This window comes from Pteronotus mesoamericanus, unplaced genomic scaffold (assembly GCF_021234165.1).
Source record: "Pteronotus mesoamericanus isolate MK-2021 breed Mesoamerican mustached bat unplaced genomic scaffold, CSHL_Meso_final scaffold_54, whole genome shotgun sequence".
NCBI lineage: Eukaryota > Metazoa > Chordata > Mammalia > Chiroptera > Mormoopidae > Pteronotus > Pteronotus mesoamericanus.
In genome coordinates, this window is record NW_026555321.1 from 65,280,912 (window position 1) to 65,353,000 (window position 72,089).

At 37.8% G+C, this 72,089-nt stretch overlaps 1 pseudogene; it reads right to left on the reverse strand.

Annotated features, from left to right (window-relative positions):
* Positions 1–21,167: 21,167 nt before the first annotated feature.
* LOC129087952 (E3 ubiquitin-protein ligase makorin-1-like) lies at positions 21,168–22,392 on the reverse strand (annotated as a pseudogene).
* Positions 22,393–72,089: the final 49,697 nt, after the last annotated feature.

A 72,089-nucleotide genomic window follows, 5' to 3' on the forward strand; every position in this document is an offset into this window, starting at 1 on the left:
GGAGATTTGTTTATATGATATGCACTCTCCCTAACATATTTTACATGTTATCTTATTTACTCCTTCCAGCTACCCTTTGAAAAGTCAACATTTACCCTACTTTCCAGATTAGAAAACTGAAGCTCAGAGAAGATGAGAACAACTAATTGCAGGAAGGTAGCATACCAACCTGTCTGCCCCACTCCAGAGCCTGAAGCTTAACCTGGATGAGAAATTTCCTCCATGAATGATTAAGCTAGATCAGCTTCCTCATAAGAAAAAAATAATGCAATTTTCAAAAGTACATTGCAATATAATTAACATAGGAATTTCTAGGAACCTGTGAGAGTTAATAAACTAAGATAACCCAAAATGAGCAACATTTTAAAAAGTTACTAACCCATTCCTTCAAAAATGCCAAGGTAATAAAGTACAAAGAAATTCTGGTGAACAATTCCACATCAAATAAGACTAAAGAAATATGACAATCTAATATAAGGAATTAACCTGAAGTGGACTCTGGACTAGGGGAAGAAAGTAGCTTAAAATAACATTTTAGGACAATGAGAAATTTTAACATAGACTGTGGGTTAGATAGAAGTAGTATATCAATGTTAATTTCTCTGACTACTATCATTGTATTGTAGTATACAGGAGTTTTGTATCCTCGTGTTGCCACTCTACTCAAGTTTGAAATTACATCAAATAATATCAAAATAAAAAGTTCCTAATAAGTATAAGCAAAAATATAAAGAAGGCAAACATTAAGCCAACAGTTAAATGATCAAATTTCAAAAATTTTATGTTGTGATAAATATATACTATGGTAAACAAGGAAAAAATAAATCTATACGGTGCTTTAAATACTTTATTATTTGGGTAAAGAATATTATGGCTCCAGGGTATTACAGTTGATAAATATTATTATTATAATTTTTAAATTGGAAAGAATCTATCAGAGTCTTTCTTAAGAAGACCTGGTTAATGGAAGAATCAAGATGGCAGAGGAGTGAGTGGAAGTCACACTGACCACCTCCCAGGACCAACCTGGAATTACAACTAACTTGGGGAGAAATCACCTGGAACAAACAACTGAACAATAGAGAGAGGAACCTTGTAACCTCGGAGACAGAAGATTCAGCTTTAGCGCAATCTAACTGGAAAGGAGTGCAGTACAGGCTTGAGAAGGCCGGTGGGGTGCCCACGGGTGGCAGCACCAGAAGGATATTGAAACAGCCAGGTAGAACCCCCTGAGAAGAGCAGGGTCAAAATGAAAAGTGGAGATCCCTAGCCCAGAACACCAGAGCCCAAAAAGTACACAGGTAACAGCCAGCTGTGAAAAGCAGCAGAGTTGCTCTCTGCCAGAGACAGGTGGCCGGAGATGCAAAGAACAGTTTAAAGGGCCAATGCATAAATTTTTATTTGCAGCCACTTACCCTGGGCTCTGGCAAGGTGGGGGCAGAGTGGGCCAGAGATAACTGAGGAGAGACTAGGGAGAGAGGCTTTGGGAAGAGAACTGAGGTGATAGCTAGTGGGATCCCAGTGCTGACTCCTCCCCCATGTAGCAGCAGCCATCTTGCTCAGGCAGACCATTCCCCTGAGCTGCATCAGCATAAGAGGAAACAATAGCCCTGCCCCCTGGGGTGACTCTGCCCCACCCTGTGCTTCCTAAGCCTGACTGCTGAAGTGCAGAGTGACTGGATTAACAACAGAAGGCGACAACGACAGGCAGTAGACTCCTTGAAGTCTCAAACAGACTGCCTAAGGACAGACAGGAACAATATCTGACATCATCAGAGTCAGATCCAGAAAGAAAAACAATGGTAAATAGTAGAGGTTACTGAGATGAAATTCACTGTGGTATCCTCCATGATTTGTGATATGTTTTCTTTACTACAAGCTCTTTTAATGCTAACTTCAGATCCATCAAATTGTGCATATTAAATCATTAGATTTTATACTAAGAGTTTATTTCTCTCCTTTCTTTTAACAGCCTTAATTTCCTTACAGCCTTATTAATACTGGCTCATTTGCTGTTGATAGTGGGATTGCAAGAGGGAGTTATTTTTGCAGATGTGGGTTTCTTTCCTGGGCTTTGTGGTTTTGTTCTGACAGCACCTGCACAAAAACACACAAGATGTATTGGGCAGTGTGACCCTCAGTCAACCAGCTGGAGGGTAGGAACCACCAGAGAATGACCAAACAACAATCAAAATCCAATCACTTCCAGAGTGTCAACATAAAAGGCATCTGTAAGGCATCAAGTTCAAGAGATCAAGGAGGCTGCACCCCTGAATATCACAGGTCTCCTACCATAGAAGTTCACACTACAATGTCATGAAATCAAATCAGATCAATTGAAGAAGCAGAAGCAAAATAAATAAATAAAGAAAGAATCTCACAAATAATGGGAAGACAAAGAAACAACCCCCAATTGAAAGGAAAAGAGGAATCTCCAGAATAAGTACTAAATGAAATAAAGGCAAGTAAACTGTCAGATATTGAGCTCAAAACAATGGCTCAAAGGAAGCTCAATTAGCTAAGTGAGGTCAGAGAGAATTATCAAAAACTACAGGGAAACTACTAGGAACTTACTTCAAACTATACCAGCATGAAAAAGGACAGATAAACTATCAATAAGAGTCAGGAAGAAATGAAGAATACAGCTTCTAAATTGAAGAACACAGTAGGAGGAATCAAAAGCAGACCAGATGGAGCAGATGATTGAATCAGTGAACTGGAGCTCCCAGAAAGAGCAAGAAAATGAAAAAAAGACTCAAAAAGAATGAAGAGTTATTAAGGGAAATACAGGACAACCTGAAACATAATAACATCTGTATAATAGAGATACCAGAAAGAGAAGAAAGGAGCAAGGGATAGAAAACCTGTTTGAAAAAGTAATGGTGGAATATTTCCATAGTTTGAAAAGAGAAAAAGTTACACAAGTTCAGGAAACACGAAGGGTCCCATTCCAAAGGAACCCAATGAGGCCCACTCCAAGACACATAATTAAAATGGCAAACATCAAAGACAAACAGAGAATCTTAAAGGCATCAAGGGAGAAACAGGTAGTAACATACAAAGGAGCCCCAAAAAAGGTAGCAGCTGACATCTAAACATAAACACTACAAGCCAGAAGGGAATGGCAAGAAATATTCCAAGTCATGAACAGCAAAGGCCTGCATCCCAGACTACTTTATGCAGAAGGCTCTCAATAAAAATGAAAGGCAAAATAAGGAGTTTACCAGATAAAAGAAGGCTAAAAGAATATATTTCCACCAAACCAGCATTGCAAGATATGCTAAAGGGGATGCTTTGAGTTCATGAAGAAAAAGAGTGAGAGGAATACAGGTACAAAGGGAAAAAATCAATAAGTGCCTATCAATAATAACTTTAAATGTAAATAGATTAAATGTTCCAATAAAAAGACAAAAGGTAGCTGACTGGATAAGAAAACATAACCCACATATGCTGCCTACTAGAGACCCACCCCAGAACAAGGGACCTATGCAGACTGAAAATAAAAGGATGGAAAAAAATATTCCAGCATACAGACAGGTAAAAAAAGTCTTGGTAGCAATACTTGTATCAGACAGAATGGATTTCAAAACAAAGGCCATAAAAAGAGACCCAGAAGGACACTTCATAATACTCAAAGGAAAAATCCATCAAGAAAACATAAACATTGTAAACCTATTGCACCCAGTATAGGAGCACCCAAATATATAAGGAAAATGTTGGTGAAATTTAAGAGTGATATAGACAGCGACACACTGAAAGTAGGGGGTATTAACACCCCAATGTCAAAGATGGATAGATCTTCCCCCCAAAAAATCAAGAAGGATATTGTGGAACTGAATGAAACACTGGATCAAATGGACTTAGCTTTTAACATAATTTATCTTTTCAAAAAAAGACCACATGATAGGACACAAAACAAGCCTTAAAAAATTCAAGAAAACAAAAATGATAATGAGAGCATTTTCTCAGACCATAAGTGCTTGAAACGAGAAACCAACCACAAGGAAAAAAACCTCAAAAACATTCAAACTCATGGAGACTGAATAGCATGCTATTAAACAATGAATGGATTAATAATGAGATCAAGGAAGAAATAAAAAAGTTTCTGGAAACAAATGAAAATGTACACACAACAGTCCAAAACTCATGGGACACAACGAAGGTAGTCCTGAGAGGGAAGTTCATAGCAATACAGGCCTACCTAGAAAAGACAGAAACATTTCAAATAAACAACCTAACTCTATGGTTTCAAAAACTGGAGAAACAACAAACAAAGCCCAGGGGGAGTAGAAGGAAGGAAATAATCAACACCAGAACAGAAGTGAATGACATAGAGGCTAAAATAATTTAAAGGATCAACCAATCCAGGAGCTGGTTCTTTGAAAAGATAAACAGAAGTTGATAACCTTTTAAGCAGGCTCATCAAGAAAAAAAGGTACAGGGCCCAAATAAATAATATCAGAAATGAAAAAGGAGAAATAACAACTAATACCACAGAAATACAAAGGATTGTAAGAAATTACTACGAACAATTGTATGCCAGGAAATTTGAAAACCTCAATGAAATGGACAAATTTCTAGAAAAATATACCCTTATCACACTGAATGAAGAAGCAGAAAACTTGACCAGACTAATAGCAGCTGGTGAAGTTGAAGTAGTAATCAAAAAACTCCCCCAACACACAAAAACCCTGGAACACACTGTTTCACAGGGGAAATTTACAAAACATTTAAGGAAGAGCTAATCCTTGTCCTTCTCAAACTATTCCAAAAAAACCAAAGAGAAGGAAGACTCCCAAAATCTTTTTATGAGTCCAGCATCATCCTAATCACCAAACCAGGTAAAGATAACAAAGAAAGAAAGCTACAAGCCAATATCGTTGATGAACATAGATACTAAAATCTTCAGCAAAATATTGGCAAACCACATCCAGGAACACACTAAAAAAATTATCCACCATGGTGATGATATTGATCCCAGGGATGCAAGGATGGTTCAATATTCACTAATCAATAATCATAATATATCACATAATATATCATTAATATATAATATAAACAAAAGAAAGACAAAACTCACATGATCATATGAATAGATGCACAAAAAGCATTTGATGAAGTGCAGCCTCCATTTATGATTAAAATAAAAAGACTCAGCAAAGTGGGAGTAAATGGAGCATACCTCAATGTAATAAGACATATATGAAAACTTATAGCAAACATCATAATCAAAGGGAAAAAAACTAAAAGCTTTTCCACTAAGATCAAGAACAAGACAAGGATGTCTGTTTTCTGCACTTCTATTCAACATAGTAATGGAATGCCTAGCCACAGTTATCACAGAAGAAAAAGAAAAAAGACATCTAAATTGGAACGGAGAAAGTAAAGCTGTCAATGTTTGCAGATGAAATGATAGTATATATAGAAAACCCTATAGACTCCACAAAATAACTACTTGACATAATAAGTGAATTTGGCAAAACAGTAGGATACAAACTCAATATTCTGAAATCAGAAGGATTTTGGTACACCAACAATGAACTATCAGAAAATATCCCATTTGCTATAGCAACAAGAAAAATAAAGTACCTAGGAATAGACCTAACCAAGGAGGTAAAGGCCTGTACTCAGAAAACTACACAATGCTGAGGAAAGAAATTAAGAAAGACACAAATAAATGAAAGCATATACTGTATTCATGAATTGGAAGAATTAACATCATTAAAATGTCCACACTACACAAAGCAACTTATCAATTTAACTCAATCCTTATTAAAATACCAATGACATATTTCACAGATATAGGACAAACATTTCAAAAATGTATATGAGACCATAAATGACCCTGAATAGCTGCAGCAATGTTGAGAAAGAAAAACAAAGTAGGAGGGATCACAATACCTGACATTAAAATATATCACAAGGCCACTTTAATCAAAACAGTCTAATATTAGCAAAAGAACAGACACAAAGATTAATGGAACAGCATAGAGAGCCCAGAAATAAACCCATGTCCCTATGGTCAATTAATATTTATTTGACAAAGGGGGCAGAAGTATAAAGTGGAGTAAAAATAGCCTCTTCAACAAATCGTGTTGGGAGAACTAGACAGCTACATGCAGAAAAATGAAATTCAACTACCAACTTACACTATACAGAAAAATAAACTCAAGATGGATAACAGACTTAAATATGTCATGACACCATAAAAGTTCTAGAGAAGAACATAGGCAGGAAACTGTCAGATAGTCCATGCAGAAATATTTTCACCAATATATCCCCTAGAGGAAGGGGCATAAAGGAAAGGATATACAAATGGAATTTCATCAAACTAAAAACCTTCTGCATGGCTAAAGAAAACATCAGCAAAATGAAAAGGGAACCAACCATATAGGAAAATATATTTGCCAATGATTCCTCAGACAGGGGTTTGATCTCCAAAATATATAAAGAATTCACATGACTCCATTTCAGGAAGACAAACAATCCAATTTAAAAAATGGGCAATGGACCTGAAAAGGCACTTCTCTAAGGAGGACATTCACAAGGCCCAAAGGCATATGAAAGGATGCTCAGCATCACTAATCATCAGAGAAATGCAAATTAAAACCACTATGAGATACCACTTCACATGGGTCAGAATGACCATCATAAACAAATCAACAAACAACGGGTGCTGGCAAGGTTGTGGAGAAAGAGGAACCCTAGTACACTGTTGGTGGGAATGTAGACTGGTGCAGCCACCATGGAAAACAATATGGAATTTCCTCAAAAAGCTAAAAAATGGAACTGCTTTTTGACCCAGTGATTCTACTGCTGGGATTACACCCTAAGAATCTTGAAACACAAATTCAAAAGAACCTGTACACCTCAATGTTTATAGCAGCACAATTTACAGTAGCCAAAGGTCTGAAGGAACCTAAGTGTCCATCAATAATTGAGTGGATTGAAAAACTATGGTACATTTACACAATGGAATACTACTCAGCAGAAAGAAAGAGCTACTAATCTTAGTGACATCACGGATGGAACTGGAGAGCATTATGCTAAATGAAATAAGCCAGGGGATGAAAGACAAATACCATATGATCTCACCTGTAAATGGAACCTAATTAACAAAACAAACAAGCAAAGAAAATATGACCAACAACATTAAAAGAAAAACAAACTGACACTAACCAGAGAGGAGGATGGAGCAGGATAACGGTGAATAAAAGGGGAAGGGTCAAGTCAAGGAACATATATAAAAGACCCATGGACAACATCAAGGATTGAATGTGAGAAGTGTGGGTGGGTGGGGCAAGAGAGAGTGGTAGGGGGAAAATGGAGACATTGTATTTGAACAATAAAAAATAAAAATATGATATGAGTCCCATGTTAGTAATTTATGTTAAACATTTCTATTTGGCAAACTAGAAAACAATTAGAAGGTATAATGATAGCTGAATTGAGTAGAGGGTACTTTATAAAAGTATACATATTAGATTACTTGGTCCAAAATTACAGTTTAAAACAAAGTTTTGACCGGATTTTGACTAATTATGTCTTTGAAAAGAGATATGTAAAACAAATATGTCAAATGTCTATTATATCTAGGTGCAGGAAATGGATAGCTCTTATTTTCACTAGGTTGAGTCTCTCAAAATTTTCAAGATTAATAATTCTGTTAGAAAAGTATCACTGGATGCAGGCTCGCACACTTGCTTGGAGTGGGCCCGCGAGGGTTGGCGGGCATGTGTGTGGACATGCGCAGGCTGGCAAGGCCTCCCACAGGTTGGCACCGATGGGGCCTGCAAGGGAGTGCGCAGAGCAGCGAGGGCAGGTGTAAATCGTCCTGCACAGGCCTGTGAGTGCAGAGCAGTCCACAGAAATAGTGGATCCTGAGCCAAATGGGTCACAGAGCAGCCCAGAGTCACTGGAGGAGAGACTGGAGACAGGATTAACCAGAGAGTCCTGGAGCTGACTTCCTCCCATTTCTGTAGTCTCCATTCAGCGAGAGCAGGCAACGCACCCAAAGAGCCAAAAGCTGGGAAAGCACACAATAGAGGACCCTAAACAGACCAATGCTGGGGTGCTCGCTGGCCTGGGGGACCAGACGAGGTCTCAAAGAAGCCCCCTGGGCTAGGGCAGGCACCCGCGATTGAGGTGGGCGGGGGATCCTGCCAGGCCAGGGAGCACGATAAGGGAGCCAGCATGAGAGTCCAGAGTGATCCACAGAAATAGTGGATCCCTGGCCAAAGGACTCACAGAGCTGCCCAGGCAGGAGTCAGACACAGACAGTAGACTTCTGGAAGGCTCAAACAAACGACCCAAGGTCATATAGGGTCAACAACTGACATCATCAGAGGCAGGCCCAGAAAAAAAAGGAAAGGAAATAAATAAAAAAACAAACAAACAAATAAATAAATAAATGCACCTACTACCATAGAAGTTTAATCCACAACGTCAGGAAATCTAGAAGGCCCAATTGAGGCAAAAGCAAAAATAAATACATAAATAAATAAATTACTTAACAGACACTCACAAAAATGGGAAGAAAAAGAAGTTCCCCCCAAAGGAGTGGAAAAGGAGACTCCCCACAGAGAGAACTAAATGAAATAGAGGCAAGGGAACTATCAGATACTGAATTCAAAACAATGGTTCTAAGGAAGCTCAATGAGCTCAGCCAGCTCAAAGAGAACTATGAGAAACTGCAGAGAAACTATCAGGATCTTACAACAAACTATAGCAACCTGGAAAAGGATATAGAAACTATCAAGAAGACACAAGAGGATATGAAGAATACCACTTCTGAATGGAAAAACACAGTAGAAGGAATCCAAAGCAGGCTAGATGAAGCCGAGGATCGAATCAGTGACATGGAGCATAAGGTAGAAAAAAGCTCCCAGAAAGAACAAAACCTGGAAAAAAGACTCAAAAAGAATGAAGAGGCATTTAGAGAAATGCAGGACAACCTGCAACGCAATAATACCCATATAATAGGGATACCAGAAGGAGAAGAGGAGCAAGGGATAGAGAACTTCCTCAAAAAAGTAATGATGGAAAATTTCCCTAATTTGAGGAGAGAAACGTTCTCACGGATCTAGGAGGCAAAGAGGAACCCACTCAAGAGGAACTCAAGGAGGTCCACTCCAAGACACATCATCGTTAAAATGGCAACTATCAAAGACAAAGAGAGAATCCTCAAGGCAGCAAGAGAGAAGGAGAAGGTAACATATAATGGGGCCCATATATGCCTAGGAGCTGACTTCTCAACAGAAACACTACAAGCCAGAAGGGAATGGCAACAAATATTCCCAGCCATGAAAAGCAAGGGCCTACAGCCAAGGCTGCTCTACCCTGCTAGGCTCACCATTAAAATAGAAGGGGAAATAAGGAATTTCCCAGACAAGAGAGGCCTAAAAGAATACATCTCTACCAAACCAGCACTCCAAGATATGCTAAAGGGACTGGTTTAAGAAGATGAAGGGAAAGAGTGAAAAAGAGAAAAAATGGACAGGATTCTATCAGTAACAACTCTCAATGTAAAGGAACTAAATGCTCCAATCAAAAGACACAGGGTAGCTGAATGGATAAGAAGACATGACCCACACATATGTTGCCTACCAGAGACCCACCTTAGAGCAAAAGACCTACACAGATTGAAAGTAAACAGATGGAAAAAAATATTTCAAAAAATGGGCAAGAGAAAAGGCGGGGGTTGCCATACTTGCACCAGACAAAGTAGATTTCAAAAGAAAGGCCATAAAAATAGACACAGAGGGGCACTTTATAATACTTAAAGGAAGAATCTATCAAGAAGACATAAACATTGTAAACTTATATGCCCCCAAGTATATAAAGAAATTGTTGGACGACCTCAATAAAGATATAGACAGCAACACACTGATAGAAGGAGTTTTCAACACCCCACTATCAAAAATGGACAGATCTTCCAAACAAAAACACTAATAAACATATTGTGCAGCTGAAAGACACATTGAATCAAATAGATTTAACTGACATATATAGAACCTTACGTGCCAAAGAAGAAAAATACACATTCATTTCAAAGGCTCATGGAAGTTTTTCAAAGACAGACCACATGATCGGACACAAAGAAAGAGTCAGCAAATTCAGGAAAATTCGAATAATACCAAACTTTTACTCAGCCCACAAGGGCTTCAAACTGGAAATCAACTTCAAAGAGAAACTTCAAAACCTTGCAAACTCATGGAGACTCAACAGTAGAGTATTAAACAAAGAATGGGTCAATAATGAGGTAAGGGAGGAAATCAAAAAATTTCTGGAAACAAATGAAAATGAACAGATAACAGTCCAAAACCTATGGGACACAGCAAAGGCAGTCCTGAGAGGGAAGCTCATAGCAATACAGGCTTACCTTAAAAGGATAGAAACATTTCAAATAAAAGACCTAACACTACAACTTCAAGAACTGGAGAAACAACAACAAATAAATCCCAGAGCAAGTAGAAGGAAGGAAATAGTCAAGATTAGAGCAGAACTGAATGGCATAGAGATGAAAAGAACAATTCAGAGGATCAACCAATCCAGAAGCTGGTCCTTTGAAAAAATAGATAAAGTTGACAAGACTTTAAGCAGACTCAGCAAGAAAAAAAGGGAGAGGACACAAATTAATAATCTCAGAAACAAAAGAGGAGAAATAGCAACTGATACCACAGAAATACAAACAATTATCAGAAACTAGTATGAACAATTATATGCCAAGAAATTTGAAATCCTTTATGAAATGGACAAATATCTAGAAAAGTATAACCTTCCAACATTGAAAGAGGAAGACACAGAAAGCTTAAACAGACCGATAACAGCTGGGGAAATTGAAGCAGTAATCAAGAAACTCCCAGCACACAAAAGCCCAGGGCCAAATGGTTTCCCAGGAGAATTTTACAAAACATTTAAAGAAAAGCTGACCTCTGTCCTTCTCAGACAATTCCAAAAAATCCAAGAGGAAGGAAGACTCCCAGACTCTTTTTATGAGGCCAGCATCACCCTAATCCCAAAACCAGATAAAGACCCTACAAAGAAAGAAACTATAGGCCAATTTCACTGATGAACATAGATGGTAACATCTTCAACAAAATATTGGCAAACCACATCCAGCAATACATTGAAAAGATTATCCACCACAATCAAGTGGGATTCATACCAGGGATGCAAGGATGGTTCAATATATGCAAGTCAATAAACACAATACATCACATAAATAAAAGAAAGGACAAAAACCACATGATCATCTCGATAGATGCAGAAAAAGCATTCGAAGAGGTACAGCACCCATTTATGATCAAAGCACTCAGCAAAATGGGAATAAACGGGGCATTCCTCAACGTAATAAAGGCCATGTATGAAAAACCTACAGCTAATATCATACTCAATGGGCAAAAACTGAAAGCTTTCCCACTAAGATCAGGAACACAACAAGGATGTCTGCTTTCACCACTTCTTTTCAACGTTGTATTGGAAGTCCTAGCCACAGCAGTCAGACAAGAAAAAGAAATAAAAGGCATCCAAGTAGGAAAGGAGGAAGTAAAGCTATCATTGTTTGCAGATGATATGGTAGTGTACATAGAGAACCTCTTGACTCTACCAAAAAACTCCTCAACCTAATAAGTGAATTTGGCAAAAGGATGGGATACAAAGTCAATATTCAGAAATCAAAGGCATTTTTGTACACCAGTAATGAAAGAGAAGAAGAAGAAATCAGAAAAAAAAAAATATCACTCGATATAGCAACAGGAAAAATAAAGTCCCTAGGAATAAATTTAACCAAGGAGGTAAAATACCTGTACGCAGAAAGCTATACAACGTTGAAGAAAGAAGTTAAGGAAGACACAAATAAATGGAAGCATAGACTGTGCTCATGGATTGGGAAAATTAATATCATCAAAATGTCCATACAACCCAAAGCAATTTATAGATTTGTCCCTATTAAGATACCAATGACATATTTCACAGAAATAGAACAGATATTTCAAAAATTTATATGGATCCACAAATGACCCTGAATAGCCACAGCAATTTTGAGAAAGAAAAACTAAGTAGGAGAGATCACAATAACAGACATCAAACTCTACTACAAAACCACTATACTCAAAATAATCTGGTGCTGGCACAAGAACAGACCCATAGACCAGTGGAACAGAATAGAAAGCCCAGGAATAAACCCAGGTCTCTATGGGCATCTAATATTTGACATGGGGGGCAGGAGCTTATAATGGAGCAATAATAGGCTCTTCAACAAATGGTGTTGGGAGAGATGGACGGCTACATGCAAAAAGTTGAAATTGGATCATCAGCTGATGCCATACACAAAAATAAACTCAAGATGGATAAAAGACTTAAATAAAAGTCACAACACCATAAAAGTCCTAGAGGATAACATTGGCAGGAAACTCTCAGATATCCCACGCAGCAATTTTTTCACTGATATGTCTCCTAAAGCAAGGGACATAAAGGAAAGAATAAACAAGTGGGGTCTCCTCAAAATAAGAAGATTCTGCAAGGTGAAAGAAAACATCAGCAAAATGAAAAGGGAGACAACCCTTTTTATACATCAGATAGAGGTTTGATCTCCAAGATAAATGAAGAACTCACTCTATTCCACTCCAAGACGACAAATGATCCAATCAAAAAAATTGGCAAAGACCTGGGCAGACGCTTTTTCAAGGAACAGATACAGAGGGCCCAGAGACATTCAAAAGGATGCTCTGCATCACTAGCCATCAGAGAAATGCAGATCAAAACCACCATTAGGTACCACCTCACACCGATCCGAATGGCCATCATAAACAGATCAACAAACAGCAGGTGCTGGCAAGACTGTGGAGAAAAGGGAACACTCGTACACTGTTGGTGGGAATGCAGACTGGTGCAGCCAGTGTGGAAAGCAGTGTGGAATTTCCTCAAAAAACTGAAAATGGAACTTCCTTTTGATCCAGTGATTCCCCCTGCTGGGACTATACCCTAAAAATCCTAAAACGCCAATCAAAAGAACCTATGCACCCAAATGTTCATAGCAGCACATTTACAATAGCCAAGTGTGGGAAGCAACGTAAATGTCCATCGGTAGATCAGTGGATCAAAAAACTATGGTACATTTACACAATGCAATACTACACAGCAGAAAGAAAAAAAGAACTACTAGACTTCGCGACAGCATGGATGGAACTGGAGAGCATTATGCTAAGCGAAATAAGCCAGGGGTCGAAAGACAGATATCATATGATCTCACCTATAAGTGGAACCTAACCAACCATACAAAGCTGCAAGGAAAATAAGACCAGCAACACTGAAAGGAAAATAAATCAACAGAGACAAGAGGGAAGGAGGGAAGGGTCAGGGAAAAGGAAGGGAAGGGGAAAATCAAGGAACATATAGCAAGGACTCATGGACAAAACCAAAGGGGAAAAGCTGAGGGAGGGAAGGAGGGAGGGGGCAAGGGAAAGTGGTGGGGGGGAGGCAGAGACAAATGTATTTGAAAAAATAAATTAAAATAAAATTTTTTAAAAAAAGGAAAACATTTTTAGGAAACAAGAACAACATTATTTTCTAAACAAAAAAAAATAGTGCATACCAGTTTTATTTATTACTATCAATCCAAAAACCCTAAAGAAAATATTAGCAAACAATTTAATACTACATTGAGATGTGTTATGACTAACTGCAGTTTATGTAATAAATACAAAGATAGGTTCATTTTGTTTCAATACATTTTCCAATAACCTAGTGAAAATGAAGAAGGGAAGAAAAAGAAATTGTGCCTCCATAGTCCTGATGACCCAAGACATCATGACCCAAGACACCAGAACCACATGGCAACAAATGGTCAGACAAGGCTTTCTCTCTCCTGTGAATTTGGATTTAGGTCCAAAATTCCTAGTTGGCTATTCAATCAGTGAGGTCAAGGTGACCTGACTGTATTTAGTCATGTGTATGGAAAAGAGGAGAAAAACAGAATGCAGAAAAAGATGAAAATGAAGTAGACATGCGCAGAGAAGAGATGGAAGTGTGTAGTCTGAGAGAGAAAGAGAGAGAGAAGCTTCTCTTGGCCTTTGCTTTTCAGTTTCTGCTTACAGTTCAAGTTAAAACTTATGAATTGTTTATTTCTGGAATTTTCCATTTACTATTTTTTGACCATGATTGACCATGCATAACTGAAATTGCAGAAAGTGAACCACAGATATGGAGAACTCCTGTGTATAAACTCTTCCATTTTTTTAAAATTTTTATTAATAATAATTTAAGGTTCTTGACACCTCCAATCCACTTTTCCCTGTAGATCATGACATTTTATTTTATTATTTTTATTGATATATAGTTAACATATTATATTAGTTTCAAGTGTAAAACATAATAATTTGATATTGTATATATTAGGAAATGATCACAATAAATCTAGTTAACATCTGTCACCACACATAGTTACAAAACTTTTTTCTTGTGATGACAACTTTAAAAAAAATATTATTATTGTTCTATTACAATTGTCTCAATTTTTCCCCCTTGCCCTTCTCTGCTGATCTCATCCTCTAATCCCACAGTCAATTCCCACACTGTTATTCATGTCCATGGATCATTCATACATGTCCTTCATTTAGTCCCTTCCCCTTCTTTCCATGATTGTACCTTTCCCCCCTCCTCTCTGGTCACTTTCAGTCTGCTCCATGTTTCCATGCCTATGGTTCTATTTTGTTTGTTAGTTTATTTTGTTCATTAGATTCCAATTATAGGTAAGATCATATAGTATTTGTCTTTCACCAAGTGTCTTATTTCACTAAGAATAATAGTCTCCAGTTCCATCCATGCTGTTGCAAAAGGTAGTAGTTCCTTCTTTCCTTTTGCTGAATAATATTCTATTGTGTGAATATACCAAAGTTTTTTGATCTATTCCTTTACTAATGGGTACTTAAGCTGCTTCTAGCACTTGGCTATTGTAAGTAGTGCTTCTATGAACATAAGGGTACATTAAGTTCTTTTGAATTGGTGGCTATGTATTCTTAGGGTATATTCCCAGCAGTGGAATCACTGGGTCAAAAGGCAGTTCCATTTTTAGTTTTTTGATGAAATTCCACACTGCTTCCCACAGTGGCTACAGAAGTCTGCATTCCCACCAACAGTGCACTAAGGTTCCCTTTTCTCTGCATCCTTGCCAGCACTTGTTGAATTGTTGATTTATTAATGATGGTCATTAATCATTAATAATTATAAATAAAGTATGAGATGGTATCTCACTGTAGTTTTCATTTTAATTTCCCTGATGGCTAGTGACATTGAGCATCTTTTCACATGTCTACAGGTCATCTGTATGCCCTCCTTGGAGAAGTGTCTATTCAGATATTTGCCCATTTTTTAATTGAATTCTTTGCCTTCCTGGTATGACTTTTGTATATATTTTGGAGATCAAACCTTTGTCTGATGTATCAGATTTACTGTCTTAGCAAGTTTCAAATATATAACACAGTATTATTAACTATAGCCTCCATGCTGTGCATGACATCCCCAGGAATTATTTTATAACTGGAAGTTTATACCTTTTTACCCCCTTCACCATTAGACCCACCACAGACACCCAGATCAATTATTAGTAGTATTCAATAAGAAAAATACAAACATTAATTCTCTTTACTTACTTCTATCATACAAGATAATATCATGTTATTCTTATTTTACCTATATTATTCTTAATCACATTCATGTTGAGTCCATTATGAAATTATTTAAATTATAAGAATTTCCAGATACATTATGAATGGTACATAAGTCATCTAAAGATAGAGAGAAAAATACAAGTATCAAAGGCAATACAAAATGCAGATAAAGTATTGTAACAGTGAAATCAAGTTTTCATTTTTCTCTGATAAACTTCATGCTAGTAGAATAATTATAGATTATTCCTCTAAGGGTTCTTCCTGCACTGGATATATGCATTCACAGAGAGAAACATAGAAGAAAGTTTCCTTCCCATTTGCCTTCCACTCCTCCTGAGTTAATCCCCAAATTCTGTCCTACAAAGAATTTATTCTATAACTCTAGTCCTGCAATCCATTGCATTGAAAGTTAAATAATGCACAACAGGACTCTACATTTACATAAAATGTAGGTCTTGCACACTCAGCAAAACTGTATAACATTTTGCAGAACCTGTACTTGTGGTATTTTTTTGTGATTACATTTTCTGATGTATTTACTGAATATGCTTATTATATATTTGAGAGAGAGAGAGAGAGAGATCTATATATACATAGAGAGAGAGAGAGAGTGAAAGTAAACAATTTCCTTTTCTTGAAATTGATATATATATAGGAATCTCCAGTCAAGATGGAGGCATCGGTGAATACACTTTGCCTCCTTGCACAACCAAAAGAAGGACAACAAATTTGAAAACAGAAAATAACCATAACTGCCAGAAAATCAAACTGTATGGAAGTCCAACAACCAAGGAGCTAAAGAAGAAACATTCAGCTAGACCAGAAGGAGGGGTGGAGACAGGCAGCCGGGGTGGAGAGGGCGTGTGGCAAGGCAGCGGCTGGTGGACTGGGAGGTTCCAGTTTCCATGAGGATAAACTTGGAGGAACAGCTAGGGAGTGAGACCAACCCTACAATCCAGTGTTCCACATGGGGTAAAGGAAAGCCTCAAAACCTCTGGAGGTGAAAACCTGTGGGGGTTGTGGCAGCAGGAGAAACTCCCAGCCTCACAAGAAAGGTTGTTAAAGAGACCCACGGGATCCTAGAATGTACACAAACCCACCCACCTGGGAATCAGCACCAGGAGAGCCTGTATTTGCTTGTGAGTAGTGGAGGGAGAGGGTAAATGAAAGCGAGCAAAGAGCCAAGCAAGCAGCATTATCCCTCTTGGACCCCTATCCTATACACAGCATCAAAACGCACAGACCTGGGTTACCCTACCCTGGTGAATACCTAAGGCTCTGCCCCTCCATACGTAACAGGGATGTTGAGGCAAAGAAATATCGCCCAAATGAACGAAGAGATAAAAGTTCTAAAAATAGAACTAAGTGATGAACAGATAGCCAACCTATCAGATGCACAATTCAAAACACTGGTAATGTAGATGCTCACTGAATTGGTTGAGTATCTTCACAAAATGGAGGAAAAAGTGAAGGCTATACAAAGTGAAATGAAGAAAAATATACAGAGAACCAACAGTAAGAGGAAGGAAACCAGGACTTACACAACGATTGAGAGCAGAAGGAAGAGATAAACATTCAACCAGAACAGAATGAAGAAACAAGAATTCAAAAAATGAGGAGAAGCTTAGAAACCTCTGGGACAACTTTAAATGTCCAACATCCAAATCACAGTGGTGCCAGGAGGAGAAGAGGGAGAGCAAGAAACTGAAAACGTACTTGAAAAAATAATGAAGGAGAGCTTTCCCAATCTGGCCAAGGGGAATGAAACAGACTTCCAGGGGATCCAGGAAGCTCAGAGAGTCCCAAGGAAGTTGGCACACACCAAGACACATCATAGTTACATTACGCAAGATTAAAGATAAGGACAGAATCTTAAAAGCAGCAAAAAAAAAAAAAAAAAGGAGACAGTTACCTACAAAAAAGTTCTCATAAGACTATAAGCTGATTTCTCAAAAGAAACCGTGCAGGCAAAAAGGAGCTAGCAAGACGTATTCAAAGTCATGAAAGACCAGGACCTACATCAAGATTACTCTATCCAGCAAAGCTATCATTTGGAATAGAAGGGAAGATAAAGTGCTTCCCTGATAAAGTAAAGTTAAAGGAGTTCATCATCACCAAGCCCTTATTATATGACATGCTAAAGGAACTTATCTAAGAAAAAGAAGTTCAAAACCATAAACACTAAAAGAACAACAAACTCACAACTATCAACAACTGAACCTAAGAAACAAAAACAAACTAACTAAACAACTAGAACAGGAAGAGAATCATAGAAATGGAGATCAAGAGGGTGGGGGAAGGGGGGGAAGAATCGGGGGAAAGGTTCAGGGAATAAGCAGCATAAATAGTAGGTACAAAATAGACAGGGAGAGGTTAAGAACAGTATAGGAAATGGAGAAGCCAAAGAATTTATATGTATGACATGAACATGAACTAAGGGGGAAGGGGAATGCTGGGGGAAGGGGTGGTGCAGGGTGGATGGGAATAAAGAGGAAGAAAAAAATAAAAACTAATTTAAAAAAAGAAGGAAAAAAGAAATTCAGAGAGAGAGAGAGAAACAGACATTTTCTCTCCCATTATCAGGCCATTTGGAGATGGAATGTGAAGAAAGTAAACAATTTCCTGTTCTTGAAGAACTTTCTTGGACTATCTCTCTCTCTCTGTACATATATATATATATATATATATATATATATATATATATAGTATCCTTCTCTCTCTCTCATTATATATGTATACATATAATATATAGTATCTTTCTCTCTCTCTCTCATATATATATATATATATATATATATAAAATCTACCTAGAGAGAGAGATACATTTCCTATATAGAGATACATATTCATATATTTTTCTATATATATAGAGATATATATATATACATATATAGATATTATATAGTATGTGTAATATTCATAGAGATACTTTATCCATATATCTTCATATATATATATAATGTCTAATTTCACCATTACATTGTGTTTTAACACTGAAGTTGTCTTTAAAAAATACAATGAATGTTGCATTTGGACCAGGGAAGGAAATGAAACTGTGAAGGAGACAAAGAAGGAAAGCCATCAAGACCTTGAAATAACCTCAAACCTCTTTTGATAGGATCTACCCTTAGTGCCCTTGCCAGTTTCTTGGGCACTCTGATGGAATCACTCTTTGCTTTGAATCTTCTCTTCCAAGCCATATTCCAAGCACATAAGGAAGATATCTTTCCAATCTCTAGATCTAGGTGACTGTTTTCTTAAAATCTCTTAACATTTCCTTTCCACATGAACCATATAAAATGTGTAGACATGATCTACCGTTATATGTATAGCACTTGTCAATTTGCCACCTTTTCATCAAGTATTCATTCAAATAATAAATAAATGTTTTAATGTCTACACTGACAGAAACTTTAGCATAGTAATTTAGAATATGGGCTCAGGGAACAGACCACCTAGATTTTTTAGAAGTTACTCTGATTAATAGCTGTGTGAAATTAGGCAAGCTAATTAAATCTCCAAGCCTCAGTTTCCTCATTCATTCAATGAAATGGGAATAGCCCCTACCATGTTGTGCTATATGGGGACTAATGAGACAATCAAGGCAATCAATGAAGAATAATGTTCCATGCCTTTTGAGCACCCAATAAATGCAGATGATCATGGTGATAATGGGTCTGGTGTCTGATGGATTCCTGTGTGTAACAGACTGAAGAGAGGCAGAAATGGACAGGTAGGAAAAGTGGAGCTGGGTGCCCTCTGGATAAAGTTGGCAATAAATAATGTTAACTTGGGGGAGAATACTAAAGTGTAAATGAGGAAAAATGAATTTGATGGTCACATATGTAAAATTTGGTGATAAATTAGCTTCACAAAATTAGGGGCAGAAGATGTCAAGGATCCTTTCCAGCTTTTCTTTAATTTGTGGTAGAATGAAGGAAGATTAGGTGTGAAGGGGTCCCAGGACAAGGACCAAGAGGTGGAGTAGAAAATCTTGGAGTTGGCTTTGTACATGTTGAATCTGATATACCTAGGAGCCATCAGAGGATACACATCATGCAGACAACTGGCTGTGCTGAAAAGTAGTTCAGGAAAACCCATCAGAAGTAGAGCTTCATCTCTCCGTAATCATGACCTGTGGTTTACAGTCCAATAACACTAGTCTTTAAAGTTTCCCATATTTTTTTTTACATCCATGTCTCTTATCACAGTATTACTTCTTGCAGGAACGCCCTTACCCAATCTTCTTCACCTGGATACTAGGTCCCATCTTTAAGGCTCAGCTAAGATAAAAACTCCACCAATAAGCTATCTTATTGGACATAGTCAAAAACCTTGTTTTTATTTTTCTTAGTTCACAGCTCTCCTTGAGGTTAAATGTGGTCAGTAGATAATATCCCACACTAGGCCTCACCCTTAAAAAACAAAACAAAAAACAAAACATGCGGTCCTTCTCATCCCCAGCTGCCAGCCTCATGCATGGAGTCCAGAGTGGACTGTGAGGCCCTGGAGATGCCAGAGCTTCTGAAACCTCAGGTCAAAGGTGCTCTGAGAAATACGTCAAATATATAGAAATGCATGAGCAAGAGGAAGTCCTTCTGTGTTAACCTGTGGATATTTTGGAATACTTACAGTAATCAGCCTACCCTGAAATCTGCTTAATTTCCCATGACTACATTGTGTACTTCTATAACTTCATGAAGGCTCATGGCATGTTTGTATCATCATCATGCTTTTCATATGGAGTTTCATAGTGGCTTATATGCCTGTGTCTCAAAAACTATAGGTTCTATGAGGGCAAAGTCCATACCTTTCTCTTCATTTAACTCTTATGTCCTAAAAAGTTCCCTGGAATAGTTGGTTCTTGGTGGTTATTTTATTTTTCCTAATTATGGTTACCCGGTAGTTTATTACTTGCATGCAATTAAACAAGAAACCAAAACCACAGAACAAGTACACAGGGTGGGGATTGCAGGGTAGGGAATAGATATAAAAACACATATGTCCAGATTTCACCAGAAACCTCAAGTATCCACCTCTTAAGTCTATAGTAGAAGGGTAATAGAAGGGTACCTGCCACAGTGCAGATCCTTCACCCATCACCCTTATTCTTGGGTGCCCAAGTAGGACCAATGGTCTTACTTTTGAATCCAGAGTCCTCAGAATGGCTGCTGAAAGTCCATAAACAATACTCTCCAACTGCGTGAATCTGGTTGAAAACAGATGCTGCCACAAACCTACACTTAACTGTATGAGAGTCAAATTTGTGTTACAAAAAAAACTAACTTTAGGGTTTAATTTGTAAGTTTTAACCAGAGGAAACAACATACTCCTTAGGAAAAGGTAAATGATTGAGAAGACAGGCCCTGGGTAAAAATTATGATAGCACCTGGAGCAGCTAGGCCTGCCTGAGAGAGAACCATGGGCTCTGCCCCACCACTAGAGGGACAGCTCCTGTCTGACACTCGGCAGGCCTGGTCCACAGGTCATGCACAGCTGCTATATATCTGAGTCATAAAAGTCTTCCAGCTCATCTAGAAATAAGTCCTATTAGTCTTCAGATTTTGTCCCCACCTGCAGCCAAAAACATAAGCAACATCTCACACAGTTCAAAGGCAACAGTCTCTTCTTCATTGTAGTCAAAAGGGTTGCTGTTCTTTCTTTCCTCAGTGAGCTCCCAGAAGTGGTTTCTTCACTGGGCCCAGTATCTGCTTAATGTTTCACTTGGTGTTTCTGTGGCTCCCCTCTATGGCCATCAGGGTATGTAGGCTTGTAAAAACAGCTCCTTCCAAATGCACAGCTCCTATGTCCTTTACCAAGATATCTACACATCTTCTTGCTCATTGCCTCTTGTATTTATGAATGACTTTCTGCTCTTCCTTCTCCTCCACCCAGTACTCACTTAGAATGACAAAGTTAAAAGTGATCCAACATTCTTGGCAGGACTTTGTAATCATGCTCTCAAATTGGGTAGCACTCCTCCACTTGCAAATACACTTGAGACACTTGAGTGTGTGGTTATATTTGGAGAGAATCCTGAAGCAGCACTCATTGGAGTTGGCTTTCTCATAGACCACCTCCATGCAAATTCCACACCCTTTGTCTTTAGTGTGCTGGACAGAAAACAAGGGCTTCATGTCCTTCTCATGGGCCTCATGTGGTCTGTGCAAGATTTTATGTGATCTCTGGGCACCATCCACAGGATGAAGGACCTGCAACCCACACAGACCACAGGAGTTTCCATGGAGATACACACAGTTCTCCCCATAGTGGCACACGCCAACTGAAGATTTATTTTCACTGCAGGCTGCTCCTTCTCAGAGTCTTCAGTGGTCACTGAGCCCTACAAGGGTGCCTCAGTGCAAGAAGGGACAATACAGCCACAGTAGGGAAGTCCAGGAACAACCTAATGGCATTAGCCCAGTCTTCTGAACCTGCCCCTACAGTAGTAAAGTTTGCATTTCTTGATTCAGCCGTATCTATATTCATTTCAACAATTGGTCCAACTACTGATGAGAGACTTGAGGAAGCAGCAAGGGATGAATTTGCAGATAGATCTCTAGCAATGACTTCCTGTTTCAGTGGTTTGCTATGTTCATATCTGCAGCAGTCTCCATAAATATAGTACTCTCACTGAAAAATACTTGCACACTATACTGTATGGACTGTCAGAGAGGTCATGTGTGTAGCAGCAGTTATCTCCTTTTTTACAAACCCTATGCATAAAATACAAGTCTGGTCTTGGAAGGAGTCAAGATGACATGGCTATCATCTTTGCCATGTGGAAGGATGCTAAATAGTCTTGACAGGACAAGATTGATTGGTGGATACAGGCCTACCTTAAAGAGATAGAAACATTTCAAATAAATGACCTAACCCACTAGCTTCAAGACATGGAGATAAAAAGACAAACAAATACCAGAGCAAGTAGAAGACAGGAAATAATCAAGATCTGAGAAGAACTGAATTACATAGAGACTTAAAGAACAATTCAAGGATCAACAAATCCAGGAGTTGGTTCTTTGAAAAGATAAATAAAATTGACAAGCCTTTAAGCAGACTCATCAAGAAAAAAGCAAGAAGACCCAAATAAATAATATCAGAAATGAAATAGGAGAAATAGCAACTGATACCACCGAAATGCAAAGGAGTGTAAGAAATTACTATGAACAATTATATGCCAAGAAATTTGGAAACCTCAAAGAAATGGACAAATTTCTAGAAAAATATAGCCTTCCAGCACTGAATAAAGAAGCAGAAAGCCTGGACAGACCAATAACAGCTGGTGAAATTGAAGCAGTCATCAAAACTCCTGGCACACAAAAGCCCTGGACCAGAGAGTTTCACAGAAGGATTTTACAAAATATTTAAGGAAGAGCTAACCCCTGTCCTTCTCAGACTATTCCAAAAAATCCAAGAAGAGGGAAGACTCCCAAACTCTTTTAATGAGGTCAGCATCATCCTAATCCCAAAACCAGAAAAAGACACAACCAAGAAAGAACACTACAAGCGAATATCACTGATGAACATAGACACTGAAATCCTCAACAAAATATTGGCTGTCACACTGCGCCGAGATTATAGGGGTGTGCAGCCATGGGGGAGTGCCCCAAAGAGTGCAGCGCTCCCTGAAATATGAGGGAAACTGGCTGGAGCCAGCTGAGGTGGGAGCAGGGCTCTGAAACCCACAGAGCCTATCCTGGGGTTGTCAAGAATGAGGAAGAAAAAATACAATAACGTTGCAAACACTTCTCTGTTTGCCGGGAGAGCAGACGGGGCACTTCCCTCCCATTAGAGAAGGCCGTGGCACATCCTCCTAGTGGGGAAGGCTAAGGCACATCCCCCTAATGGGGAAGGCCACGTTGCCCTTTGTTCCAAGGCTTTTATTGAAAAACTTATCAGAGGGCTAGGTAACAGGAATGCATACATACACTTGTTACATTAGCATGTTAAGTTTCACAGAGAATAGATACCTTCAAGAAAACAAGTGACAGGAATTTACTGATTTACATGGGTCCGAGAGGAGACCAGTCTAAACAAAAGACAATGAAGACAAGGGCAAGCACCTTAATGATAAAGAGTAAGGGGTGTAAATAATGTGACGGTCCTTCGCAGTATAAGCTGACCAGAGATATGAGGGAGGAACAAAGCACACTCTAAAGAATTTACTTTTAGGCCTGAATTACCCTGGCAACTGCCAGATCTGATTTAGGGCTGTTTTTCCTGCACTGTTTCAAGCCTGAGCCAGGAGGGAGGAGGGAACCACCAAGAGATTAGGAGACTGCTTCTCGGACTCCGGCCGGCTGTGTCCAAGCCAAGTCGAGAGGTGTGGGGGCCTCTTTGCCCCTTATCCGTGTCCCCCAATTTCTTATCTGCTGCCTTTATTGGCCAATGTCTGTGTTAGGTTGCCCCTCCCCTGAGGGGTCTTACCCATCCTTGACAGGGACCATCACAAGGCAAATCAGAAGGGAAAGGGCTACACCTCTGCCTGGGGGAACAGGTCAAGTCAGCTCAGGAGCCTGTTTCTCCAAAGCTTCTTGATTATTTCCAGCCTTGGGGCCTTCCAGGCTATTGGCAGGGTTACAGCACCTGAAACCAGGCCAGGCATTTCCCAACAACTGGCAAATTGCATCCAGCAATACATTAAAAAGATCATCCACCATGATCAAGTAGGATCCATCCCAAGAATGGAAGGATAGTTCAATATTTGCAAATCAATAAATATAATAAATCACATAAACAAGAGGAAAGACAAAAACCACATGATCATGTCAATAGATGCAAAAAAAGCATTTGATAAGGTACAGCACCTATTTATGATAAAAACACTCAACAAATTGGGAATAAAGGGGGCATATCTAAACATGATAAAGACCATATATGAAAAACATACAGCCAACCTCATACTCAATGGGAAAAAACAAAAAGCTTTCCCACTAAGATCAGGAACAAGACAAAGATGTCTGCTTTCACCACTTCAATTTAACATAGTATTGGAAGTCCTACCTACAGTGATCAGACAAGAAAAATAAATCAAAGGAATCCAAATGGGAAAGGAGGAAGTAAAACTATCATTGTTTGCAAATGACATGATAGTGTACATGGAAAGTCCCATAGACTCCACCAAAAAACTACTCAACTTAATACATGAATTTGCCAAAACAGCAGGATATAAAGTCAATATTCAGAAATTGAAGGCTTTTTTGTATGCCAAAAATGAAATATCAGAATCAGAAATCAGGAAAAAAATCCCCTTTGCTTTATCAACAAGAAAAATAAAGTACCTAGGAGTAAACTTAACCAAGGTGCTAAAAGACCTTTACACAGAAAACTATACAACACTGAAGAAATAAATTAAGGAAGACACAAATAAATGGAAGCATATACCATGTTCATGGATTGGAAGAATTAACATCATCAAAACGTCCACACTACCCAAAGCAATTTGTAGATTAAACACAATCTCAATGAAAATGTTAATGACATATTTCACAGACATAGAAGAAACATTAAATAAAATCTATATGGAACCATGAATGACCCCAAATAGCCACAGCAATTTCAAGAAAGAAAGAAAAAAGTAAGATGGATTATAATACCTGATATCAAACTATATTACAAGGTCACTGTAATCAAAACAGTTTGGTGCTAGCATAAGAACAGACACATAAATCAATGGAACAGCATATAGAGCCCAGAAATAAACCCATGTCTCCATGGTCAATTAATATTTCCAAAGGATGCAGAAGCATAAAATGGAGTAAATATAGCCTCTTCAACAAATGGTGTTGGGAGAGCTGGACAGCCTACATACAAAAAAAAAAAAAAAAGGAAACTCAATCACGAATTTACACCATACACAAAAATAAACTCAAGAGGGATAACAGACTTAAGTATAAAGTATGACACCATAGAAGTTCTAGAAGAGGACATAGGCAGGAAACTCTCAGATATTCCATGTAGAAATATTTTCACCGATATGTCCCCTAGAGGAAAGGGCATAAAGGAAAGGATATACAAATGGAACTTCATAAAAATAAAAAGCTTCTGCACAGCTAAAAAAAATCAGCAAAATGAAAAGGGAACAAATCATACTGGAAAAATATATTTGTCAATGATACCTCAGACAGGGGTTTGATCTCCAAAATATATAAAGAACTCACATGTCTCCACTCCAGGAAGACAAACAATCCAATTAAAAAATGAGCAAAGGACCTGAAAAGACGCTTCTCCAAGGAGGACATGCACAGGGCCCACACACATATTAAAGGATGCTCAGCATCACTAGCCATCAGAGAAATGCAAATTAAAACCACAATGAGATACCACCTCACACCGGTCAGAATGGTCATCATAAACAGATCAACAAACAACAGGTGCTGGAAAATTTGTGGAGAAAAGGAAATCTTAGTACACTCTTGGTGGGAATGAAGACTGGTGCAGCCACTATGGAAAACAGTTTGGAATTTCCTCAAAAAGCTAAAAATGGAACTGCCTTTTAACCCAGCCATTCCACTGCTGGTACTATACTCTAAAAATCCCAAAACACAAATTCAAAAGGACCTATGCACCCCAATGTTCATAGCAGCACAATTTACAATAGCCAAGTGCTGGAAGCAAGCTAAGTGTCCAGCAGTAAATGAATGGATCAAAAACTATTGTACCTTTACACAATGGAATACTACGCATCAGAAAGAAAGAAAAAGCTACTATACTTTGGGACAGTATGGATGGAACTGGAGAGCATTATGCTAAGTGAAATCAGCCAGGTGGTTAAAGACAAATACCATATGATCTCACCTATAAGTGGAACCTAATCAGCAAAGCAAGCAGGCAAGGAAAATATGACCAGCAACATTGAAAGAATGATGAAACCAAAGGGTTGGGTGTCGGGGGATATAGGGGAGATAATTGAGGCAACTCTAATAAAATAAACATGATTTAAAAATTTTAAAAGAAACAAAAGAAATAAAGCAAACAAAAATAAGATGAAACCAATGGGGATGGGAGGGAGGGTGGAAGAGTCATAGCAGGGTGGGAAAGTGGAAGGCTCAGACCAAAGAACAAATGTGAAAGACACATGGATGAATCCAAGGTGAGGAAGGATTGAGTGTGGGAGATGGGGGTGGATGGGACAGGGGAAAGTGGTGGCAGGTAAATGAAGACAAATGCATGTGAAAAATTTTTTAAAAAGGAAGAAATAAATAAATTTTTAAAAAGGATTGATTGGTGGTCATTTTTAGGACACGAGAATGAATGAATTATTCAGTTTAGCTAAAATTTTCATATGCTTCCCTCCAAACCAAGCTGATGTCATTATAGAAATTAACAGCTACACAACACCAGCATTTCAATCCCTTAATTTGTTATTTGTATGTGTGTTTTGACTCTGTCTTCTAATTTCCTCAATCCTCTTAAGTTGTTGGGTTGTTTTTTTTGTTTGTTTGTTTTTGGGTTGTTTTTTTTTTTTTTTTGTATTTCCTTTCAGTAGTTATTAAATAGGTTTTGTTAACTACCTAAGACCATAACTCTTTCTTACCAAATATCTTCACTTAAGTGCTGCCTTTTTTGTCCAAATTAATAAACATTCTTACTTTCTTTGTATTTCAGCCAAAATAATGAGCCCTTAATTCTATCCTTTAGATAAAACTTATGCTCTGCTTTTAGATTTCCAAATTAATTTTTTTAAAGAACAACAATTACTTTAGTCCTAAATACTGAAAACAAAAAGTACATTCTATTTTTCCTTAGCCCTGAAGGTTTGACATTTTCTAAATTCAGCTTGGCATCTTAAACTGCCATGAAATAATTAGAAAGATCACAGAAGGCTACCCATCTCCTTGGCTAAAGGATAAAACATGTCAGCTCACCATATGCTATTCCTACATTTCAATGCAACCTTCTGAAAACTCATAAATTTGCAAATTTGATGTTTCTAAGCAACCACTTTAGTATTTTCAGCCACAAATTGGATGAAGGGCCCAGTGAAAGCACATGAAGAAGAATTTGTGGAAAGAACCCTGGGCAATGCAGCCTGTACTTGGAGAGGAAGAAAAGTGCACTTCCTCAGAGGTACCTGCATGCAGCACATGAATCTGGTTTTCATAATGCATAAGATTTGTCCCTCAATACAAAGAGACAATTTTAAAGATTTGTTTACTCATTTATTCATATAGGCAATATGGTGTAAATGTGTGAATTCCATGACTCAGAAATTCACAATATACCAGCCATAGACTATTCAACTTTTAATTTTGTCACCAGGATTTATCAAACATATAATCATGAATTCCTCTGAAAATTATTCAATAAACCAGTACAAATTTTGACATGAAGACATGGTAGTCCAAGAATTGGTGTTTGAGAATCAGAAAAGAAGGTGAAGAATGTGATATCTAGAATTAAAATAATCAGGGTTTTAATTCTAACACAATACCTATTAGCTGTGCAACCCTAATCTAGGTATATAAAATCTTTCAACTCTAAAATGTAACACCTATCTGGAATATTATAATGATTAAACAAAATATACATAAAGTTCTGAGCTATTATTCATTAATAACTATAATTATTACTTATATATTAATGACATAATCACCCCTCTCAATTATCTAACTCTTATTTTGGGAAAATAATGTGAAAATATTTTATTCCACTGCAAAAATAACTCTCTGACTCTGAAAATGCCAGCGTGAAATTCTTCAAGCAGCAGAAGGGCATGTCAGGACATATACTAATTACTTATTTGCACATGCCTCCTCAGACAAAGGTTTGCTTTCTGTTGACATTTATTGTACTCCAATATAGCAAAGGTCTTTAGGCCCATTTATTTCCTTTTTCTACCCCAGAGACCCTCTGGCCACAGTAGTAATAAAACCCACTAAAAGGGTCAATAATGAATAGAAATGTCACATATCCATCAGGAATCTACACACAAAGCAACCTCCTCCTATTCTCTGCCAAAATACCACCCCACTGAGGCTGTGGACCTGCTCCCAATGTGTTTCCAGAGCAATGCAGTTTTAGCCTGTGGCCCTAAGTACTCTGCTTCTGGCTTTTCTTTTCATGCCCACAATTGTTTTATTAGAAGTGTCTTCCAATACCTTTACTCTCTATTTATTATCACCGAGAGCCAAGAGTTAATCCATTCAGGAATGAGTAAATACTTTTCTGGGCTTTTAATACAGCTTACATTTAATTTGCAGCTTTTCTCAGGAAATTTTATAACTCCACTGAATATATTCTGTTAGCAACTAACACCTATGACTTGTATACTGCTTTTGACTTTTTAATATCCCCCACACCAATTTCATTTGATCCTCAGAGCTATCCTGCAAACTAGACTGGACAGTTTCTATCATACCTGAAAAGGAAGTGCTTGAAACATGAATGGCTTACCCAAGAGCACAGAGTGTAAAAATCTGACTTGGGTTGCCTCCACCAATGAGTGTATTTTCTAACATAGTATTGTAATTGTCTTAATAAAAGAGTACCTAATTAATAATGGACAGAGATATTTCATAGCATGCCTGGAATGTTTCATATATAGTGAGTTTTGATTGTATACAGTTTCTAAAAATTTGATTTTCTTTATAATCTCAAATTGCATGTAAAGGTAGTAAACAGATTGGAGCAGGAAAGTAATAATTTTGATTGATGCCGTGAGAACTTTATATTGTTGAAAACAATTGTGATGAATCACATAACTTTATATACCATGTGATATTGTGATTTATATTAAGAAAAATATATTTGGTCTTTGTCCTCATTTCTGGCACAGAGCTACTAAAATTTTTAAAAATTCCTAAGTGATGAGAATGATTGAGATATATTTGTTATGTTAATCAGGTGACTTTTGTACCCACCTAAATATGGGGGCTGGTTCCCAGTAGAGCCATCTCTGTGATTATGGGGTTCTACCAAGATCTCTCAGGAGGGCAGAGAGGCTGGAGGTTGAAATTAATGACCATAGACAATGATTTAATCACTCTTGCCTATGTTGTGAAGCCTCCATTAAAACCCAAAATGTAGGAGGTTCCAAGAATTCCTGGGTTGGTGAACAGATGGTATACCTGGAAACATGAAAGCTTAGCGTTCTTTCCCCACACTCTTCCTTATCTGGTTGTAATAAACCAGTAATCTAGTAAGTAAAATGTTTCTCTGACATTTGCACAGGTAATAACCTGGGCTTGTGATTGGTATCTGAAGGCTTGGGATGGGGGCAGTCCCATAGGACTGAGCCCTTAACCTTTTAAGATCTGACACTATCTCCAGGTAGACAGTGTCAGAACTGAGTTGAATTGTAAAACTCCTGACTAGTGTCTAAGAATTCCCTGGTGGTGTAGAAAACCCCTACACATGTTGTGACTGGAGTCAAAATTTTACATCAACACATTTTAACAGTTGCAAAAAAAATTCATATTCATTATTGTTTCAAGATAACCATAGTATTGTGAAAAAGGTAAAGCAGTTATTGTTCTCATGATAAATACTCAGTAAATCTATAGTAAATGAATGATTGTGAATGATTGCACATTTACCCCATTTTGACAAGCTAACTATTAGGTACTGGACCTCTTTCTTGAGGACATTACTTTTAGTGGAGAGATTCTTTACAATACCCATACTCTATTTTAGCTTAAACATAGTCATAATATAATGTAGGCATTTAACACTAATTTTATTTGATGACACTGTACAAGCCATTGCACCAACAGAAAGACATAGGTCTGGTTTCTGTTACCTAGAAACATATTCTAAGTAGAATACATTGAGGCAAGTATAAGGGTGCAAAAACAAAACAAAACAACAAAACCACAGAGGCATGAAAGATATTCAAAACAATGAATTTTTGAGATACGTGAATGTCCAGTAGTTTTGTTAAGCACTAGGAATAATTATTTTCATGTGGAATTCTGAAAAATCAGAAGATTGGTTACCTAAGAATGTCCATCAATAATTAACAGAGAAAAGTTGTGGAAAAGGGATATATCCTGATCTGGTGGTAAGAAGCCAACAGATTTCTATACAATTTGGGGAAAACTTTGAGCTACTTAAGTAAAAATAGAAAAACTAGAGAGGGAAAATGGAGGCAACTAAAGTAAAAATAAGCTGCTGTGGGACTTCTGAAAGAATAGGGAGAGGAGTTTGGTGGACCATCTCCCTCTCAAAATGTTACAGAACAGCATTTGGGGTCCTGCTGCAGCTTCCACCCTCTAGGCAAAATTCCAGAAGCAAAGGTTTGGTGATAAGGAAAGGAGTCTTTATTCAAAAGCTTTGCAATTTTGGAATAACAGCTTTCCACTTGTATTAGTCACTTAAGCCTATCAGTTAAGGCTAAACTCTAAGCCTTTAGTTAGAGTTTCAATCAGTTAAATTTATCCACTAAGACTAAACTCTTTAACACCTGAGTTTTCCTGTTATTCTCCCTGCTGGTTTTTAGTTATCTTATTTCTATAGTGTTAGTTTACAAATTAAAACAATGTAAGGTACAAAAGCTACACTACTTTGGAAGAATGGAAGGCTTCTGCCTCAGAGGTTGCCCCCTATAGAACACCCAACGAAGAATAACCCTGCCACCCTCTGTCAGGCCAGCCCAACCCTAGGCTGTACCCAGAGTTTCTTCCCATCCAAGATACCATCCATTGGGAAATGCAGACAGCTGCAGCACAATCATCCAGGCACCCTCGAGGAAGAAGAGAGCCCAAGAGCTCAAGAGCCCTTCTTTCATTTCAAACCTTTTAACCCATAATACCATGTTCTCACGAGGCATTCAGCTTCTCAGCCAATCCTATCCTAAACTGTTTACCATTGCCTCCTCAGCAAACTACTAATACATACAGCCCCTTCCCAGTGATCTGATCAGATTTCTCTGTATATCAAAAACAACAGCTCAAGCTTTCCTGCTCTGTGCCCCTCTATTTATTGCAAGATGGGGTGACTTTGATCAAGTGGTCAAAGAGATTTTTCCATTAGCAAAAATACTGGGTTTTAATTTACAAAAACCATTTCACTGGAAACCAATTTTTATTAATGCTAAATTCTTCTAATGAACAGTTTACCAAACTTACCCAGAAAATAGCTTTATCTCTTTTCTGATTCTTTTTTTTCTTTTTTTTTATTGTTTATTCTATTATAATTATCCCAATATTCCCCCCTTACCGTCCTCCACCCAGCCCACACTTGGCTCCCATGGTCAATCCCTACACCATTGTCCATGTCCATGGCTCATTCATACATGCTCTTTGATTAGTCCCTTCCCCTTCTTTCCACCATTCCCTCCTGCCTCCCTTCCCTCTCTTCTGGCAGCTGTCACTCTGTCACATGTTTCTATGTCTCTAGTTCTGCTTTGCTCATTTCTTTTGTTGTTATATTTGCTTTATGAGTGAGATCACATGGTATTTGTTTTTAACTGACTAGCTCATTTCATTTAGCATAATAGTCTCCAGTTCCAACCATGCTGTCTCAAAAGTTAGAAATTCCTTCTTTCTGCTGCACTGTATTCCATTTTGTAAATGTACCAACGTCTTTTAATCCACTCATCTACTAATGGACACTTAGGTTGTTTCTAGTATTTGGCTATTGTAAGTAGTGCTACTATGAACATAAGAGTGCATAAGTTATTTTTGAATTGGTGTTGCAGGATACTTAGGGTATATTCCCAGCAGTGGAATTGCTGGGTCAAAAGGCAGGTCCTTTGTTAGACTTTTAAGGAAATTCCATACTGTTTTTCCCAGTGGCTGCACCAGTCTTCATTCTTACCAATTGTGCAAAAGTATTCCCTTTTCTCCACAACCTTGTCAGCACTCGCATTTGTTGATTTATTAATAGTGGCCATTCTGACAAATGTGACATGATATCTCAATGTGGTTTTAATTTTCATCTCTCTGATGACTAGTGATGTTAAGCATCTTTTCATATAACTATGGGCCATCTGTATGTTCTCCTTAGAGAAGTGTCTATTCAGGTCCTTCATCTATTTTTTAATTAGATTGTTTGTCTTCCTGGTGTTGAGTCATATGAATTCTTCATATGTTTTGGAGATCAAGTCCTTTTCTGATCTATTATTGGCAAATACGGTCTCCCACAGTCAGTTCCCCTTTCATTTTGATGGTTTCTTTTGCTGTGCAGAAGCTTTTTAATTTGATGTAGTCCCACTTATTTAATTTTCCTTCATATCCCTTGTCCTAAAAGATACATTGGCAAAAATATTGCTACCTGGCATATTTGAAATTTTACTGCCCATGTTTCCACTAGAACTTTTATGGTGTCATGACTTGTATTTAATTCTTTATTCCATCTTGAGTTTATTGCAGTGTGTGGTGTAAGTTTACCAGTTTCATTTTTTTGGATGTACCAGCCCAGTTCTCTCTGCACCACTTTTTGAAGAAACTATCCTTACTCCATTGCGTGCTCCTCTTTCCTTTGTCAAATATCAATTGACCACAAAGACATGAGTTTATTTCTGAGATTTCTATTCTGTTCCATTATTCTACATGTTTGCTCTTATGCCAGTACCAGACTGTTTTGATTACATTAGGTTTGTAGTTTGATTATATTAGGCTTGATTACATTAGATTTTTTTTAAAGAAAAGAATATGATTATAGAAATTAAAAAATGGAGAACGGTTAAAAATTAATTTATTAAATATATGTTCTTAAGCAAGTAATAAACTCTTTGGATCGACATTTCTTCTTTTATAAAATCATATAGAAGCAACTAAACTTTATTTATTTTTTTTTTCATACAGTATAATCCCTATTTAGTCTGAAGGAAATCTATATGGGTACATATATGTATGCAATAAAAAAGAAAAAGATTACTAAAAATACATTAAACCATTATTTATCTCTGGGTATTATATTTTCAATATTTTTTCTTCTTTAGAATTTTCATTTATTTATTTATTTATTTTTTCTAATACATTTGTCTCCTCCTACCCCCCACCACTTTTTCTTGCACCCTCCCCCCCATCCTTCCCCTTTGGTTTTGTCCATGAGAACTTGCTACCTGTTCCCTGACTCTCCTCTTCCCTTCCTTTTCCCCTGTTCCCTCCCACCCTCCATCCCTCTTGTCTCTGTTCATTTCTTTTCCTTTCAGTGATGCTGGTCTTATTTTCCTTGCATCTTTATATTGTTGGTTAGGTTCCACTTATAGGCAAGATCATATGGTTTTTGTCTTTTGCCTCCTGGCTTATTTCGCTTAGCCAACAATGCTCTTGAGTTCCATCCATGCTGTCACGAAGGGTAGTAGTTCTTTTTTTTTCTGCTGTGTAGTATTTCATTGTGTAAATGTACCATAGTTTTTTGATACAGTCATCTACTGATGGGCATTTAGGTTGCTTCCAACACTTGGCTATTGTAAACTGAGCTGCTATGAACATTGGGGTGCATAGGTTCTTTCGAACTGGCTTGTTGGGATTCTTAGGGTATAGTCCCAGCAGGGGAAACCCTGGATCAAAAGGCAGTTTCATTTTAAGCTTTTTGAGGAAATTCCACACTGCTTTCCACAGTGGCCGCACCAGTCTGCATTCCCACCAACAGCGTACAAGTGTTCCCTTTTCTCCACAGTCTCGCCAGCACCTGTTGTTTGTTGATCTGTTTAGGATGGCCATTCCTAGGTGTGAGGTGGTACCTCATGGTGGTATTGATGTGCATTTCTCTGATGGCTAGTGATGCAGAGCATCCTTTCAAATTTCTCTGGACCTTCTGTATCTGTTCCTTGGAAAAGCATCTGCCCATCTCCTTTGCCCATTTTTTGATTGGACCATTTGTCATCTTGGAGTGGAGTCGAGTGAGTTCTTTATATATCTTGAACATCAAACTTCTATCTGATGTATCATTAGCGAATATATATTCCCATACTGTTGGCTCCCTTTTCATTTTGCTGATGTTTTCTTTAGCCATGCAGAAGCTTCCTATTTTGATGAGGTCCCACTTGCTTATTCTTTCCTTTATGTCCCTTGCTTTAGCAGATATATCAGTAAAAGAATGGCTGCATGGGATATCAGAGAGTTTCCTGCCAATGTTCTCCTCTAGGACTTTGATGGTGTTGCGACTTATATTTAAGTTTTTTACCCATCTTGAGTTTATTTTCATGTATGGTGTCAGCTGATGATCCAATTTCAACTTTTTGCATGTAGCCATCCAGCTCTCCCAACACCATTTGCTGAAGAGCCTATTAGGGCTCCATTTTAAGCTTCTGCCCCCTATGTCACATATTAGATGCCCATAGAGACTTGTGCTTATTTCTGGGCTTTCTATTCTATTCTACTGGTCTATGGGCCTGTTCTTGTACCAGCACCAGATTGTTTTGAGTATAGTGGCTTTGTAGTAGAGTTTGATGTCCGGTACTGTGATCCCTCCAGCTTTGTGTTTCCTTCTCAAAATTGCTGTGGCTATTTGGGGTAGTTTATGGTTCCATATAAATTTTTGAAAGTCTGTTCTATTTCTGTGAAATATGTCGTTGGTATATTAAGAGGAATTGCATTGAATCTATAAATTGCTTTGGGTAGTATGGATATTTTGATATTAATTCTTCAAATCCATGAGCACAGTCTATGCTTCCATTTATTTGTGTCTTCCTTAATTTATTTTTTCAATGTTGTATAATTTTCTGCATACAGGTCTTTTACTTCCTTGGTTAAATTTATTCTTAGGTACTTTATTTTTCTTCTAGCTATATCAAATGGTATTTTTTCTCTGATTTCTTCTTCTTCTATTGCAATGCTGGTGTACAAAAATGCCTTTGACTTCTGAATGTTGACATGTATCCCGCTGTTTTGCCAAATTCACTTATTAGGTTGAGGAGTTTTATACTGGAGTCTACAGGGTTTTCTATGTACACTATCATGTCATCTGCAAACAATGATAGCTTTAGTTCCTCCTTTCTTATTTGGATGCCTTTTATTTCTTTTTCTTGTCTGAGTGCTGTGGGTAGGACTTCCAATACGATGTTGAAAAGAAGCGGCGAAAGCGGACATCTTTGTCGTGTTCCCGATCTTAGTGGGAAAGCTTTTAGTTTTTGCCCATTGAGTGTGATGTTGGCTGTAGGTTTTTCATACATGGCCATTATTACATTGAGGAATGCCCCGTTTATTCCCATTTTGCTAGTGTTTTGATCATAAATCAGTGCCGTACATTATCAAGATCATCATGTACATTACATTACATGTACATCACGTACATTATCGAGATGATCATGTGGTTTTTGTCCTTTCTTTTATTTATGCGATGTATTTCGTTTATTGACTTGTGTATATTGAACCATCCCTGCATCCCTGGTATGAATCCCACTTGATTGTGGTGGATAATCTTTTCAATGTATTGCTGGATGTGGTTTGCCAATATTTTGATGAAGATGTTACCATCTATGTTCATCAGTGAAATTGGCCTGTATTTTCTTTCTTTGTAGGGTCTTTATCTGGTTTTGGGATTAGGGTGATGCTGGCCTCATAAAAAGAGTCTGGGAGTCTTCCCTCCTCTTGGATTTTTTGGAATTGTCTGAGAAGGACAGAGGTCAGCTTTTCTTTAAATGTTTTGTAAAATTCTCCTGGGAAACCGTCTGACCCTGGGCTTTTGTGTGCTGGGAGTTTCTTGATTACTGCTTGAATTTCCCCAGCTGTTATCAGTCTGTTTAAGCTTTCTGTGTCTTCCTCTTTCAGTGTTGGAAGGTTATACTTTTCTAGATATTTGTCCATTTCATCAAGGTTTTCAAATTTCTTGGCATATAATTGTTCATACTAGTTTCTGACAATCATTTGTATTTCTGTGGTATCAGTTGTTATTTCTCCTCTTTTGTGTCTGAGATTATTAATTTGGGTCCTCTCCCTTTTTTTTCTTGCTGAGTCTGCTTAAAGGCTTATCAACTTTATCTCTCTTTTCAAAGGACCAGCTTCTGGATTGGTTGATCCTTTGAATTGTTCTTTTCATCTCTATGCCATTCAGTTCTGCTCTAATCTTGACTATTTCCTTCCTTCTACTTGCTCTGGGATTTATTTGTTGTTGTTTCTCCAGTTCTTGAAGTTGTAGTGTTAGGTCTTTTATTTGAAATGTTTCTATCCATTTTAGGTAAGCCTGTATTGCTATGAACTTCCCTCTCAGGACTGCCTTTGCTGTGTCCCATAGGTTTTGGACTGTTGTCTGTTCATTTTCATTTGTTTCCAGAAATTTTTTGATTTCCTCCCTTACCTCATTATTGACCCATTCTTTGTTTAATACTCTACTGTTGAGTCTACATGAGTTTGCAAGGTTTTGAAATTTCTCATTGAGGTTGATTTCCAGTTTCAAACCCTTGTGGTCTGAGAAAAAGTTTGGTATTATTTCAATTATCCTGAATTTGTGAGTTTTGCTTTGTATCCTATCATGTGGTCTATCTTTGAAAAAGTGCCATGAGCATTTGAAAAGAATGTGTATTTTTCTTCTTTGGGATGTAAGGTTCTATATATATCAGTTAAGTCTCTTTGATTAAGTGTGTCATTCAGCTGCACAATATGTTTTTTAATGTTTTGTTTGGAAGATCTGTCCATTTTTGAGAGTGGGGTGTTGAAATCCCCTACTATCAGTGTGTTGCTGTCTATATCTTTTTTGAAGTCATCCAACAATTTCCTTATATACTTGGGGGCTCCTCTATTGGGAGCATATAAGTTTACAATGTTTATGTCTTCTTGATAGATTCTTCCTTTAAGTATTATAAAGTGCCACTCTGTGTCTCTTTTTATGGCCTTTGTTTTGAAATCCACTTTGTCTCATACAAGTATGGCAACCCTGGCCTTTTTCTCTTGCCCATTAGCTTGGAAGATTTTTTTCCATCCCTTTACTTTCAATCTGTGTAGGTCTCTTGCTCTGAGGTGGGTCTCTTGTAGGCAGCATATGTGTGAGTCATATTTTCTTATCCGTTCAGCTCCCCTGTGTCTTTTGATTGGGACATTTGGTCCATTCACATTGAGATATATTACTGATAGAAACTTACTCATCTTTTCTCTTTGAACCTGTGTTCCTCTCTCTCTCATTCTTTTCCTTCATCTGCTTAAACCAGAGCCTTTAGCATATCTTGGAGTGCTGGTTTGGTAGAGATGTATTCTTTTAGCCTTCTCTCGTCTGGGAAACTCCTTATTTCCCCTTCTGTTTTAAACGACAGCCTTGCTGGGTAGAGCAGCCTTGGCTGTAGGCCCTTGTTTTTCATGACTTGGAATATTTGTTGCCATTCCCATCTGGCTTGTAGTGTTTCTGTTGAGAAGTCAGCTCCTAGGCATATTGGGGCCCAGTTATACGTTCCTTTCTCGTTATCTCTTGCTGCCGGAGGATTCTCTCTTTGTCTTTGATAGTTGCCATTTTAACGACGATGTGTCTTGGATGGACCTCCTTGAGTCCCTCTTGAGTGGGGTCCTCTGTGTCTCCTGGATCCATGAGAGCCTTTCTCTCCTCAAATTAGGGAAATTTTCCATCATTACTTTTTTTAGGAGGTTCTCTATCCCTTGCTCCTCTTCTTCTCCTTCTGGTATCCCTATTATACCAATATTATTGCATTTCAGGTTGTCCTGCATTTCCCTATATGCCGCTTCATTCTTTTTGAGCCTTTTTTCCATTTCTTGTTCTTTCTGGGAGCTTTTTTCTACCTTATCCTCCATCTCACTGATTTGATCCTCGGCTTCATCCAGCCTGCTTTGGATTCCTTCTACTGTGTTCTTCAATTCAGAAATGGTATTCTTCATATCCTCTTGTGTCTTCTTGATAGTTTCTGTGTCCTTTTCCAGGTTGCTATAGTTTGTTGCAAGATCCTGATAGTTTCTCCGCAGTTTCTCATAGTTATCTTTGAGCTGGCTGAATTCATTGAGCTTTCTTAGAACCATTGTTTTGAATTCAATATCTAATAGTTCCTTTGCCTCTATTTCATTTCACTCTCTCTGTGGTGATTCCCCTTTGCGGGGAACTTCTTTTTTTTCCAATTTTTGTGAGTGTCTGTTAAGTAATTTATTTATTTATTTTTTATTTTTTATTTTTTTATTTTTTTATTTTTGCTTCTGCTTCAATTGATCCATCTAGATTTCCTGATTTTGTGGTTTAAACTTCTATGGGAGTAGGCGGGTCTTTTTATTTATTTATTTATTTATTTTTCCCTTTACTTTTCTTTCTGGGCCTGCCTCTGATGATATTAGTTGTTGACCCTATATGACCTTGGGTCAGTTGTTTGAGCCTTCCAGGAGTCTACTGTCTGTGTCTGACTCCTGCCTGGGCAGCTCTGTGAGTCCTTCAGCCAGGGATCCACTATTTCTGTGGATTGCTCTGCTCCGCCACACCGGTTCCATGTGTGCGCTCCCGGCTGGGCAGGATCCCCCGCCCGCCTGGTCTCGCGCGTGCTTTCCCCAGCCCAGGGCCCTTATTCTCAACCTGGCGTACTCATCTAGCCCCCCTGGCCAGCGGACACCCCGCACTGGTCAGTTTAGGGTCTTCTATTGTGTGCTTTCCCCGTTTTTGGCTCTTTGGATGAAGTGCTTCCCTTGCCAAATGGAGACTACAGAAATGGGAGGAAGTCAGCTCCAGGACTCTCGGGTTAATCCTGTCTTCGGTCTCTGCTCCAAGGACTCTTGGCCGCTCTGTGACCCCTTCAGCCCAGGATCCACTAATTCTGTAACCGCTCTGCAATCTCTGGCTGCGCGGGTCAATTTACGCCTGCCCTCGCGGCTGTGCGCACTCCCTCTCAGGCCATATCAGTGCCAATCTGTGGGAGGCCTTGCCAGCCCGTGTGAGCTGTCATCAGCCCTCTCGGGTCCACACACACGCTGGCCAGCCCTCGCCAGCTACTAGGCGCAAGTGTGCGTGCCTGCACTGGGTGGTTTTGGGTTGTCTATTGTGTGCTTTTCGGCTTTTGGCTCTTTGAGGGTGTGGCCTCTTCCCACACACTGGAGACTACGGAAAGGAGAAGGAGTCAGGACTCCTCGGTTCCTCCTCTCGTTCTTTCCCCAGCGCCTCCATTTCCAGTCTGTCCTCAGGGGTCTCTGGGCAGTTCTGTGACCCCTTTGGCCAAGGATTCACCTCCTGTGCGGACTGCATTTCAATCATGGGCATTCTGTTTCATGCGTGCCCCACTTCTGCCTCTTTGGGGGAGCGCCTTTCCAGCCCATAATGGAGACTATGGAATGGGGAGGGAGTAGGGCCTCCCTGGTTCCTCCTCCCGTTCTTTCCCCAACGCCTCCGTTCCAGTCTCTCTGATTACATTAGATTTTTATATCAGGTATTGTAATCCCTCCAACTAGGTTCTTTTTTCTCAAGATTGCTGAGGCTATCTTTCTTTGTTCCAAAAAAGTTTGCAATATTTTTTCTAGATCTGTGAAATATGCCATCAGTATTTTAATAGGAAGGCATTTGGGTAGTATGGGCAATTTAATTATGTTAATCCTTCCAATCCATGAACATGGTATATGCTTCTATTTATTTGTATCTTATTCAGTTTCTTTCTTCAGTGTTCTGTAAATTTCCAAGTACAGGTCTTTAACCTCCTTGGATAAATTTATTTCTAAGTACTTATTTTTGTTGTTGTTGCTTTAGTAAATGGGATTTTTTTTTTTTTTAGTTTCTTTTTCTGATGGTTCATTGTTGGTGTATAAAAATTCCATCAATTTCTGAATATTGACTTTGTATCTTGGTATTTTGCCATATTGATGTGTGAGGTTAAGTACTTTTTTGTGTGTAGATTATAGTGTTTTCCATGTACACTATCATGTCATCTGAAAATAATGACAGACAGCTTTACTTCCTCCTTTCCAATTTGGATGCCTTTTATTACTTTTTCTTCTCTGATTGCTGTGACTAGAACTTATAGTACCATGCTGAATAAGAGTGTGAAAGTGAATACCCTTTTCTTGTTCTTCATTTTAAGGGAAAAGCTTTTAGGCTTTGCCCATTGATTATTATGTTGGCACTAGGTTTCTCATATATGACCTTTATTATGTTGAAGTATGTTCCCATATTCCCACTTTGGTGAATGTTTTATTATAAATGTGTGCTGGATTTTATCAAATTATTTTTCAGCATCTACTGAAATGACCATGTGATTTTTGTCCTTCATTTTGTTTATGTGATGCATTATGTATTGATTTGTGAATATTGCACTGTCCTTGCATCCCTGGGATAAATTCCACTTGTTCATGGTGTATGATTTTTTTTAATGTATTGCTGGATCCAGATTGCCAATATTTTATTAAGGATTTTAGCATTGATATTCATCAGAGATATTAGCCTGTAATTTTTTTCTTTGTTGTGTCTTTACCTGGTTTTGGAATTAGGATAATACTGGACTATTAAAAAGTGTTTAGAAGCCTTTCCACTTCTTGAATTTTTGGGAATAGCTTGTGAAGGACAGAAATTAGTTCTTCTTCGAATGTTTGGTAAAATTTACCTGTGAAGACTTCTGGTCCATGGCTTTTGTGTGCTGGCAGTTTTTTGATTACTATTTCAGTTTCGCTAATTGTTATCAGACTATTCAGGCTTTCTGCCTCTCCTTGACTCAGTTTTTTAAGAGTGTACATTTCTAGGAATTTATCCATTTCACCCAGTCTCTTGGCATGTAGTAATTCATAGTAATTTCTTACAATCCTTTGTATTTCTGTGGTATCAGTTGTTACGTCTCCTCTGAATTTTCTGATATTATTTATTTGGGTCTTCTCTCTTTTTTTCTTCATGAGTCTGGTTAGAGGTTTGTCAATGTTGTTTATCTTTCAAAAAAACAGCTCCTGGATTTACTGATCCTTTGAAATTTTTTTTTTTTTAGTCTCTCTGTTATTTAATTCTGTTCTGATATTTATTATTTCCCTCCTTCTATTCTGGGTTTTGTTTGTTTCATTTTAATGTAGGGTTATGTTGTTTATTTGAGATTTTTCAATCTTCTTTATGTAGGCCTGTATTGCTATGAACTTCCCTCTCATGACTGCCTTCTGTGTCCCATAGGTTTGGGGATGTTGTATGTTGTTTCACTTATTTCCAGGAAATTTTTTTCTTCTTCTTTGATGTCATTGTTAACCCATTTGTTATTTAATATTATGCTATTCAGTCTCCATATATTTGAATGTTTTGAAGTTTTTTCCTTGACGTTGGTTTCTAGTTTCAAGCCATTGTGATCCAAGAAGATGCTTGATATGATTTCAATTTTCTTGAATTTGATGAGGCTTGTTTTGTGTATTAGCATGTGGTTTATCTTGTAAATGATCTATGTGCATTTGAAAAGAATATTTTTTTTTGCTTCATTGTGGTAAAATGCTCTGTCAATATCAATTAAGTCCATGGATCAAGGATGTCATTCAATGCCACAATATCCTTGTTGATTTTTTGTTTGGATGATCTATTAATTGTTGACAGTAGGTGTTAAAATCCCCTACAATGGTTTTATTGCTATTGATCTCTTTCTCATAGTCCTCCAAGTATTTTGTTATATATTCAGGTACTCCTATATTGGGTGCATATATTTTTACAAGGGTTATATCATCTTATTGGACTGCCACCTTAAGTAGTCTGTAGTTATCTTCTTTGTCTCTTGTTATAGCCTTTGTTTTGAAATCTATTTTGTCTAATTATTGCTACCCCTGCTTTTTTTCATGTCCATTTTCTTGGAATATTTTTTCCATTGCTTCATTTTCAGCCTGTGTATATCCTTTTTTCTGATGCAGGCCTCTTGTAGACAACATATATGTGGGTCATACTTTCTTATCCATTCAGCTACCCTATGTCTTTTGATGGGATTATTTTTTCCATTTGCATTTAAAGTTAATATTGATGGGTATTTATTCATTGCCATTTTTCTTTTTGTACCTGTGTTCCTCTGTCTGTCTCTCTCTCTTGCTCTCTCTCTCCTTCTTCTTAAAGCAGTTCCTTTAGCATCTCTTGTAATGCTGGTTTGGTGGTGATGTCCTCTTTTAGTCTTTTTTCATCTGGAAGCTCCTCATTTCGCCTTCCATTTTGAATAAGAGCCTTGCTGGGTAGAGCAGTCTTGGTTGAAGGTCTTTTTTTTTTCATTACTTGAACTATTTTGTGCCATTCCTTTCTGGCTTGTCGTGTTCCTGTTGAGCAATCAGCTGATAGCCTTATCGGAGATCCCTTGTATATTACTAGTTGTTTCTCCCTTGCTGCAGTTAATATTTTCTCTTTGTCTTTAAATTTTACCTTTCAGTTATGATGTGTCTTGGAGTGGGTCGCTTTGGGCTCATCTTGATTGGTGCCCTCTGTGCCTCCTGAACTTGCTTGACTTTTTTTCCCTCACCCAGTTAGGGAAGTTTTCTCTCATTATTTTTTCAAACAGGTTTTCCTTCCCTTGCTACTCTTCCTCTCCTTCTTGAATCTCTATGATATGAATACTGTTACATTTCATTTTGTTCTGCAGCTCCATTTATCTTCATTCTTTTTAAGTCTTAATTTATTTTGTTGCTATGACTGGGTGTTTTTTCCTACCTTGTCTTCCAACTCACTGATTCAATCCTATGCTTCATCTAGCCTGCTTCTAATTTTTACTAGCATATTCTTCATTTCAGATATTGTATTCTTCAGTTCCTCCTTGTTATCATTCATAGTTTCTATGTCCTTTTTCATGCTGATGTAGTTCCCACTAAGTTACTTGTAGCTCCCATAAAGTTTCTTGTAGTTCTCACTGAGTTCCTTTAGCATCCTAATAACCATTCCTTTGAACTCTATGTCTGCTAAATTGCTTGTCTTAATTTTATTTAGTTCTTTTTCTGAGGATTCCTCCTTTCCTTTTGATTGGGGTTGTTTTTTGTCTCCCCATTTTAAATGACTCTTTTTGTTTTTTTCTGCATATTAGAGTGATCTGCTTTGACTCTCTGTCTTCATGAGGTAGCTTTCTGTGGTAGGAGATCTATGGGACTCAGTTGTGCAGCCTCCTTGTTCTCCAGAGCTAGATGCTCTAAGGATGCTCTTTATGCAATTTATGTAGGCTCTCTAGTTATAATTAGGTTTTGATTGTTGTTGACTCATTCATTGGTGGGTTCTCCTCTCCAGCTGGCTGACTGAGAGTTGCATCTCCCAGCACATCTTACATGCTATTCTACAGGTGTTACCAAGACAAAACAACCCAGCAAACAAAACCCACACGAGCAAAAATACCCTTCAACCACAATAAATGAACAAAGTTTAATTAAGGTACAAACTGAATGAGAACATTATATGAAAGGAAAAATACATGAGATATCTAACAAAAATAAGAATGATTTTGAGAGGGTAAAGGGAGGATATATAAGAGTAGAAAACAGAAACAAGGTGAAGGAAGGGTTAAAATAAAATTTATAATGTAAATAAAGGGATAATAAGATTAAATGGAGTAAGGAAAGAGAAGAATATTATATGAGGTTTAAAATAAAATTTAAAAATAGTAAAAGAATAGGAACAGAATTGAAGAAATGCAAAAACAATCACAATATCAACACCAAATGAGCAAAGATTAATAAAGGTAGAAAGATAATAAGGGTATTATAAGAAAGGGAAAAATAATGTGGGATGACTAACAGAAAGAAAATTGGTTTTGAGAGGACAAAGAGAGGAGAAATGGAGAAAGTGAGGAATAGAAACATGTAGAAATGGAAAGAATAAAATTTAAAATGAAAATAAGGAAAGGAAGAAGACAAATGGAGTAAGAGAAGGGAAGAGTAAAATATGAGATTTGAAATAAAAAAACAAATTTTAAAATAGTGAAATAATAGGAACAAAATTGAAGAAAATGAAAAAATGTTAAAAAGGGTATGTAGTAGAAAAATAATGCAAATAATGAAAAAGAACAAAGTAGAACTTGTGTCTGCAGAGTTGAGTGCCTACTGTCTTCTCATGTTGGATCCATCTCTGATAATGTGAGGTGTCTTGGCCTAGCTTTAGGCAGCTTGTTCTAACCTCCAAGAGATCCATAGCCTGTAGCTGTCTCCTGATGGCTTGGTTGATCCTCACTGTTCTGCCCTGCTGGGTTTTTGGGTTGTTTTTTTTTAATCAGCATGAGGCCCAGGCATGGTTCATCTAATATCCAACAACACTACATGTACCATCTCCTGTCTAGAGGGGGCTTGTGTTGCAATCAAGAGGGTGTGATCTCTGGGTCTCCCCTGGGAAGTACTGTTCAGTCTTGTGGAAGATTGGTGGGTGTGTTCCCCTACCCTTGCACCACACATCTTGGTTTGTCCAGATTATTTCCACCAAAGTATAGTTTCTGTTGAATTAGCTGTCCATGACATGTGAGGGGCCACTCTGTGTAAAAGGGTCAGCTCTTTCTTGCATGGTGCTGAAGGCAGTTTTGTATAAGTGCCGAGGCTGCCTGGGGCACTGAATACCCTTTTTGCACCAATTTCTAATCTCTCTGCCCTGATGATTTCAGTATAAAGCCCAAGGAACCTATGTAGCTTGTCAGCATCTGATAAAATCTCAGAAAAAGAGCTTTTGGAGATTCTCTTTCTTTCCCCTGCTGATTGCACCCAGCAGGGGGTTCTCAAGCGCAGCCTTACTGGAGTTTGCAACCCTAAAGGTGAGGGTTAGACAAGCCTTCCTCTTCCCGGAGGTTGGTACTCCATGGTGTGAGGGGATCTGCCTGGCTGCAAAGAATCTCAGGTGCTCAGCTCTTGCTTATCTAGTGCCCAGCCCACTGCTCTTGCAGGAGACTCAGACCCAAACTCTCCATTCTGTGCAGCCCCTCATTGTTCACCAGCCACACTAGGTGGAGGCCTTAAAATCCCTTCAATGTGCAACTTTCTTATCTATCTGCCCAGCTGGATTCAGTTGGAATGAACTGCACATTCAATCTGGCTTCCTTGTTAGCAGAACAGCTGCACACATGTGTGGCTTCCTGCCCTGCCACATTCTACCTCCCCTTTTTAAAAGTCTCTTTGTGGCACCCACACTGCAGTGCCAAGTCACTAACCAGTTCTCCACACAATCCACCACCCCAAAAAGCAAAAAGTTTCTCTTGGTCAGGGCTGACTGCAGCCTGCCAATGCCTCTAACAGTTTTAGGAGATAGAATTTCTCTCTGGAACTTTCCCCTTTGGTGCTGCAGCTATGGACAAGCTGCTTGTTGTATGTGTGCAGTCTGAGTCTCCTAACCTCTATATATCATCCCAAGACTCTTCCAATTAGAGTCAGGGGTTCCCTGTGCAGGACCTTGGCCCCCAGCTCTGGGAAGGGAGGGAGAAACTAAGCTGCATTTTCTATTTGGTCTCTCTTTGCTGTAGACACCTTGCACAGGGTATTTACCCTTCAACTTATAAAATCTCTTACCAGGTGATACAAAGCTTCCTCTGTACTACTTGGCTTCAAAAATTTGTATCAGCTGAGATTCCATTGATTATTCAGGACACTTGTCAGAAGATCAGCCAAAAATCCATACTGTGGGCGCAAACAAGTAGGCTCATCTTCCACCAACTTGGCAACCATCTTCCAGTCTGTAGAACATGTAACTTTAAAAAATAGTTCAGGGGGGTAGGCAGAGATAAATGTATTTGAAAAAATAAATTAAAATTTTAAAAAAATAGTTCAGGGTTTCTGGTCAAGATGGCAGTATAGGTAAATGAGGCACTCACATCTTCTCACTGATGTCCAGGCTGTCCTGTATCTGACATCAGAATGATGAGGCATCTTACCTCATTTCCAGCTCTTCTCTGTACTCTGATTTTGAAACTCTGAGCTTTACTCGTGAAACTTGTTCGTTGAGCTCCTGTGTGTCTCAAGGCTACGTCTCTCTCTTTCGTTTCTGTAGTTATCTTTCAGAAAACAGTTTTAATTAGGTCAATAATTTCATCAGTCATTTCCTTGTGACTCACCAAATTCATTCTATAACAATTTTTCTTTGCTTTGTATCCATGACTTTTGGGGAAGAAACTCTTCTTCTGTATTTGAAAGTTCAGGTATTTTACTTCTCTCAGGTATAAAAGATTATATTAAGAACAGGACAGGTTTATCTCTTTCAGCACAAGTGCTTATTATTTTATTAACAAAAATACCTGGAAAAAGGGATAAACTAAAATAAACAAAATCCAAATGTTAAAACCTGTAAAGTTAAGTCTTTTTATTCACTCCAATTGAATTACCCAGAGGAAACTATTCCTTAATAACATCTGAGAAGATTAAAAAAAATGCAGCTTTATCTAAAACACAATACAATGGCTCATAATCTCAACAACCGAGTAATGACCATTATTACTTAAATGAATATAAAAACAAAGTATGCACCTGGTCATAAGTTATTACAGACACAAAATGTATAGAGCTCCATATCACCTTGATGCTTCTAGGAAATATGCACATAGGGGAAAATAAAAGATATCTGAGGAGCAAAAGCAGGAACATTTTCAAGGAAAAAAATATTAAAGTAAAGATATAAAACCAGACAGGTATAGAAGTGCTGGAAGCTTATGGAAAGGAAAAATTTAAAGAGAAGGGGTAAAATTCATGATTAAGACCAACCTAGACTTTATAAAAGAAAAAGATAAGTCTACCGAATAAAATTTTCATCATAAAACAATTAGGGTAAATAAGAAAAAAATTCAGATTTTTAAGAAGTTCAGAAACAAAGCGACTGCAAAGAAATCAAAGGGACCCTATTATCTATAATGGTACAGAAGTTAACTCTGGATACAAGATTATGATGGGGCAATGCTATAAGTGTTAAAGGAAGGAACATGTGAACCGAAAATTTTAATTTCCAGTTAAACTCTTCTTAAATGCAAAAACAAGATAAAATGTGTTCTCAGACACTAGACCCAATTTAAAAAATGATTTTTGAGAAAAAAATTCAAAAGAACCCAGAACCAAATAGTATCTCTACAACAGTAATACTGCTATTCATATGAAATAAATTTAAGAGAGATTCATCAATACACAAAACAAAAAAATAACATCTTTGAAACATATCTGCATACCAAGGAAACTATTTCTAGTACCAAAACAGACAGCAGATAACCAGTTATAAAAACAAATAAACATTCTAGCAACTTCCTTAAAATGTCTGAAAAAAATAAATAAATCTAATAAGGCAAATCCTCAAAAAGAAACAAAATACTTTAAAATAAAAGACACTAACAGTAGAAACAACTTATAAAAAGACATAGGACTACTCAGTTTTGCTTCAAATGAACATTTAAAAGTTACAGAGTTCTTTGGACAACAAGGGTTATAATAAAGCTGGATTGTAAGCTGTGACAGATGTTATCACAAAATAAAATTTTTTTGAAACATATACTTTAAAAAGGAAGATTTTATTTATTTATTTTTAGAGAGGGGAAGGGAGAGAGGGAAAGAAACATCAATGTGTGGTTGCATTTTGTGCACCCTCTGCTGGGGACCTGGCCTGCAGCCCAGGCATGTGCCCTACACTGGGAATCAAACCAGAGACCCTTTGATTCACAGGCTGGTGCTCAATCCACTGAGCCATACCAGCTAGGGAAATAAATTTCTAAATTATTATTTTCCCCAAGAGAATGGGTAATAAGAATAATAATATAATTTTCCCTTATATTACCTGGGAATTCATATCTTAGTGAAATTGTAAAAGAAGGTTTAGGTGTAATATTTAAAAGGGGGATATTGTATCAACAGCAGCATGAAATGGGAGGTCAATTATAACTGATTATTGGGGCTATTTTTACCTCAACTTTTGGTTATTCAGATTGACCTAATTATGCTCTCAACTTTGAATTTCAGTGTACTAAAAATTAACAAGTAAAAAATTATTGGAGATGTTTAATGGAAATCACAAAATTTAAAGGTTCTGAAGGAAACTATACTTGGTCTGGCAACAACACCACAGATAGAGAAAAACCCAGAGTATTATGTAAATATTCTTCTAAGATCTCAGTGCTTAGTTCTGTGGTCAGATTGCTTTTGTTTTCTTTTTTCCTTCAACTGGGGCTGTCATCTCCACCATCATCATGGGCCAGGGAAGTTGACTGATTTTGTCTCATATAATAACCAAATTTACTCTATCAAGAGTCCCAGACATTAACTAACAATTCCAAGAACAATGCTGCTTATTAATATTCAGATCATTTAACTCACCTCCTACTAATATTATTTAGGCATCAAATAATTATCAAAACACTTAAAATTCATCAGACAATGTTATAACTTTCTGCCTTGGGTTCTGCAAACTGCCCAGTGTATGTGTGTGTGCATGTGTAGAGGTATGTGATCCCCAGACATATGTGACCCCTAGCCCCACTATTTATGGTTTCATGTTGCATGTCTCCCTGAAACATTCCATTTTCTCTAAAACACAGTAGTCACAATCCCCCACAGGTCACTGGGGAACACATGAGATAACATTAGTTATTCTATTTTGATCATTATTAAGTAAAATTATTTAAATGAATAAAATTTCTGAAATCATATAATTTTAGACTTCATGTGTTTCCACAGCTTATTCATAATGTTTAGATAAATTGGTGGCTCTGGGCAATGAATCATTGACACTTCCAAACCTATAGCCCAGGATTCTTAATCCCAAGACCTTTTTATTAAAATTTTCACTTAGTTCCTTCACCTAAAAATTACTTCCTTACATTCTCTAGAATGCTTGTACACATCAAAATAACCTTATCTACAACTTCGGCTACACAGATAACTTGCCTGAGTTTTCATAATTATTTCTAGCAGAAGCAGGACAAGAACTCAAGTCCTGACTTCGAGTTAGCTGCTCTTTTGCAGACAGTACAGGCTCTAAGTAATTACCTATCTACCAACCTAGGTAACTATATACATATTAGTTGATCTTGCCAGTTGAAATAACCATATTGGCCAAGAATTATGTTGCTATACAAATAGAATTTATATTAATATTTCTAAAACATACAGCATTTTGTTTTCCAGTTATTGTGACAATGTAAAGGACATAAAACATCATTAACTATTAAGGACTTTTACTTAATTCATGAAAGTCACAAAGGAAATTTATTTTTTTCCATAGTAACTATTTCATTATAACTACCTATATAGGTAAAATTATCACATCTTCCTTTAGGTGTGATCATTTTTTAGATATTATTTTAACAGCACTATATATTCTTATAAGATATGCATTTTAAGAAAAACAAATAGAAGGACTGTGTCAACATTGAAAAAGATTGACCTTTGAGTGTTAAGTCAGAAAAGACCACGATGTTCAAAGAGCATAGGAGCCAACAATGGTGGGTGTACCTGAAATCCTCAGTGCCTTCAAGACGTACAGGAAAGGGATTCTTCTCTCTTTTACAAACCTCACACTTCTCTCTTCTCTCTATCTCATCACCAGAGCTGTACTTCAGATACACATCATGCTCTGGTTAGAGTATTGACAGATACCATTCTATTTCAGTCTCCCCTGCCTGTAGTCATCCTTCATCATTTTGTCACTGACCACATGACATTGAAATCCCAAATCAACTCACTCTTCTACCCAAGGGCCCACTCCTTTACTTACTAGCCACTCAGCCTTTCTTATTGTTTCTCATACAAAATCATATATTCTTTAACTTTATTTTTGCTTTCTCTGAATGAAACAATTTTACTTCTCTGTATGTTTTGAACATTTCATGACTCTGATCTTCCCCAAAAAGAAAAAAAAATCCCTTTCCCTTGCTCTTTTAACACCAGTTACATAGTATCTGTCTTCAGCACACTAAGGTCCTCAAGGTCTTCAGGTCAAGTCTTACAGTCCAAACTCTAGCATAGTACCCAACACATACACTCTCACAGAATGCTTGTTGATGAATGATTGAATTGAATAATATGCTGTAGTTTGTGTATTGCAGAATAAAATTTTCTTATGTTATGGAGTAAATATTTTAATATTTAAATATGTATTTTTTGTAAAACCCTAAATCATATTTTGTCCCCTACTTTCTTTTTTATTTCACTTTTTTAAAATATTTTATTTATTTATTTTTGAGAGAAGAGAAGGAAGGGAGAAAGGGAAAGAGAAACATCAATGTGTGTTTCTTTCTCGCACGCCCCTTACTGGAGACCCAGCCTGCAACCCAGACATGTGCCCTAACTGGGAATTGAACTATGGCTATGGAACTAAGATATAATGACTCACAAACAATGGAAAACAGGAAGGGAGGACAATTGCTCCTGCTTGGGTTACACTTAAGTATAGACGATGACCTAGATTCCTTGATATAATGACCATCTGAATGAAATCCAATATGTGATTTTTAAAATCAGTTCTATAATATTTGAATTTTCAGAGGAGAAATTAGCCTTTTATAAAGTTGAAAGCATTATCTATCAGAAACCAAGCAACAACAAATTAGAAATATAAAACTTCAGTAAAGTATGGCTTCCACCCCTGCATGTTCCTCAATAAATGCTGTCAAAAATCTTCTTCATCAATTATCTTTGCTTCAGTCTCTGTGGATTAATTTTTTTATTCAATATCATGTATTAAAAGAGATAATGCAGTAAGTTGGTAAAAAGATGTTGTTCAAGCTCTAATGAGACAGTCTAAGACTTGTATCCCACTTCCCACCCTCTCACTGATGGTGAGAATCAATATGCCGTCATTCAAAAATATAAAGTATTTTTCAGAGACAGCAGGTCAGAGCCAGGATACAGAGAGAGAGAAAGAGAGAGCTAGTCACCTGACCTGGGATTTTAGTGTAAGGATGGGAGTAATGAGAAAAAAAAATCCCAGGAAGTTAAGTTGAGACAATACTGGAAATAACTAAATCACTTCATAAAACTTGCAAAAATAATTAACAAATTAATTAAGTTTAGATTTGAAGGGTGCTTATGAATGTTAATCAGACAGTGTGGTGAGTATTTACCAATATATATACAAATATCAAATCATTATCTTGTATGCTTGAAACTAATATAACATTATATGTCAATTATATCTCCATTCTTAGAAATAATAAAAAAGTCATAGTATGTAGTCCTTCAAAAAGCAAGCTTAATAGGAAAACGGGTGTATACTCAAATGGATATGAATACATACACATATAAAATGATATAAATTAGAGATAATCCTTTATATTTATCTCTATTTTGTGAACATATAAAAAAGCAATTAGAACAGAGAGAAGAAAATAATTATTTCTTTAATACACTATTATTTTGAAATGTTTACATTCATTGTGAGAGAGACCTGATGCCAGCTTGGAGCCCGTCAAAGCTTCTGGGCTGCATGCTTCTTATTCTCACCTTTGCGCCTCACTGTAACCTCAGTGAGTCCTTCCCATTAATCCAGTCTTGATGTAGATACATGATTGCATCTCAAATCAGATAACCCTCCCTCAGACCAAACTCCAATACTTAACCATGCCAAAAACAAAGCCAACTTAACTTCCCATCATTTGGCCATCCCTTTTGAATAAGTCCCACCAGCACCCAGCACCCTGCTCCTATATAGTGAACCAAGAGGTCCCATATACCTGTACTCCCGTATGACTGTTAGCTCTCAGGAAATGCTCGGTGAGTCCATTCATTAAACAAGTACTTGTGGAACATGTGCAATGAACTGAGCTAGGGAAGTGAAACAAACGTAAGCAAAATAAAGCTATCATGAAGAGTTTTATATATTTCTTGAAATAGACTCTCAAAAACAGTTAATTTCAGTATATCAATAAAAATGTATAATATTTACAAGATACAGGGACAGAGAAGAGTACCTAACAAATGAGAATAGAAGGGGAAACAGGAAAACTTTCACCAGTCACACAACCATGAGTCTTCACTTGCCTTAGAAAAGCTAGTTTACACGGTTGTCTTGACATAGCTTTTTCAAATAAAAGCTATATTGTTGACACTATTACAAGATATCCCACATTTCCTCCTTTTTCCCTCATTCACCAAGCCACCACCCCCTTTACTGTATTGTTGACATACATTTTTAATACTGTCTCATTTCACTTTTAAAATATGTCCTGGCTCAGATTAAAAGTGATATTCATAAGGTGGTTATATCTTAGTTAATGCTACAAAGAAAAATGGAGTAACATCTACTGAAGTCAGAGAAAGGTATTCCAAGCAGAAAGGTAAGAAGGTCTGAAACAAGGAATTGTAAGACAGTCAATGTGACTAGAATGTGGCATCCAGAGGCTGCCAGAATGTGAGATCAGAAGGTCAAAAGGAACTGCATTATGGAGCTGGCCTGATCCTTCAAACAGTGAGAAGCCATCAAAGAGTTTCAAGTGGACAAATGATGAAGTGAGATGTGACTTTATTTGTACCTTGAAAAATATGACTGTTGCACAAACAGAAGAGGATTTAAGTGGTGATTCTGAAGTGACATAACGTGGAATAATCACTTAAACACAGGGTTTGGAATAGGACCGATCCTTGTTTAAGTTAGCTCTGACTCAAATCTTGATATGGCCACTTACCAGCACAGACTCTAGGGTCAGGCAGCCTGGATCTGAAACCTAGAGTAACACTTCCCATATCTCTGTCCTTTAGGAAGCTACTTAGCTTTATTGTAGCTCAGCTCACTACCTATATAATAAAGAAAATAGTACTCTTCCTTCATGATATTTTAATTAAAGTTAAATATGTTTATTCAGGTAATTTCCTTAGAACAGTTCCTGAAATATGATAAGCATCTTTTGCTCACATATATTTTGCTCAAAATTTACTCAGAAATTTGCAAAATGTTATAACTATTGATAGTTTGATGATCAAATTATAGAGGATTTGAGACATACAGACCTTATTAGCAAAAAGAAGAAAAATTAGTTACTGTTCCAATGCCCAAGAGGAAGTCTCCTTTACCTGTAACAAAAGGACGGGTTGGCAAAGTTTCCTGTTTAGTTGTCAGAAAATTTCTCCATTTTATTATGATGATCCACTCAAAGAAAAATCTTGAAGAATGACAAGAGATCCTCATTGAATTATGTCTTCACAATGACACAGAGCAGGATTATCTCCAGACTGTAACAGCAGCAGTAGATAATAGAATGTACAGATGACTGACACACTATTACTTTTCCAAATTTGTTAATAAGGGATTATTTTCTCCAGGTTATTTCTTATCTCTTGGTACAAATAAATCATAAAAATATACATCTTTATATTTAAAGTAGTTGCTTTAGAAATTGTAAATGAAATGCAACTGCACGTGGACATGGACACCATTGGAGCCACACACCACACACCAAGAGCCAGCTGAATCTATTTCAGCTGCAGTTTTGCTGGGTAGTTCATGCACAAACTAGAAGCCCTGTCCATCCTCGAGTTCCCAGGGCATTTTACCCTAAAGGTCAGTCCATCAGTGCAGTAGGTTTGCATCTCCTAGGCAACCTTCAGTGAATGAAAAATTGACTCACTGGGTGTCGATGGGTGGATGTCCCAGCCCCACATTCTTTGGAAGAACAGTTCCGATATTCATTCTACATGGTTTCCCAAGGCTCCCCAGAAAGACTGAGTCATTTACCTAGAAAAATAACCATGTCAATGTTCCACTTTTTATTGACTTTCCCTCCACCCTTGTGTCACTCTCCACATTGCTTCACTCCAGCATTCTGGGATCACCTTCCAAATACACTACCAATGTCTACGGCAAAATCTAAGGATTTGCTTTGGGAGAGCCCAAACTGTGACAAGAATGCCATTCCATTAAATTTTTAATCTGATCAACTTTGTAATAAATCCAAAGCATTCTTGGTAAGTTCAGTGGATAATCACATTACTTGGTCTGCAAACCATTAATTCTAATGTTTTCAATGACTTCCTTTTGCTATTACCAAAATGGTGCTGCTAATGTGAAGATAATTATATACATCTTACCATTTCAATGATTACACCCAACTCTTTTCATCATTAGAAAGAATCTTTTGTAATCTTATTCAAAAGTTCCATTGTAGAAAAGGGGTTAATATTAATAACACTTCTATAATTTTCAGATTTCAAAGGAAATGTTTCTCAACAAAAAAAAAAATTTAATGATGGAAACATGGCCTCTTCATATTTGCACGGACCTTACTCCCAATCAGTATAGCTGACAGAAAAGTTTGCTCAATATTTATTCATCAATAATTTGAAAAATATTGTTCACTTTCTTTCCCTGTCAGACTGACTGTTGACACTCAAGTGAATTGTTTGTAAAATTGATGTTTATTCTTTCTTTCAGCTGACAGGTCTCTGTAGTTTTCTGCTTGTTAATTGTGTTTGTTGCAATTTAAAATGCAGGATCTATTTTTCCCCAGTATTGTTAATTTTTTTCTTGGTGAATAAGAAGAAGACAAACAGAATGCTCTTATTTATAAGTAACTACTGAGAAACCCTTCAAACTCATTTCGAATTTCCATTAAGCTCTCCCTTCCATGCCTCATGTCTGAAAAATGTAAAAGAACCGAATGTTCAAGTTGAGAAGTACTTTCTTATATCTTTGTATTGGAGTTGTAAAATATAGGAATTTATTTCCAGGATCAGAAAATTATGTCATTGAAATCTCTTTAAACTGTTGGCACTGAAATGAGAACAAGGCTAATGGTATATTCAAAGCTATTACTTTTAAAAGGAAGCACTTTTTTCATTCATCTCCTCATCATTCATCTATCCATTTATCAAACTTGCATTAAATATCTAATACACCGGGCACTGAACTAGGTGCCAGAAATAGCAGAAATGAATATCTCAGCCTTTGACTTGAATAAGCACAATCTAGTTGAGTAAACAAACATGTAAAAGATGACTGAATTTTAATGTGACAGCTGCTATAATAGAAGTGTTTTTCTAGAAGTTAAGGGAATGTGAGAGCTTGGAAAAGAATCTAATTCTTTGGTTGAGGAGGTGTTACTTGAGTGTTGAATGATAGGTTAGGCAGACGAGAAGAGAAGGTGGGAATTTCAGGTATGTGCAAAGACAACAATCATTAACATAACAATTTTTCTTTTGTCCTGCTCACAGTTTGTTGGAGAACAAAAATGCTTTGTCATTGTAATACAGAAATGTCGGTGGCAGAGGCTATAGGGAGCACACCGCCTTGGGAGAGTGACGCAGAGAGCGCAGCGCTCGCTGAAAACCTGAGGGAAATTGGCTGGGGCCAGCTGAGGTGGGATCAGGCCTCTGAAACCTGCAGAGCCCACCCCGGGGTTGTCACAGATGAGGGGGAAATAAACACAAAATGTCTCAAACACTTCTGTGTTTGCTGGGAGAACAGACGGGGTACTTCCCTCTTACCAGAGAAGGCCATGGCACATTCCCTCTTACCAGAGAAGGCCATGGCACATCCCGTTACTCTTTGTTCCAAGGTTTTAATTGAAAATCACATCAGTGGGGTATGTAACAGGAATGCATACATTATCTCATTACATCAGTATGGTTAGTTTCACAGTGAATATATGATATTCAACATATCACTTGTTTTAACAAGACAAGTGATAGGAGTACACTGATTTACTTGTGTCTGAGAGGAGACTAGAATCAACAATAGAAACTATAGATAAGGTAAAAGTAGATTTAAAGCCACCTTAAAGATATAGAGTAAAAGGTGTAAATAAAGTAAATGCCTTACCGATACCAGGTAAGGGGTGTAAATAAAGCAAATTTCTTAACAATGTAAGGGGTGTAAATAAAGGTCCTTTGTAGCAGGAGCTGACCAGAGATCTGAGGGAGAAACAGAGAAAACTCTAAAGAATTTACTTTTTAGGCCTGATTACCCTGGGACCTGCCAGATCTGATTTAGGGCTGTTTTTCCTACACTCTTTCAAACCTGAGCCAGGTGCAGGGAGGGAGCCACCCAGGGATAAGGAGACTGTCAGCTGCAATGAGGACTCTGGCCATGTCCAAGCAAAGCTGAGAGGTGCAGGGGTCTTTTTGCCCCTTCTCTGTGTCCCCCAATTTCTTATCTGCTGCCTATATTGGTCAATGCCTGTCTCAGGTTGTCCTCCCCCAAGGGGTCCTACCTGTCCTTGGCAGGGACCATCACAAGGCAAAGCAGGGAGGCAGGGGCTATGCCCTGCCCGAGGGAACAGGTCAAGTCACCTCAGAAGCCTGTTTCTCCAAGGCCTCTTGATTATTTCCAGCCTTGAGGCTCTCCAGCCTGTTGTCAGGGTTACAGCTTCTGAAACCAGGCCGGGTGTTTCCCAACACAGAAAAGAGTAAGAAAGAAGCCATGCTGACAAGAGGTGAAGGTCTGTGCCTTGAAGGAAAATGGATTTCACATCTTAGCAAATTTGATTCTTTAGTGGAGTTTGTGTTTCAGGACCTCTCCTGTGTTGGTAAAGAGTAATATAAAGTCACTCTGGGAGATGAAAGAAGGGAAGTAGCATTAAAAGGAAAGGAGCTGTAAGCATAGTCTGCCTCCTATCCCATCAACCTCTCACCATATGAGAAGGATCCTGAGGACTGTCTGAAGTAGGTCCACATAGTGATTGGCTCACAACTGGCTCTCTGTAATGACTTTCAGATAAATAAATAGATAAAAAGAAAAACAATAAGGAATGAAAAAAGTAATAAAGACATAAAAAGAGGAGTTCAGAAAGAAATGGAATAAGAAGTCATTCAAGAAATAGTTTCAATACAAAATCAATATAATTTGGGGATAAATTAAATTTGAAAAAAATCAAGTTGTGATAGTTTTGAAGTTATTTTATGGTATTTTATTGAATTTATTTGGATGACATTGATTAACAAAATTATATAGGTTTCAGGTATACATTTGTATAATACATCACCTGTATATTGTATTGTGTGTTTACCACCCCAGATCAAGTCTCCTTCCATCACCATTTATTCTCACCTCTACCCTCTCCTACCTTCCACCACTCTCCTTTCCCTCTGGTAATCACCATACAGTTGTCTGTGCCCATGCGTATTTCTCTTTCTCTTTGCTTAATCCCTTTATCCTCTCACCCAGCACCTGAGAAAACTGAATTCAGTAGTTGGGAAACTGGTTTGTTACTATTGTTATTAATTGACAGAAGTAACAGATTTAGGGATAGCTGAATGTAGTGTGAATGTTGTAGGGAGTGTTTTTGCATAGAAAAAGTTATAAATAAGTTTGGTTTGTAACATAGTGAATTTTAGATACCCCCCCACCCCCGCCCCAGGACACTCTGTCAGAGTATCTAGAAAAATATCTGGGACGAGAGGAAGAAAGAGGTGGTACACAGAGATAGAGACGCATTCAGTTTAGAAATAGAACTAGACAGGATACCCAGTATAGTCATTATTAGTGTTTTGTAGTGTTTGTAGGTAAATGATTATTGTAAATTTTTCTCCCAAAAAAAAGTTAATCAGAACACATAAGAAGATCTAGTAATAAAGTCAATACAAAGTAGTAAAAGAACCGAAATTTGAAGTTAAAAAAAGTTCTATAAAAATGTCAAAATATTGCCAAATGTCAGAGATAAATGTAAGAAAAATGTGAAGTTTCAGTTTGTAAATTCACGTAATACTTTATTTGTAGCAATTGATAAATGATGTAAAAATCTTCATGCTCTACATATGAAAACTGAAAATTCTAAAAGTCAGTGACATTAAACACAAAGTGTTCTCATTGCTACCACAGACATTGTCATAGGTAATAATGGAGTCAGAGCTCTAGCAAGTTGAGATAATAACATAGCGTATCTTGAATAGAGAAAATGAAAGCAAAGGGTGGACAGACAATTATTCATACATCTCTTTTTTAATAATCAGAACACATTTAGTTATACTTCAGGTCTTTTTATTTAATATCAAAATATTAGAGTTGCCCCAAGTATCTAATGACAAATAACTTAAAACTTCAAAGTGAAGCAAGATTCTTCTACCCTCCAGGCCAATAATCATCCAGCATCCCATTATCCTATTAACTAGAATTAATTTTTTTTCTTTAAAATACTTTTTATTTTTCAATTACAGTTGACATACAATATTATATTAGTTTCATGTGTACAACCCAATGATTAGACATTATATAACTTATGAAATTATCACCCCAATAAATCTAGTACCCACCTGACACCATACAATATTTATTACAATATTGAATTGTTATGTTGTACTTTACATCCCCATGACTATTCTGTAACAACCAATTTGTACTTAATATCTTCACCTATCCATACAAGCCCCTTCCTTTCTTAAAGAAAACTCTTTAACATGTTTTGTAATATGGGTTTGAAAACCCTTTAACATTTCTTGTAATACGGGTTTGGTGGCAATGAACTCTTTTAGCTTTCTCTTGTCTGGGAAAATCTTTATCTGTCCTTCCATTCTTTTTTTAAGTACATTTTATTGATTATGCTATTACAGTTGTCCCATTTCTTTTCTCCTCTTCATCCCCTTCTGCCCTACACTACCTCTCCCACCAGCATTCCCCCCACCCTTAGTTCATGTCCATGGGTCGTACATATAACTTCTTTGGCTTCTCCATTTCCTATACTATTCTTAACACTCCCCTGCCTATTTTGCACCTACCATTTATGCTTCTTATAGAATTAATTTTTGACAGAATGAGGGAGCAGAAATAAAATGACTAACAAGGCCCTTTGCTTAGTATATATATCTATCTATCTAAATTAGGTAATTATAATTATATTAAATATTATATACTCTGTATTTTAAAATATGTAATACATATTAGAATATATTTATATATTATAATATTTTATACATATACTAAAAGAGAATCATGTAACCTGAAAACTGCTTTTATATTTCAGATATATATATTCAGCAGTGTTTTCTTTAAACTCTATAAATAAGAAATATATTTTTTACCCATCTAAAGAAACATAAAACATCAGAATATCTGATTGAAATAATTTTTGTTAATAAAACTTTTTATTAAGCATTAAAAATTGGAAATATTTTCTCAAAGGAAAATCTTATCCCCCTCATAACATAAAAATGCTACATACATGTTATATGCAACAACTATTTTTAATTACACATATAGAAAAACAAACTTTTCCCATTATATCTTTGTTTTCTCACTGCACATGACACTATAGGCTTTAATCAATATTTGAAAATGATAATGGTTATACCAACACTATAAGCCAAATAACCCACATCTTTGGTCACTGTCAGTGTCTGGTTATTATTGTTACCTACGAAAACTAGGAGTTACTGTTCACAAAGTCCTTAACATGATATATACCCTATGCTAAGTGTCAGTTCTATGTTATCTCAATTAACAGATTCAACTGTTGTACCCTTGAGGTAACTGGTTAAGTATTCGGTTAAAGAAAGTATAGCTAGTGAGTGGTACAGCTGGTTTTAAATTGAAGTCTTTTTAAGTTTGTGTTGTTAATCACTCCCATTAACTTGAAAAGAAGTGAGTTCTTTAGTCTTAATGAAATAAATGAAAACAAAACCTTTCTTGATCAAATACCCTTCTCCAACTGCAGACCCATTTTGGCATTGCTTTCCGAGCAAAACTCAGAATTAACTACATTCACTCTCTCTGGATCCTCCATGTCTATTCTCCTCTCAACCGTACTCTAGTCTACATTTTGCCCTCACCTCTACATTAGTACTCTCAGAGTAATGTTTGTGACATTTTACATTAAAAATGTCATTTTACACTCATGGCCACCTAACGACATTTAGGTAAACCATTACCACGTCTATCATGGTATTCACAGGAGATTATAATAGAGCTGAAAATTTCCTATCACCTAGTGCTGTCATATTACTGTTGCTACAACAATATTACTGTTTTCTACCATCTAAGTGTATACATAGTGATGATGTCAGCTAGAAATATCTGGGAGCACTCACCTGGACTCAGTGAGCTTCCCACAGAACATCCTCCCTTTCTAAACCAGTGTGACAATTTGACTAACCCTTGTGGTTACAAGACACACTTCAGCAATCATCACTAGGAAACTTTGAAGAAAAATAGGCATAACCCAGGAAGAAAGAGGTTTCCTTCAGTCTGAATCACATACACATAGACATAGATACACAGCGGCCCACAAATTTTTGATCTGGGAATATCTCATGTCTTTTCAAGATGAGTAATAATAAAAAGGAATATAGTACAAGACCTTTGTCAAAAACCTTGTACACAGAAAGAAAGGAACAGGAAATAAAAAGGCCAATGAAGAAAATTTAAGTATGAAGCAGCTAAAAATTGAGACAAAAAGATTTTCCCAATCATTCAAAAAAGTAATTTCTAAGTGATTTCATTTAAAAAGAGCTCAATGGAACTGCCTTTTGATCCAGTGATTCCCCTGCTGGGACTATACCCTAAGAACACCAAAACGCCAGTACAAAAGAACCTATGCACCCCAATGTTCATAGCAGCACAATTTACAGTCGCCAAGTGTTGGAAGCTACCTAAATGCCCATCAGTAGATGATTGGATCAAAAAATTATGGTACATATACACAATGGAATACTACACAGCAGAAAGAAAAAAAGAACTACTAAACTTTGTGACAGCATGGATGGAACTGGAGAGCATTATGCTAAGTGAAATAAGCCAGGGGGTGAAAGACAAATACCATATGATCTCACCTATAAGCGGAAGCTAACCAACAATGCAAAGATGCAAGGAAAATAAGACCAGCAACACTGAAAGGAAAAGAAATCAACAGAGACAAGAGGGAAGGGGGGGCAGGGAAAGGGAAGGGAAGGGGAAAGTCAAGGAACATATAGCAAGGTCTCATGGACAAAACCAAAGGGGAAGAGCTGAGGGAGGGATGGAGGGAGGGGGCAAGGGAAAGTGGTGGGGGGTTGGCAGAGACAAATGTATTTGAAAAAATAAATTAAAATAAAATTTTAAAAAAAATTTTAAAAATAAAAAAATAAAAAGAGCTCAAACCAGAAGGGCCAGAGCAAAGAAAAGTAACATGAATAAAAACAACAAACAAATTAAATATGAGCAAGAAGGAAGGGTGAGCTTGACACTAAAGCTAAAATAGAGTAAATACAGATTTTTTTCCTACCCTCATTCTGAACACAGAGAACTTGGGCAAGGCTCTTGCTCTGAGGAACAGATTCCATAAAATGGCTTTCACTCCCTCATTTTATTTGCTGTGAAAACATATAAGAAATCAAATAACAGTTCTCATTTTGTCATCATATCATGTAAACTCTGAGCCAGCAATTTATACAAACCTGTATTTTTCCTGTCTAAGAAAGTGCTTATGAGGACATTTTTATCTTGTCTAGACAGTCATAGATATTATGATCAGCACTAGGTTATCCTAACCTTGGCTTCAACCTGGGAGGCAAATCCATGAGCAGCAACCTAAGTTTCCAATGCCCATCCCAACAGCTATGATACTTTTGAGTTTTGTAAAATAGTGTATAGAGTGTGCTCTGTGAACAAGTGAGGACAACAACAACAAAAAAAGCTAAAGAGATGACTCACAGAGTGTTATTCCTTTCACCTTCTGGTTTTCTCTTGCTTGTTGCTCAAGTACTCACTTTGAAAGGACCAGGCCCCAAGTTGTCCTTGACACCAAGAGGAAATGCACAAGCTCCTGCTTCTAGACCCTGGCATTTAGAAGGAAAAAGAAATTAGGATTCATCCATCTATTTTCATGTTGCTGCCTCACAGCTGCCCTTCCTCAGACAATGCTGAGTTTACCTGCAGTATTTTGATATTTAAGCTTCTGGTGTCCAATATTTTGAAACCTTGAGAAAAATTGAAAAATGGACTGCAGTCATTCCCTTCTACCTTTTCTGGGGGAAAACTGCTAAAAGCAAAACATGAATATTTAAACATTGGAATATTGTAAACATATTAACTTATATATGTAAAGGAAGAGACTCTCAAGTAAAACACTGGTTTTAAGCAAATTTATGGAAGTTACCTTCTCTCCACAGCAGTACCTCTACTATCTTCTCAAACTCCTAGAAAACACTTTCATGAAAATGTGATTCTTCAATGGCTTTTTGCTGTGACAGAGGTGGTTGTAAGCCAGGGCTCTGGTGCTCTTATGACACCTCCACCATCTGTCCCTCCAAGGCCCTGGTCAGCAAATAATAAGAAACAAGAATTATAAAATTAAGTGAAAAGTACAGAAAATTACTTAGATGCTTAATAATAGCAAAAAGTGTACATCAAAATTAAAGAATTCCACTGATACCAATAAAACAACTAAGCTTTTTCTCTTTATAGTCTTTCTTATTTATTCTAAACAGTAATATAAAAATCATGGCAAATTTTAATAAAGATAAGAAATAAAAACACATTTTCAAAATATAATACAGTTAGTGATATCTTAAGAAAGTTTAAACTTTAAAGGATAAAGATGAATATGATAGATATTTGTCTAATGTAACATACTACAACATGCACATGAAGGGCAGATATCTAGATTTTACGCTGAATTTATACTACAGTCTCATATTGGACCACATTTAAATGCCTATGTAATCCAGGTAGAAGAAAAATACATATTAGAAATAACCCTTGATATACGGTAATTTATATATACATGTTTTCATTGTATTTTTATACTTTATAATATAAACTATAAAATACTTAATTCTATCAACAAAAGTATAGGTAATTGATAGACCCTTGGGGGGAAGTGGACTAGTAGAGAGATTATCCAATCCTCAAACCCAACAACTACTTACTGAGTTGTAGTTTTGAAAAGTAGGACAAGAATACAATATTCATGTTCTTCCTGGCAGGGGGGTGAACATGATAATGAAAGATAAGAAATGTTAATTGCTCTGCCATGAGCATAAAACATTGTAACAACATATCATTTGCTTGAATGTTTTTATTTACTTTATTTTTTCAAGTACATTTGTCTCTGCCTTCCCCTCACCACTTTCCCCTGCCCCCTTGCCACCTCCTCCCTCAATCCTTCCTCTTTGTTTTTGTCCATGAGACCTTGCTACACGTTCCCTGACTCTCCCATTCCCTTCCTTTTCCCCCACCCCCATCCCTCATTCCCTCTTGTCTCTCTTCGTTTGATTTCCTTTCAGAGTTGCTGGTCTTATTTTCCTTGCATCTTTGTATTGTTGGTTAGGCTCCGCTTATAGGTGAGATCATATGGTATTTGTCATTTGCCCCCTGGCTTCTTTGACTTAGCATAATGCTCTCTAATTCCATCGTGCTGTGGCGAAATTTAGTAGTTCTTTTTTTCTTTCAACTGCGTAGTATTCCATTGCATAAATGTACAATAGTTTTTTGATCCAATCATCTACTGATGGTCATTTAAGTTGCTTCGAACACTTGGCTATTGTAAATTGTGCTGCTAACACATGGGGGTGCATAGGATCTTTTGAAATGGTGTTTTGGAATTCTTAGAGTATAGTCCCAGCAGGGGAATCACTGGATCAAAAGGCACGTTCATTTTCAGGTTTTTGAGGAAATTCCACACTGCTTTCCACAATGGCCGCACCAGTCTGCATTCCCACCAACAGTGGACTAGGGTTCCCTTTTCTCTACAGCCTCGCCAGCATGTTGTTTGTTGATCTGTTTATGATGGCCACTCTGACCGGTGTGAGGTGGAACCTCATTGTGATTTTGATCTGCATTTCTCTAATGGCTAGTGATGCCGAGCATCCTTTCAAATGTCTCTGGGCTCTCTGTATCTGTCCCTTGGAAAAGCATCTGCCCAGGTCCTTTGCCCATTTTTTGATTGGATCGTTTGTTGTCTTGGAGTGGAGTCGAGTGAGTTCTTTATATATTTTAGAGATCAAACCTCTATCTGATGTATCATTAGCGAATATATTTTCCCATAGGGTTGGCTCCCTTTCATTTTGCTAATGTTTTCTTTCGCCATGCAGAAGCTTCTTATTTGGATGAGGTCCCACTTGTTTATTCTTCCCTTTATGCCCCTTGCTTTAGGAGACATATCAGTGAAAAAATGGCTGTGTAGGATATCTGAGAGTTTTCTGCCAATGTTCTCCTCTAAGGTTTTTATGGTGTCGGGACTTATATTTAAGTCTTTTATCCATCTTGAGTTTCTTTTTGTGTATGGTGTCAGCTGATGATCCAATTTCAATTTTTTGCATGGAGCCGTCCAGTTCTCCCAACACCATTTGTTGAAGAGGCTATTATTGCTCCATTTTATGCTTCTGCCCACCTTGTCAAATATCAGTAGCCCATAAGACCTGGGCTTATTTCTGGGCTTTCTATTCTGTTCCACTGGTCTATGGGTCTGTTCTTGTGCCAGTACCAGATTGTTTTGAGTATAGTAGCTTTGTACTATAGCTTGATATCAAGTATCATGACCCCTCCTACTTTGTTTTCCTTTCTTAAAATTGCTGAGGCTATTCGGGGTCATTTATGGTTCCATATAAATTTTTGAAATGTCAGTTCTATTTCTGTGAAATACGTCAGTGGTATCTTAATAGGGATTGCGTTGAATCTATAAATTGTTTTGGGTAGTATGGACATTTGGATGATGTTAATTCTTCCAATCTATAAGCACGGTCGCTTCCATTTATTTGTGTGTTCCTTAATTTCTTTTTTCAATGTTGTATAGTTTTCTGCGTACTGGTCTTTTACCACCTTGGTTAAATTTATGCTTAGGTACTTTATTTTTCTTGTTGCTATAGTGAATGATAATTTTTTTCTGATTCTTCTTCTATTTCATTGCTTGTGTACAAAAATGCCTTTAATGTCTGAATACTGACTTTGTGTCCTGCTGTTTTGCTAAATTCACTTATTAGGTGGAGGAGATTTTTGGTAAGGTTTACAGGGTTCTCTATGTACACTATCATGTCATCTGCTAACAATAATAGTTTTACTTCGTCGTTTCCTATTTGAATGCCTTTTTTTTCTTTTTCTTGTCTGACCACTGTGGCTAGGACTTCCAGTACAATGTTGAAAAGAAGCGGCGAAAGCGGACATCCTTGACATGTTTCCGATCTTAGTGGGAAAGCTTTCAGTTTTTGTCCACTGAGTATGATGTTGGCTGTAGGTTTTTCATACATGGCCATTATTTTGTTGAGGAATGCCCCGTTTATTCCCATTTTGCTTAGTGTTTTGATCATAAATCGGTGCTGTACCTCATTGAATGCTTTTTCTGTATCTATCGACATGATCATGTGGTTTTTCTCTTTTCTTTTATTTATGTATGTATTATGTGTATTGACTTGTGTATATTGAACCATCCCTGTGATGAATCCCACTTGATAGTGGTGGATAATCTTTTGAATGTATTGCTGGATGCGGTTTGCCAATATTTTGTTGAGGATTTTAGCGTCTATGTTCATCAGTGAAATTGGCCTGTAGTTCTCTTTCTTTGTAGGGTCTTTATCTGGTTTTGAGATTAGGGTGACGCTGGCCTCATAAAAAGAGTGCTGGCCCTCCTCTTGGATATTTTGGAATAGTCTGAGAAGGACAGTGGTTAACTGTTCTTTAAAGGTTTTATAAAAATTTCCTGTGAAACCATACGGCCCTGGGCTTTTTTGTGCCAGGAGTTTCTTCATTACTGCTTCAAATTCCCCAGCTATTACTGGTCTGTTCAAGCTTTCTGTTTCTTCCTCCTTCAGTGTTGGAAGATTATAGTTTTCTAGAAATTTGTCCATTTCATCAAGGTTTTCAAATTTCTTGGCATATAATTGTTCATAGTAGTTTCTGACAATCCTTTGTATTTCTGTGGTGTCAGTTGTTATTTCTCCTCTTTCATTTCTGAGATTATTAATTTGTGTCCTCTCCCTTTTTTTCTTGCTGAGTCTGTTTAAAGTCTTGTCAACTTTATCTATTTTTTCAAAGGACCAGCTTCTGGATTGGTTGATCCTTTGAATTGTTCTTTTCATCTTTATATCATTCTGTTCTGCTCTAATCTTGACTAATTCCTTCCTTCTACTTGCTCTGGGATTTATTTGTTGTTGTTTCTCCAGTTCTTGAAGTTGTAGTGTTAGGTCTTTTATTTGAAATGTTTCTATCCATTTTAGGTAAGCCTGTATTGCTATGAACTTCCCTCTCAGGACTGCCTTTCCTGTGTCCCATAGGTTTGGACTGTCGTCTGTTCATTTTCATTTGTTTCCAGAAATTTTTTCATTTCTTCTCTTATCTAATTATTGACCCATTTATTGTTCAATAGTCTACTTTCAGTTTCCATGAGTTTGCAAGTTTTTGAAGTTTCTCTTTGATGTTGATTTCCAGTTTCCAGCCCTTGTGGTCCTAGAAAAAGTTTTGTATTACTTCAATTTTCATGAATTTGCTGAGATTTACTTTGTGTCCTATCATGTGGTCTATCTTTGAAAAACTGCCATGAGCCTTTGAAAAGAATGTGTATTTTGCTTCTTTGAGATATAAGGTTTTATATATGTCAGTTAAGTCTCTTTGATTCAGTGCATTATTCAGCTCCACAATATCCTTGTTGATGTTTTGTTTGGAAGATCTGCCCATTTTTGACAGTGAGGTGTTGAAATTCCGTACTATCAGTGTGTTGCTGTCTATATCTTTTTTAAAGTCATCCAATATTTTCCTTATAAACTTGGAAGCCCCTATGTTGGGTGAATGTAAGTTTATAATGTTTGAATTCTTGATAGATTCTTCCTTAAATATTATAAAGTGTCCCTCTGGGTGTCTTTTAATGGCCTTTTTTCTGAAATCTATTTATCTGATATAAGTATTGCAACTCCTGCTTTCTTCTCTTGTGCATTTGCTTGGAATATTTTTTTCCATCCCTTTACTTTCAATCTGTGTAGGGCTTCTGCTCTGAGGTGGGTCTCTTGTAGGCAGTATATATGTGGGTCTTGTTTTCTTATCCATTCAGCTATCCTGTGTCTTTTCATTTGGGCATTTAGTCCATTTACATTGAGAGTTATTACTGATAGAAACCTATTCATGTTTTCTGTTTGCACCTGTTTTTTCTCTTTCTCACTCTTTTCCTTCATCTTCTTAAACCAGTCCCTTTAGCATATCTTGGAGTGCTGGTTTGGTAAAGATGTATTCTTTTAACCTTCTCTTGTCTGGGAAACTCCTTATTTCCCCTTCTACTTTAATTGAAATCCTTGCTGGGTCGAGCAGCCTTGGTTTTAGGCCCTTGCTTTTCATGACTTGGAATATTTGTTGCCATTCCCTTCTGGCTTATAGTGTTTCTGTTGAGAAGTCAGCTCCTAGCCGTATTAAGGCCCCTTTGTATGTTACTTTCTCCTTCTCCCTTGCTGCCTTGAGGATTTTCTCTTTTTTTTTTTTTTGATAGTCGCCATTTTAATGATGATGTGTCTTGGAGTGGACGCCGTTGGGTTCCTCTTGAGTGTGGTCCTCTGTGCCTCCTGGATCCATGAGACCTTTTCGCTCCACAAATTGGTGAAATTTTCCATGATTACCATTTCCAAAAAGGTTCTCTATCCCTCGATCCTCTTCTTCTCTTTCTCGTATCTCTGTTATGTGGATATTATTGCGTTTCTTGTTGTCTTGCATTTCCCTAAATGCCTCTTCATTCTTTTTGAGTCTTTTTCCCATTTCTTGTTCTTTCTGGGAGCTTTTTTCTACCTTATCCTCCATCTCACTGATTCGATCCTTGGCTTCACCTAGCCTGCTTTGTATTTCTTCTACTGTGTTCTTCAATTCAGAAATGGTATTCTTCATATCCTCTTGTGTCTTCTTGATAGTTTCTATGTCCTTTTCCAGGCTGATATAGTTTGCTGTAAGATCCTGATAGTTTCTCTGCCATTTCCCATAGTTATCTTTGAGCTGGCTGAGCTCATTGAGCTTCCTTAGAGCCATTGTCTTGAATTCAATATCGGATGTTCCCTTGCCTCTATTTCACTTAGCTCTCTCTGTGGGAATTCCCCCTTTCCACTCCTTTGGGGGAAACTTCTTTTTCTTCCTATTTTTGTGGGAGTCTATTAAGTAACTAATTAATTAACTTATTTATTTTTGCTTCTGCTTCAATTGATCCATCTAGATTTCCTGACTTTGTGGATTAGACTTCTATCTAGTAGGTGGGTCTTTTTATTTATTTATTCATTTTTATATTTACTTTTCTTTCTGGGCCTGCCTCTGATGAAGTCAGCTGTTGACCCTATATGACCTTGCGTCGTTTGTTTCAGCCTTCCAGGAGTCTACTGTCTGTTTCTGACTCCTGCTTTGGGCAGCTCTGTGACCCCTTTGGCCAGGGATCCACTCTCTCTGTAGATCACTCTGCACTCTCACGCCGGCTCCTTGAGCCGGCTCCCAGGCCTGGCAGGGTCCCCTGCCTGACTGGACTCACAGGTGCATGCCCCAGCCCAAGGGGCTTATTTGTGACCTTGTGCACTCGTCTGGCCTCCCAGCCCAGCGGGCACCCCGGCACTAGTCAGTTTAGCGTCTTCTATTGTGTGCTTTCCCTGCTTTTGGCTCTTTAGGTGCGTCACCTGTCTGCGTAAAATCGAGACCACGGAAATCATCGGAGGAAGTCAGCTCCAGGACTCTCGGGTTAATCCTGTCTCCGGTTTCTCCTCCAGGGACTCTGGGCAGCTCTGTGACCCCTTCAGCCCGGGATTCACTATTTCTGCTGACCACTCTGCATTCAGGGGCCCACGCGGGTTGGTTTACACCTGCCCCTGCTGATCTGCGCAGTCCCTTGCAGGCCCTGTGAGCGACAACCTGTGGGAGCCCTCACCAGCCCGCGCAGGTCCACACACATGCTTGCCAACCCTCGCTGGCCACTCGGCTCAAGTGTGCGCGCCTGCACTGGGTGGTTTTGGAGTGTCCATTGTGTGCTTTTCAGCTTTTGGTTCTTTGGGGGTGTGCCCTGTTCCCTCACAATGGAGACTATGGAAAGGAGAAGGAGTCCCGACTCCCTGGTTCCTCCTCCCGTTCTTTCCCCAACACCTGTCTCCAGTCTCTCCTCAGGCATCTCTGGGCAGTTCTGTAACCCCTTCGGTCAGGAATCCACTATTTCTGTGTACCGCGTTGTAATTGCGGGCCATCTGGCTCATCCATGCCCTGCTTCTGCCTCTTTGGGGTGCTTCCTCTCAACACAAAATGGAGACTACCAAATGGGGACGGAGTGAGGACCCCCGGTTCCTCCTCCCGTTCTTTTCCCAATGCCTCCATCTCTAATCTCTCCTCAAGGCTCTCTATGCAGCTGTGTGACCCCTTTGGCCAGGAATACTCTATTTCTTCCAGCCAGTCTGCTCTCAGCCCCTAATCCTCCCACGCACAAACTGTGTGCAGAGCTCACAGAGGCAGTTTAATTGATTACCTTATGCCTGAGCAATATGGTAGCTGCAGAGTGGGAGATGCGTTATCACGGGGGCTCCACCAGCTGCTGTCTCAGTTCTCTTCACAAAGTTTTCGTCACCCCATCTTTTCCCAGCCACCAGCCCACTGTGCTGCCGCCTCTACCCCGAGATCAAGGAGGGTGGCTGCCACTGCAAATTTTTGCATTGGCCCTTTAAATGTCTCTTTGCATCCCCAGCCACCTGTTTCTGGCAGAGAGTGCCCCTCAGTCTTTTGGGGTTGCGTTTTGTCTGTGTGTTTTCCTGGTTTTAGCTGCCATAGTCTAGGGGTCCCTGTTTATGGTTCAGACCCTGTTCTTCTCAGGGGGATCCAACTGGCTGTTTCAATGTCCCTCTGGTGCTGGTGCCCGTGGGTGCCCAGCCCACCCTCTCGAGCCTCCACCACACTTCTCACCGGTTGGGATGTGTGAGAGTTTAATCCACTGTCCCCAGCTCCAAGGCTCCTCTCCCTCTATCGTTCCATTGTTTTCCAGGTGATTTCTCCACTATTTAGTCGCAATTCCAGTTTGGTCTCGAGAGGAGGTCAGCGTGACTCCCATTCACTCCTCCGCCATCTTCCTCTCTCCCTAACTTTCCACTTTCTTGATTTTTAAATGTCACTTAAATATTCCTTTGCATCTGAAACTTATGCCCAAAACTTACACAGCAATGTTGAATGATACAGTAGTAGGAAATGACTTATATTTCACGATATAAGAAATAATGTCTCCAAAATGAAATAATGAAACATTTTAATACATGGAAATTTGGAGCATAGTATTTTGTTAGAATAAGTAAAATAAAAAGAAAAACTGATCAGGAGTTAATAGTTTAAAAGACTTCATTAAACCAACTGTTTATTTTATATTAGATAAAATGTCTGCCTAATATCATAAACACAGTAGAGTAATGATAGAAGATAAATTTATTTTTCATTTCTGAATGTGGGAATATTGGGGTCTTGTATCTAGTACTACTATATTCCATACACTTAAATATTTAACACATATACCAATGTAACTTCTTATAACATGAAGTGAACCAAATTCATATTTCCCTTTCTAGTGTTTTTTTTTTTCCTTTAATCCTCACTCAAGGACATTTTCTCATTGTTTTCAAAGAGAGAAGAAGGGAAGGAGGGGGAGAGAGGAAGAGAGAAACATCAACATGAGAGAGAAATATATACTGGTTGTCTTCTCACATTCACCCTGACCAAAGATCAAACCACAACCTGGGCATGTGCCCTCATAGGCAATAAAAACTGCAACCTTTCTATCTATGAGACATGCTTAAACTGAGCCATACCAGCCAGGGTTCTTTATAGGTTTTTAAATATACCTTCCTCTTGTCTTTTGGAAAATTCATTTCAGGACAAGCCATGAGTACCTGTATATAATCATTCTGTTACTTTTTCCAAAAAATGCCATTTTTCAGTCATCTATACTTAAGGAGTAAAAAGTACCTGAACTCAGGTAATTTGAGGTGTTGTAGTATGGTGCCAAGAGCATGGGCTTTGGGGTGAGACAGTTTCTGTCCCTTAGTTCCACAGACTTCAGCAAGGTATTCAACTTCTCTGAACTGTAATTTCCAGCTATGTACCATAGATCATGACCCTATTCTTTTAGGATCACAGGAAAGACTAGCTGAGGAAAAACAGACTTAGCACAGCACCTGGCACCAAGTGGTGACAGCAGCCCAGACTGAATGTATGTAATACATGTGAGTATTTATAAATGTCTGTGTGTGCACATAGATATTAATAGGATTCTTCCTACCTTCCTTCCTCTCTCCCACCTTCACTTCCTTCTTTTCTGCAACAGATGAAGCTGAAGTTATCTTATCCATAAAGAGAAAGATATTGTGTGAAAGTATTTCCTTTTTCCCTTGAACGGTATGCATACCTTGGTTTTAAAAGCCATGGCCTCCCAAATGAGCTCTCTGGGTCCTCCAGGAAGATACACATATTTTTTCTTGTTAACATCTGGTATTTCTCAATGACTCATTACATTCCATTATGAAAAAAAGGAAGAAGAAGGAGGAGGATAAAGAGAAGTAAGAAGAGGATGTAGGAAGAAAGGAAAAGGAAAAATAATACATTAATCTTTAACTAGGATGGTATTAAGAAGGAGTTAAAAGAGTGCCAGGATGCAAAACCTAGAAAACCATTCCTGAAAGGGATAATGGAGCATGGTGGCCAACCAGACAATGTTGTAGTGTGAGACTCTGGAAGAGTCTCTTTAAGGGACACCATTCACATGCTTCCTGAAAAATGACCAGCCGGCCATGTCTGAACAGTTTAAACAAGGACACTTGGTAGCCACATAGAGATATTTCTGCCAACTCATCTCATCAATAGAAATGTTTCCATAGCTTTAAGCCAAAGCCTTTTCTGTCATCT